Source organism: Malania oleifera, chromosome 12 (genome assembly GCF_029873635.1).
Source record: "Malania oleifera isolate guangnan ecotype guangnan chromosome 12, ASM2987363v1, whole genome shotgun sequence".
NCBI lineage: Eukaryota > Viridiplantae > Streptophyta > Magnoliopsida > Santalales > Ximeniaceae > Malania > Malania oleifera.
In genome coordinates this window covers 66,721,526-66,792,350 of record NC_080428.1, presented here as the reverse complement: position 1 = coordinate 66,792,350, position 70,825 = coordinate 66,721,526, and the positions used below count along the sequence as shown (strand labels likewise).

General features: G+C 37.0%; 5 protein-coding genes and 1 long non-coding RNA gene across 9 annotated transcripts; 3 read left to right on the top strand and 3 right to left on the bottom strand.

The window, feature by feature from the left end:
- The first annotated feature begins 1,705 nt into the window (after positions 1-1,705).
- LOC131145135 (uncharacterized) lies at positions 1,706-5,428 on the top strand. 2 transcript variants are annotated; one of them, XR_009133997.1, is made up of 2 exons: positions 1,706-2,175; positions 4,733-5,428. It is a non-coding gene; the product is annotated as an uncharacterized LOC131145135 (long non-coding RNA). The 2 variants fall into 2 exon arrangements; XR_009133996.1 differs by having other exon boundaries at positions 1,758-2,175; positions 4,783-5,428.
- On the bottom strand, positions 4,746-6,137 carry LOC131145134 (casparian strip membrane protein 3). The gene is made up of 3 exons (XM_058094231.1): positions 5,866-6,137; positions 5,633-5,756; positions 4,746-5,219 (listed from the first exon to the last, which is right to left on the bottom strand). Exons 1-3 carry the CDS (start codon positions 6,087-6,089, stop codon positions 4,977-4,979), a joined length of 591 nt encoding a protein of 196 aa, XP_057950214.1. The 5' UTR covers positions 6,090-6,137; the 3' UTR covers positions 4,746-4,976.
- A 32,277-nt stretch (positions 6,138-38,414) lies between these two features.
- On the top strand, positions 38,415-54,837 carry LOC131144914 (mitotic checkpoint protein BUB3.3). Of its 3 annotated transcripts, none has more exons than XM_058093869.1 (10): positions 38,417-38,699; positions 38,957-39,049; positions 41,274-41,356; positions 49,900-50,154; positions 50,519-50,591; positions 50,862-50,942; positions 51,017-51,098; positions 51,727-51,827; positions 53,899-54,011; positions 54,420-54,837. In XM_058093869.1, exons 1-9 carry the CDS (start codon positions 38,635-38,637, stop codon positions 53,975-53,977), a joined length of 912 nt encoding a protein of 303 aa, XP_057949852.1. In that variant the 5' UTR covers positions 38,417-38,634; the 3' UTR covers positions 53,978-54,011; positions 54,420-54,837. The 3 variants fall into 3 exon arrangements, with proteins under 3 accessions (XP_057949851.1, XP_057949852.1, XP_057949849.1); XM_058093866.1 differs by having other exon boundaries at positions 38,919-39,049; XM_058093868.1 differs by lacking the exons at positions 53,899-54,011; positions 54,420-54,837 and adding an exon at positions 51,959-52,371 and having other exon boundaries at positions 38,415-38,699; positions 38,919-39,049.
- Positions 54,838-56,535: 1,698 nt separating this feature from the next.
- Positions 56,536-60,670, top strand: LOC131144913 (2-hydroxy-palmitic acid dioxygenase mpo1-like). Its single transcript, XM_058093865.1, has 4 exons — positions 56,536-57,254; positions 60,020-60,082; positions 60,203-60,274; positions 60,359-60,670. Exons 1-4 carry the CDS (start codon positions 56,898-56,900, stop codon positions 60,473-60,475), a joined length of 609 nt encoding a protein of 202 aa, XP_057949848.1. The 5' UTR covers positions 56,536-56,897; the 3' UTR covers positions 60,476-60,670.
- A 757-nt stretch (positions 60,671-61,427) lies between these two features.
- LOC131144911 (cytochrome P450 704B1-like) lies at positions 61,428-63,989 on the bottom strand. The gene is made up of 6 exons (XM_058093863.1): positions 63,702-63,989; positions 63,218-63,433; positions 62,816-63,112; positions 62,312-62,698; positions 61,992-62,192; positions 61,428-61,782 (listed from the first exon to the last, which is right to left on the bottom strand). Exons 1-6 carry the CDS (start codon positions 63,972-63,974, stop codon positions 61,603-61,605), a joined length of 1,554 nt encoding a protein of 517 aa, XP_057949846.1. The 5' UTR covers positions 63,975-63,989; the 3' UTR covers positions 61,428-61,602.
- A 1,176-nt stretch (positions 63,990-65,165) lies between these two features.
- On the bottom strand, positions 65,166-66,508 carry LOC131144912 (NAC domain-containing protein 2). The gene is made up of 3 exons (XM_058093864.1): positions 66,213-66,508; positions 65,837-66,117; positions 65,166-65,717 (listed from the first exon to the last, which is right to left on the bottom strand). The coding sequence occupies exons 1-3, from the start codon at positions 66,376-66,378 to the stop codon at positions 65,316-65,318; spliced, it is 849 nt and encodes a 282-aa protein (XP_057949847.1). The 5' UTR covers positions 66,379-66,508; the 3' UTR covers positions 65,166-65,315.
- Positions 66,509-70,825: the final 4,317 nt, after the last annotated feature.

The window sequence follows — 70,825 nt, the reverse complement described above, 5'->3', positions numbered from 1 at the left end:
TGATAATATCATCCACATATACTAAAATGGCAGTGAAATTGTTCTTATGGGATCAAACGAAAAGTGAGTAATCTGCCTTAGACTGTTAATATCCTGCATCAATAAGGGTGGATGAGAGCTTGACATACCATTGCCTCTAAGCTTGCTTAAGACCATAGAGAGACTTAACGAGGTTGCATACTCTAGTCTCCCCCTTTCGTCCGAATCCCAGTGGAAGCTGCATGTATACTTCTTCTTCCAAATCTCCATAGAGGAAAGCATTGTTGACATCAAACTAATGAAGATACCAGTTATGCGCGGAAGCAAGAGCCAGAATGGTGCGAACGGTGGTCATCTTGGCAACTGGAGCAAATGTCTCAGTATAGTCAATGTCTTCTTGTTGACTGTAACCCTTGGCAACGAGGTGAGCCTTGCATTGTTCGATGGATCTATCTGGATTGTATTTGATCTTATAGACTCATTTACATCCAATAGGCTTCTTACCAGGAGGGAGAGGAGTGAGGATCCAGGTATTGTTGAGCTCGAGAGCATCAATCTCAACACGCAAAGCAGTATGCCTGTTTGGATCGATCAGAGCAAAACAGACCAAAGGAATAAAAGAAATTTAGAATTAGAGGAAGAAAAATACAAAATAAAAATAAAAATAAAAATAAAAACTCTATTCAATTGTATTTTTTACAACTTACAACCCCTATTTATACTTGTAATTAGGGAACGATGGAGTAAATACAAAATCAATCCTAAAGCAATTTCCACGCTCCTTTCTACAATAAAAAGATTTGCTATCTTTTTTCAAAGGAAATATCACATAATTAAAGTCTCATGTTCGCTCCTTGATTTGTGACTACTAGATTCAATATTAAATCTTGCCTCCATCCATATATAAATTAATTATTATTCTAATACTCATTCTTTCGATGTGAGATAATTGATGGTTTGATGTTTGGGGGATGAGAAACTACTATGACATGGGAGATTACCTGGCCCTCACCCCGAAACATATAAGTTGAGATGCCCACTCTTTACAGTAAAAAAAAAAAACACACATGAAGTACTGAATTACGTGGGATGGGTTCCTTATGAGTAATGGCATGAATAGTGTTTTTTATTGGTGCGTGTCGACTCGTGAATTATTGGTATTGAAGCTGTGCTTGGACACCATTGCTTAGGGAAATTTTGTGTGTGAAGAACTGTAATTGGAATTGCCAGTTGCCGAAGCAAAGTGGCAAGTAATTAATTTGATGAACCACCCATATCCGGAAATTTCAAGTTGGGAAGGGATAAGATTATCTTTTTGGGGGAAAAAAAAAAAACCAAAAATCTGGATGGGTGAGGCTGATAGAGACTTCTGCAAATGGCCAGATGGGTTTGTGGCTAACAGGCCACATGTAGGAAATCAAACCACAGATCCTTCATCTGTCAAGACTCATGGATAATATTGGATTGCCAAAAGGACAATACGAGAGGGTATCTGATACTGCTACCTCTGGTTATGAATACCACCTTCAAGCCCTACTTCCCATTGGTTCCTCCAGTTGACAAGTGACACCCTAATAGTCTAATACCCTATGCTTAATTTTGTCCACAATACTTCCACACCAGTTGCTGAAAAACACACATGGAGGTAAAGCAAAACCTACCCATGCTAAAGATGGCATCAACAAGCTTTTGGGTGTACTTTGTAATGCAACCCCCAACTAATTTTACAGACTACCCCACAAGGAGTCATTATAAAAGAAAACCCAAGTGCTGTATGTATGCACATGTAGCTGTGCCTTTTCACAGAGCTTTCTTGCAGTACTACCACAGCTTTGATTGCTTTGGTCAAATTGGACTGGCATTGTTTTGACATTATTTCTCTAGATGGAGAAAATGAGGTATTTGGGATTCATCTAAGGTCTTCCATGTGGAGATGAGGTAATGTGGTGCAGCCAAGGATGACTTGCCGGCCGGCTGGCGAGCTGGCTCACCACCTGGCGTTTGGAGAGCTTGATGGGAAGACCGGCAAGTCGTCTTTGGCTACATGTTTAATCTCATATTTACATGTAAGATCTGTGATGACAATACTGATTATGTCGTCAATTAACTACGACGAAGTTCAAGCTTGCATAGTGATAATGGACATTGGACATGAAGGCTAATTATGGGTGCATATACCTATGGCATGGAATGCAGGTAATAGTGATTTTTTATAAAAAAAATAAAAGAAGGATCGTGTTCTTGAATTTGGATAAGCACACTATAATTGTGTTTTATGTTTTGTCTAATCTGCACAAACCCAAAAAATTTACTGATCAAACTCCAAATTTCCAAACACATTGAAACATTTCTCCTCTATACATTAATTAATTTGTGAGAAATAAGATACTAGGTCTGTATGTTATTTTGTCTTAGAGGTTCTTATATATGCTTGTGCATACGCATATAATGAACACCTAGTCTACAAGGGTCTCCTGTTATTAAAACAATCTTATCTCTGTACTTAAAGAATCTGTCTACGAATTTTGATCTCTTGTTTATATGTTCGGACGTAACACAGTTACTATTGAGCTTCATCGCACACAAATTGTTTTCTTTCCACTAAAAAAAATATTTTCTTCATATCAAGCTAATTAAAATAGATAACTATATTCTCCCCAACCAAACAAGGCTAAAATTAAATGGGGTTTTCTACTCATTCTCATCTCAAATTTCAACCCTTGAGAGAGAATGGGCGGAGACAGATTCGCACCCCTAGTGAGTGATTACCGAAGGTGCGAATCTGTTTTTATCTAATTACAGAATGGAAAGAAAGCTTTTTGGTTCGTTTGTACTTTTCTTTTTCTTTCTTTTTTCTTTTTTCTTTTTTCTTTCAAACACATAATGAAAATATAAAAGCTAGGCCCTTTCTCAATGGCTTAAGTCGGATTTGGCTATTACATGGCCACATGGTTAGCCTAAATGGGTATTGTTTGTTGAAATTAAATAATTAAATCGAGCTACTTCTATTGGGTTTGATTCTTTGATTCTATTCTCCATTCCTTTTGTTTTAGTTGGGTATGTTGAAACCCTGAATCTGAAAAAAACCGAAACCCGGTCCTTCAGCTCTCTCTCTCTCTCTCCCCACGTGGCTGCACAACCAGAGCTTGCTTGTTATGGAATATGGTAATTAATTTTAGGTTTTGAAGTGTTATTCTGTATTATTCTTTAAAATATGTTGTCGATGCAAGGAGTTGCACTGCTTCTCAGTATCTGTTTTCCTGTTTTGGAGGGTTCAACTTTCAAGTGGTTTCTTGTTTTTGTGCATCCATTCCCTCCTTGTGTAGGAATAGAAGATAAAATTATTCTCAGGAAGTCATTATGCAGCCGTACTGCTGTATGGACAGACCTAAGACCCCTGCCGCCTATTTTTTAAGCTTTAGGTACTCTTCTGCTGCTCCTTGAGGCTCTACTCGGTCCATGAAATTTATATTTTTGGTTGGGCATCTTTCGTTTGGTGTTTTTTCTTTTAAACCTTGTTTAGGTGGTTGTTCAACTGTTTTAATGATGCTCATAATGTTGAAATATTTTCTAAAATGTACGATTTTATGGGTGGGTTTTCAAAGTCTTCCTTTGATGAATTTTGTAAAACATTTAGAGTTACGTGAGTTTTCTCACATTGGAAAAAGTTAAAAAAGAAAGGTTATTAATAAATGATAAGGTGGAATAACCTCTTAAAATTGATAAAGAGAAAGTATTAGTTGTACTCTAATGCATGCACACGCGCGTGGGTAATAGAGAGCTAGTGGCGCATTTAATGGTGCACAAGCACTTAACATGCTTGCATCGTTGCGAGATCATGACTATTGATCATGATCGGATGGTTAAAAATTAATTTTATATTTTTATATAGATTAAAGGATAGGCGACTAATTATAAGTCATCTGACAACTGTGGTGCTTCTGTATTTGAAAATATTTAAACAGAATAGGAACAGACAACTGACCCTATCGGGCACAGTCAACTGACCCATTTCTGTATTTGAAAATATTCAAATAGAATAGGCACAGACGATTGACCCTTTCGAGCACAGGCGACTGACCCCTCAAGGTCAAGCGACTGATGCGTTAAACAGCATTAAACGGATGCAACATTTCTGAACAAATGCAACCAATCGAAAAAGGCATGATTTTGTCTATATAAAGACAAAGTTAGCTCATGAAATATACAAGAAAATTCATCATTCTCTCCTTCTCTTTCTTACAAAAAGTTTCCTCAAATTATATCTTTATCAAATCTAGATTCTATTTTTTGCAGAGATAGAATTCTAGAAAATTTGTTTAGATTACTTTAAGGGTGTTTGTGATCTGTTTTCGTTTGTGTATAATGCAAACTGATATTAGATCATAATCTGGGTTTCATTGTATCCTGGAAACGTATTTGCTGACCCAATACACACTAATCTGGTGGAGGCAAATAACGTTTTAAGGAAAACAACATTATAACGTATCTTGAAGCGAATTTTCAGCACTGCAGCATTTTCCTATTCTATTCTTACACATAAGCCATTAGTTGATGTAATGTAAGAATCTGTGGCAACCATCTTTGAAGAAAAATAATTTATGTTCTTTGTTGTGTATTTTATTCTAATATCTCCATGAGCGAAATGTGAGAAAAGATTCTTCAGCAAGAGTGGCTTAATGTCTTTTCTCAGGACTAAAACCATCCGTCTGGGAACTGAAAATTTTGATTTCATTTCATTCATGTGTACCAGGTAATCCGACCTAGAGGGAAAAGTAACTGATGAGATTACTCTTTATTTAGGTAAATCATTGGTTGGCTGAAGAGACGATAACATTCTGTTTGTATTGAAAGAAAACAAGCACAACACTTCTTTGTTTTTGGGGAAATGACAAATGCAACACCTCAGAGCACTGATATAAAGAGAGTTGCAGCCAGAGAATTAATAGACAAACACAAAAAGACGCTCCATAAGCAACCTTCCCAAGCTGCATACATTATTCTTGCATGCATCTGCACATTACTTGGCCTCTAGAGATTGCCACAGCTGACAAAATGATGAGTAAAATAAGCACAATGATCCCACCAAAAGAGCCGATCAAAGAACCCGAAATGCGTTCGCAGAAGGAGTTGAACTGCTGGCATATTGCAAACCAATTGGCACTGGAATTCCCTTTGTGCGCTAAGTAGACAATGGCTGCTGCTGCAGAAGCCCCAGCAGTGAGAAGAGCCAGCATTACCTGCACAAATTTTTTTATCACACACATTTTAGTTTGTTGATTTGCTTCATTTTTTGTTTTCTCCAACAGACATTTGGACTTTACTGAATTCGAAGGGCAGAAGGAAAAGAAAAGGAAATTTGGAATGTTCAATCTCATGGGTTAAGTTCATTAAGCCTAATAACAAGCCTTGTAAATGTAGTTCTTAATAGAGACTGGTTTTAGATGCTTTTTGGGGTGTTTTGCTTTTTAGATTTCCATTCACACTTCACTGCAGCCAACTTTACAAGACTAGCATGTTTGTTAAAATTAAGTTCATCTATGAGGTTGGCTTCCATACAATAGGCCTTCATTTGAAGTCATTTAGCCACTGGCTGAAGGTATCCTCCTATATTCAAATGATGCCAAAAGACACAAACTTTGTACCAACTTACTGTGTCAAAGAGGATCAAGATAACCCTACTGTTGGTTGCTCCACTCCGAACAATGTGGAATATCGATAGAGGGAGAAAGAGAACAAGATATGCGCTCACTATCGAATTTGCAATCACAAAGAACCTGCTTCATCACAAGCATACGCACGCATGTTGAGAGTAAAAGTTTCAAACATTCTCATTACATAAACAGTTTAATTTCCAAAGAAATGCTTAACACAAAGACAACTTACATGAAAGTTGGGAGATCGTCATAACTGGCCTTGAATCGGATGAACTGAGTGAAAAACGGAAGCGTTTCATTGGTTGTTCCCATGGCAATCGTGCTTCCTAGCGTGCCAATTATTCCTACAATTCGCAGAATGAAGTCTAGTATGGAGATACATCTATTAACCCCTTGCTTTGGGGCTGAAGCATCTCTGGAAGCCTGACCAAGCTCAAGGGGTCCTGCCTTCATTTTCTTGACAACTTTGCTTAATCTTTCTCTTGAGGTCTGGGATTTGGCTACACTGCTGAAAGAGGTAAGCAAAAACACTACTTATAAGGATTGAAAACAAAGCAATCAATTTTGGATCTTCCCAACAATTCCACTGATGGAGTATTTTTTTTTGGATCCCACCTGCTCTACTTGCTCTAACTTTTTGCATATTTTAGATTAAACATGGGCCATTGCCTCTTCCAACTCCATCAAACAATCCCATAAGCCTCCAAAACTATTCTCTGTAATCCGATTAGGTAAGTGAAGCAGTTCAGACATTTTCAGATCTTACAAAAAAAATGCAGAAAACCCATTTGATCAAGAGTGATATATTTTGGTCATGGAGATTCTGTTTGTCGCACTAGCTGCAAGTAGAAGCAGTACCTCTATTATTTAAATGGGTCATCCATTTAAATTATTTCTCTACTTGTACATCTCACTTAGTCACTTGATTTTCAAGGGCCAGAAGTCTTATCTATTGGAGTGAATGGTAACGGCTATTATCTATTTTCTTTTGATAAAAATACTAAAATTATTCTACTCAAATCAAGTCGTCTTGTTCTTGGCTGTTTCGCTTAAAAAATGAATAAAATCCATTTCAAAACCTTTAAATTTCGTTACTCATCACAAGAAAATCATCATAAGTTTTTATGACAGGGCTCTTGAAATGAGCAGAACTTTCACGTGTACCTTGTGTTTGGGAGGTATGTGTGAAAGTTCTGTTCATTTCAAGAGCCATGTTATAAAAACTTATGATGATTTTCTTGTGATAAGTAACGAAAATTTAAAGGTTTGGGAATTTTTTTCAAAAAAATAAGTTTTTTTTAGCATAAAAATGCCTCCATGGAAGGAACCCTAGTCGCCATCGCGACGTGAGACGACAACAACGGTGTTGGAGCTCTTCTGGTTGGAAAATTGAAACCTTGTCGCCGTCGCACCTTTGCCTCAGCGAGGGGAGTCACTTGCGACTTGTTGTTCCGTCACCCTTGACGGCGTTGGAGTGTTCCATTGGTGCTTTTGGCGGCCAGTGGTGTCGTCGCTACGTGAGACGACGACGACGGCATTCCCTTGTCACCATCGCACCTCTGCCTTGAGCGAGGACCTAAAACTCTTCTTCCCCGCAAGGTGTTTTCTGTGAAACAGCAAGGGGAGTCACTTTGCATTGCCATCTTCGTCGCCCACCATGGCATTGGAGTGTTAGCGGCCAGTGGTGGTGTTGGGGCTGGCTCTAACTTGGCCGCCTCAGCGTCTTTGCCAGTGGCAATCTCCACCGCAACACAAGGAGGACGGAACTCAAGCGTTGCAGTGGCAGCGGTTCTCATCGGAGAGAAGAAGCGGCTTCGTCTCCAACGTTGGTAGCGATTGTCTTCGGCGTTACAGCGAGGAGGGTGGGGCTGCGACTGAGACAGCAACAACGAAGGAGTGGTGACGGCGAACTTGCATCGGTGACATACGGTGACAACAGACATAGGTCTATGGGAAGGGACACCGCAGGTTTGGTTTTTTAGTTATTATTTTTATTTTATTTTTTTTGGTGTTCAATATGAAAAATAGGTAGATGATAGACATGACCGCGCCGTCTATGGTAGCTGTTACCGGAGGATTGAGGGGAAGTGTCAACGCTAGTTTACGGGTTGCGTGGAGTGGTTCGAGGGATGGGAAGGTTGAAAAGGGGGAAGGTTTTGCTGGGGGAAAATTGTTTGTGGAAGCCTTGAAGAGGCCAAATGTAATGACGGAATAATAATGGTATGTAAATAATAAAGAGGGAGGGAAATGGACTTAGTAACAGAAGGAGGCAGCCGACTTCCCGTTTGTCGACAACATTGCATTTTTGAGATGATAATTCCAAGAAAATTTTCCAGGCCTCATCGACGAACATAGGGTTTTCGTCGATGAGGGTACTTCAGGATCTCGTTGGCGAGAAGATACCGAGAGAGGATTTTTGAGAAGTCTGAAATTCATCGATAAGGATGCAGATTCGTTGACGAACTTTCTACAGGGATCGTCGACGAGGCGACGTGACTCGTAGATGAATCCCGCAGTATAAATAGTGCTTAAACTTAGTTTTTACGTAGAATTTCAGTGCAGACTCTCTCTCTCTTCTCTCCTACGGCCTCTCCTTCTTCTCTCTTTGATTCCGGCCCCGTTGTTCCCTGGATCGACAATCTGAGGCCACCACGATGCTCCTGGCGGAGTTCTCTTCAAGTCTGCTGGGGCGGATCATCAGTGGGATCAAGTCAAATTTCTTCCCAGAATCAGGTTAAGGTTTTTTAGTCAATTTTTGGTCTTTTGTCAGTTGTAGGAAATGATGTAGGTAAAGAAATATTGATATTCTGTTATAGCGAATGTTGTTTTCAGAGTGTTGAGTGGAGAGGCCTGCGGGGGTAGGACCGGTATACGATAAGGCCTTTTAATAGTCAAGTAAGGGAAATATTCTATACTAGGCAAATTTAGTATGATTTTTAGTATAGTATATATATATATATACACCAGATTATTATTCATAATAGGAATTAATATAGTTTTATAGTTTATCCATTACGTATAATATGTTTTAAATTACTGTGTGGCTTAAGAATATAAATAAAGTGTAGAGACATGCTTTACAGTATTTTTCAGAGATATGATTTATAGAATATACAGACAGTGAATATATTTTACAGCAATTATACCATGATTATACAGTTTTACAGTACCATGACATACAGATTTACAATTAATTACAGAAACACAGTTGATATAAATACAGTTTTCTACAGCGTCATGGTTTATACAGTTATTACAGAATCATGGTAAAACAGATAGTTGTATATAGAGATGTATTATATAGTATCAAACCTTGCTGGGCCATACAGCTTACAGAGCACGGTACCATAGCTACATACAGTATATAGAGTGCAACCACCTATTCGGATAATACTTGGTATAAAGGTCAATCGTATGAGTCCACGAGTGGATAGGCTCTCCATCAAATATGGGTTGAGGAGGGCTGATCAGACTGATGGAGTATAGTGATTTATTCCTGGTTGGCCAACTAGGGTAGATCCCACCTACGGGCCGCACAACCCTATCATGAGGGGTTAAATCATGATACACAGTTATCCATAGGGAAGTTTTTAGTTATTACTATGTTTATACAGATTTATAGAGACAGAAATATATATATATATATATATATATATATATATATATATATATATATATATATATAAGAAGTAATTTGAGTAGAAACCTAAAGTACAGATGTGATAAGCAACCGGGAAAAGGTGATGGTTTATATTACTAATATTATTTTTACAGATTCCGTGATACATGATTATATAGTTATGGATTTTCACAGTATTGTAGCTCAATTGCCACACACTAACAATAGCATAATTCGTCTTACTAAGTGTTGGCTCGTCCCATTACTTTAACATTTTTCAGGTGATCCAGGTAAGCGAGCAGACCAAGCTCGCATATAGAGGGGCCTCAGTATTGCCCTGATAATAAAGTGAGTATTTTTGCATAGTCCTAACCAGTTTAGGGTATTTTTGGGAAACAGTCATATATGTATATTTTGGGAAACATTTTAGCACTCTAGTATTGTATATAATTATATATGGTTATGTTATTTGATTTATGCTTCTCGCTGCCTAGGTTATTGGTTGGGTTTAATCCAGTTAGGTATCAAAGCATTATAAATGTTACAATATATATATATAAAAAAAAAAAAAACCCCAGTTAAATAGCAGGTTGTTACAAATTTGGTATCAGAGCCTAGGTTATTAGGTTCTGTAGACTTTAGAGTGCAGCACAAGCAATACCAGAGTATAGGAAAAGGATTTGAGGGTTGTTCGATTGTCTGGATACAGGATTTCCATGGTGGTTTTTGTGTTTTTCTTGAGGTGACGATTTTAGGAAAACCATAGTAAACTATTGTCGGGTTGTGTGTCTAGGTGACAGAACTGGATATTGAGTTAAGATCAAGGAAGGTAATTAATTTTGAATTGGTATAGGATAGGTCCGTATAGGAGATAAGGTACTTAAGTGTGTTTCTTGTTTTTAGGATGGACGTAGGAAGCAGTGGCACGAATGTTGGGGAGGATAGGCAAGGATCTTCTAGCATTGGTGGAGGAGATACAGATGTTGTGTTGCGCAGTGTCACTCAGAAGGTGATAGCTGAGATGGCCAGGAGCTTTGGGGAGCGTGGCTGTTCGATCGAGCAGTTTATGCAGATGAAGCTCCCATCCTTTGCTAGAGGCGATAACTTGATCAAAGCTGAGAATTGGGTTTAGGACATCGAAGAGACGTTGGCAGTGCTTCCTTGTACGGATAAGTAGAAGGTAGTATTTATAACATTTAAGTTGACAAGGGAGGCGAAGTGCTGGTGGAGATCAGCGCGATTTATAGAGGAGCAGATGCCGGTTCCAGTACTAGTGACATGGGACCGATTCAAGGAGTTGTTCTTCAAGCGGTATTTCCCTGCTATCATTCGGAGCTCAAAGGCAGCAAAGTTTATGCATCTGGTACAAGGGCAAATGACCGTATCCCAATACGCGGCTCGATTTTCGAGTTGTCACGTTTTGCTCCGCATCTAGCACCTGATGAAGAGAAAAAGGCAAGGAAGTTTGAGGAGGGACTAAGACAGAATTTGTTTGAGCAAGTGATTGGCTTTAGAGCTCAGACATTTACAGAGGTTGCAGATAGAGCTGTAGTCATTGAGAGCGGTATACAAAAGGGTGTAGCAGCTCATAGTTAGAGGAAGAGGCCTGTGCCTCAAGGCTTTCGGGCTGGTTCCAGTAGGGGTCCATGGAGAGGAGGTCGCGATAGGGGATATTAGAGGCAGATGGCGGGACTTCAGGGAAATCAGGGTGCGCCAATCGTCCCAGTATGTCAGACGTGCGGGAGACGTCATCCGAGGGAGTTCCGGGTAAGGAGCGATGTATGCTATCACTGTGGGAGACCCGGCCACATAGCGCGTGCATGCCCAGGACTTCCAGACCAGGTCCCAGCTCCCAGGCCTTATCGGGGAGGATATCAGGCACCTCGTGGAGGACAGCAGAGGAATGTGGCCCCGATGAGAGTTTACGCGTTGACGCAGGGTGATGCTAAGGCTGCCGCGAATGTGGTAACATGTACTTTTACTGTTTTATCACATTCCATTATTGTTTTATTTGATTCAGGTGTCACTCATTCCTTTGTCTCTGCATCATACGTTAAATTATCTGGAAGTGAGACTCAAATATTAGATAGAGAACTGTCAGTAGCTACACCGTCAAGGTCAGTGTTGAGGTGTAAAAGGGTGCTCAGAGGTTATCCTATAGAAATTCAGGGGAGAGTGCTACCAGCAGACCTGATTGTGTTTGAGATGTACGAGTTTGATATAATAGTGGGTATAGATTGGTTGGCAATTAATCATGTTAGTATTGATTGTCATTAGAAAGAAGTAGTCTTCAGACCCCCTGGTGAGCAGGAATTCAGATTCGCTGGTTCACGTGTACGTGCGCCGTCGCAGTTGGTATCAGCTGTACAGGTAAGCCGATTACTTCGGGATGGAAGTCAGGGGTTTGTGGCTTTTGTAAAGGAAGTGTCAGAGAATGAATAGAAACAGTACCCCGGTCGTATGAGAATTTCCAGATGTGTTTCCAGAGGAATTACCAGGGTTGCCTTCTGAACGCGAGGTGGATTTTCCCATAGATTTACCTCTAGGGACGACACCGATTTCTAAGGTTCCCTATCGTATGGCTCCAGCTGAGTTGGGAGAATTGAAGAATCAGTTGCAAGACTTGCTGAATAGGGGATTTATACAACCCAGTATATCACCATGGGGAACTCCAGTGTTGTTTGTAAATAAGAAAGACGGGTATTTGAGGATGTGTATTGATTATAAAGAAATCAACAAGGTAATAATTAAGAATAAATATCCTCTACCCCGTATTGACGATTTTTTTGATCAGCTCTAGGGTACACGGGTATATTCCAAGATCGACCTTAAATCCGGGTATCATCAAGTGAGAGTAAAATTAGAAGATGTAGCAAAGACAACTTTCAAGACCAAGTATGAGCACTACAAATTCCTCGTTATGTTGTTTGGTTTGACGAATGCCCCAGCCGTGTTCATAGATTTGATGAATAAAGTTTTTCATCAGTATCTAGATCAGTTTGTAGTAATTTCCATTGATGATATACTGGTATACTCAAGGAGTTTTGAGGATCATGAGGTGCATTTGAAGCAAGTACTACAGACACTCAGGGAGGAGAAGCTTTACGCCAAGTTTAGTAAGTGTGAGTTCTGGCTTGAAAATGTTGCATTTTTAGGCCATGTGATCTCAGGAGACACTATATCAGTGGATCCCAACAAGATTAACGCGGTGGTAAATTGGACCAGGCCAAGGAATGTGCAGGAAGTCAGGAGTTTCTTGGGGCTGGCAGGTTATTACCAACGATTCATTAAGGGGTTTTCAGCTTTATTAGGACCTCTCATGCGTTTGACCAGAAAGAATACCAGATTTGTATGGGATGAAGGGTGCGAACAGAGCTTCCAGGAATTAAAGCAGTGGCTCGTCACTACACCAATTCTGACGATTCCATCAAGAGGTGATGGTTATGTTATCTACAGTGATGCATCTTTGAAAGGGCTCGATTGTGTACTGATGCAGTATGGAAGGGTGGTAGCATATGCGCCCAAACAATTGAAAGAATTTGAAAAGAACTATCTTACTCACGATTTGGAATTGGTTGTGGTTGTACACACACTAAAGATTTGGAGGCATTACCTTTATGGTGAGAGGTGTGAGATATTCTCTGATCATAAGAGCCTAAAGTATTTTTTCACACAAAAAGAGTTGAATATGCGCCATAGGAGATGGTTAGAACTCATCAATGATTATGACTACACTATCAGTTACCACCCAGGTAAAGCAAATGTGGTAGTTGATGCATTAAGTCGTAAATTAGAAGATACAGCATAGCTAGCCGCAGTTATTTAGCACCCAATTCAAATGGACTTAGAAAGACTCGACGTGCAGTTAGTGAAAGATGATCCTCAGGCGCTTATTGCCAGTTTGGTTGTACAACCTACACTTTATGAGAGAATTAAAGTTGTTCAGAGAATGATCCAGAATTGGCAGAATTGATAGCCAGAATACAGGATGGTCAAGGGGAAGAATTCAGCATTTCTGACGATGGGGCTCTGAGATTTCACACCAGATTATATGTGCCTGCAGATGACAATATTAGGAGGACGATTCTAGAAGAGGCACACAGATCTCTATACACTGTCCATCCTTGCAGCACGAAAATGTATAAGGATCTATGGGAGTATTTCTGGTGGAGTAGCATGAAAAGGGAGATAACAGAATTTGTGCAGCAGTGTTTGATGTGTCAGTAGGTCAAGGTTAAGCACTAGAGGCCGGTAGGGCAGTTGCAGCCACTTTTCATTTCTGAATGGAAGTGGGATGACGTATCCATGGATTTTGTTACAGGACTATCGCCGGCGCCGCATGGTCAGAATGCCATTTGGGTAATAGTTGATACGTTGACGAAGACAGTGCACTTTCTGCCTATTAAGGTCAGCTACCCTATGAACAAGCTAGCAGATATTTATATACATGGGATTGTTCAACCCCATGGAGTGCCGGTATCCATAGTCTTGGACCGTGATCCACGTTTTACATCGCGGTTCTAGAGGAGCTTACAGGAGGCATTGGGGACTCAACTAGCATTCAGCACCATTTTCCATCCTGAGACTGACAATCAGACAGAGAGAACCATTCAAGTACTCGAGGATATGTTGCGAGCGTGTGTTTTGGATTTTGGGGGTAGCTGGACTCAGTATATGTCATTGGTGGAATTTGCTTCCAACAACAGCTATCAAGCTAGCATAGGTATGGCTCCTTATGAGGCACTTTACAGTAGGAAGTGTCGTTTCCCTTTATACTGGAGTGAGCTGAGTGAAAGGCGAGTTTTGGGACCATAGATAGTTTAGCATGCGTACAATAAAGTTCGATTCATTCGAGATCGAATTAGTGCAGCATAGAGTCAGCAGAAAATCTACGCAGATACTCGCTGTCGAGAATTGGAATTTCGAGTAGGTGATCATGTATTTCTGAAAATAGCACTGCTGAAGGGAATCATGAGGTTTGGGAGAAAAGGTAAGTTGAGCCCTAGGTTCATTGGCCCATTTGAGATACTCGAGAAGATTGGGTCAGTTGCCTATCGGTTGATTTTACCGCTATCTCTATTCAGGATTCACGACGTGTTTCATGTATCTATGTTAAGGAAATACATCCTATATCCTTCCCATATTATCAGCTATGTGGAATTGGAACTTAGTGGTGATCTAGCATATGAGGAAGCTCCAATACAGATCCTAGATAGAAAAGAACAGGAATTGCGCAATAAGAAGATACAATTGGTAAAAGTCCTATGGAGGAATCACGCAATAGAAGAAGCTTCGTGAGAGCTTGAAAATGAGATTAGACAGAAATACCCCCAATTGTTTAGTGGGTTATAGCAGTGATGTATAATTAAAGTAATAGTAAATTTATTTTGTTTAACATAGTGAAATTGTAATGTAATGTATAGGATATGTAGTATTTTGGTTTCGGGGGAATTTTCTTTTATACTTGTAATCTCCCAGAACTACCCATGTAACCATGGTATTCCTCCGCCATAAGTGAGGGAAGGTAATAAAATAAGTAGACCATTTGCCTTTATGAGATGATAGAAGGAAATACAGATAGTAAATTTCAAGGACGAAATTTTATAAGGAGGGGAGAATGTAACGACCCAAATAATAATGGTATTTAAATAATAAAGAGGGAGGGAAATGAAATCAGTAACAGAAGAAGGCATTTTGGAGGTGATAATTCCAAGAAAATTTCCCAGGCCTCGTTGACGAACACAGGGGTTTCGTCGATGAGGGTTCTTCAGGATCTTGTCGACGAGAAGATACCGAGAGAGGATTTTTGAGAAGTTTGAAATTCGTTGAGGAGGATGCAGATTCGTCGACAAACTTTCTACAGGACTCGTTGACAAGGTGACGTGGCTCATCGACGAATCTCGCAGTATAAATAGTGCTTAAACTCAGTTTTTAGGCAGAATTTCAGCGCAAACTCTCTTTCTCTTCTCTCCTACGGCTTCTCCCTCTTCTCTTTTCAATTTTGGCACCGTCGTTCTCCGGATCGACGATTTGAAGCCACCACGACGCTCCTGGCGGAGTTCTCTTCAAGTCTGCTGGGGCGAATTGTCAGTGGGATCAAGTCAAATTTCTTCACAGAATCAGGGTAAGGCTTTTTAGTCAATTTTTGGCCTTTTGTCAGTTGTAGGAAATGATGTAGGTAAAGAAATATTGATATTCTATTATGACGAATGTTGTTTTCAGGGTGTTGAGTGGAGAGCCCTGCGGGGGTAGAACCGATATACGATAAGCGCTTTTAATAGGCAAGTAACGGAAATATGTTATGTTAGGAAAATTTAGTATGATTTTCAGTATAGTATATATATATATACCAGATTATTATTCACAGCAGGAATTAATACAGTTTTACAGTTTATCCATTATGTATAATATGTTTTAAATTACTATGTGGTTTAAGAATATAAATAAAGTATAGAGACATGCTTTACAATATTTTTCAGAGATATGATTTATAGAATATACAGACAGTGAATATATTTTACAGAAATTACAGAAATACCATGATTATACAGTTTTACAGTACCATGACATACAGATTTACAATTAATTACAGAAACACAGTTGATATAAATACAGTTTTCTATAGCGTCATGGTTTATACAGTTATTACAGAATCATGGTAAAACAGATAGTTGTATATAGAGATGTATTATATAGTATCAAACCTTGCTGGGCCATACAGCTTACAGAGCACGGTACCATAGCTACATACAGTATATAGAGTGCAACCACCTATTCGGATAATACATGGTATAAAGGTCAATCGTATAGAGTCCACGAGTGGATAGGCTCCCCATCAAATATGGGTTGAGGAGGGCTAATCAGACTGATGGAGTATAGTGATTTATTCCTGGTTGGCCAGCCAGGATAGATCCCCCCTACGGGCCGCACAACCTTATCATGAGAGGTTAAATCATGATACACAGTTATCCACAGGGAAGTTTTCAGTTATTACTATGTTTATACAGATTTACAGAGACAAAATATATATATATATATTAGAAGTATTTTGAGTAGAAATCTAAAGTACAGATAGATAAGCAACGGGAAAAAGTGATGGTTTATATTACTGGTATTGTTTTTACAGATTCGGGGATACATGATTATATAGTTATAGATTTTCACAATATTGTAGCTCAATTGCCACACACTAGCAATAGCATATTTCGTCTTACTGAGCGTTCGCTCATCCCATTACTTTAACATTTTTCAAGTGATCTAGGTAGGCGAGCAGACCAAGCTCACAGATAGAGGGGCCTCAGCATTACCCTGATAATAGAGTGAGTATTTTTGGGAGTATTTTTGCATAGCCCTAGCCAGTTGTGGGTATTTTTGGGAAATAATCATATATGTATATTTTGGGAAACATTTTAGCACTCTAGTATTGTATATAATTATATATGGTTATGTTATTTGATTTTTACTTCTCGTTGCCTAGGTTATAGGTTGGGTTTAATCCAGTTTGGTATCAGAGCATTATAAATGTTACGGTATAAAAAAAAAATCCCAGTTAAATAGCAGGTTGTTACACCAATTCCATCTTTAAAATTCAAAATCCCATTGAGGAAACCAGAACTAATTAATGGGGAATTAGGTTTTGTTTTCTTGAATGTGGAGATGGAAAAGGTTGCTGAGCATCTGAAGTTTGCGTTGGTGCTTAAATTTCTTTCTGGAAGGTCGTTTATAGATGTCCTTCGGAGGCATATTATCCAATCCTGGGGTCTCTCTGAAGTCTCAATGATAAGTTTTATGGACAACTATCATGTTCTGTTGCATTTGGTAAACGAAAAGGACTACATTCATGCATGGGCACGAGAAGGAAGATGGGTGGTAGGGTACCAATTTCGATTTTTTAAAATGTCCGTGAATTTTGATGTCAACAAGGATCCATAGATCGCACCTTAGTGGATTTTTTTACCAGGTCTGCCTTTGCATTTATATAGAATGGATTGTTTACAAAGTTTTGCCACTAGATTTGGTAGATTCTTAGGGACGGATAATGCCACATTATATAGAACACGAGCCACTGGTGTGAGATTATGTGTTGAAGTGGATTTGCAGAAGGATCCTGTGGAGGGTTTTCCGTTGGTGGTAGGACAAATGCAGAATTGGCAAAGGGCAATATATGCGAAGAGAGGTTTCTATTGTAATAAATGTTGTAGGCAAGGTCACACTGAAGTAGTATATCGGTTTGGAGGTAAGTCTAAGGATAAAAGGAAGGTAGGTATGAGCAAGGAGGGAGATGAGATGGTTTGGAAAGAAGTGGGTAGAAAAGAGAATATGATAATTGAAGAGGAAGGTCCTGTTTTGAAGATTCAGGATCAGAGGGTGGAGGAGAAGAAGGATGGAAACATGAGTGGTCCGTCGAATGTGATTGAGAAAAATAAAGAAATGGTGAATGAGGTTAATAATGTGGGTACTCAAAAAGTGGATGAAGTTAATTTGGTAGAGAAAAATAGTGGAAAGAAAGCAGATCGTTGTCAAGACCAGAAGGCAGGGGTGGTAAGGGTGCAAGTAGAACTGGAAGGTTGTTCTAGCTCTGCCCGGGAAATCGGAGTTGTTTATCAAGGGAGGAGGGGAAAAGTTGAAAAGGACAAGGATGGGGAGGTGATTTTGGTGGAGGAGGTGGATGAGAGAGAGAGGGATGTGGAAGGTGTAGTGTGTAGTGTGTAAGGATAATTATGATGTGTTATCTGAGGGAGATATGGAGGTTTGCATTGATACTCAAAAAGAATATTACTCTTATCCAGGTAATGTGACAGTGGGTAAATCAGAATGAAGGAATAAAGATGATGGACAAGTGAGAAAGTCTAAGAGGGCTAAGGCAGTGCCTCAAAATTTAAACTTATGATTGACAAAATTATGTTTTAGAATATAAGAGGGTTGGGCACGTTGAAGAGAAGATTGAAACAAATTTTGAAAGATCAGAAAGTTTCGATTTTGGCAGTTTCGGAACCTTTTCAAGATATAGAAAAGATACGAAGGTGGGCAGTGTATTTACAATTTACTAATTTTTGCTCTAATGTAGAGGAAGGTGAGAAGATTTGGCTGTTCTGTAAAGATGATGTTAAAGTGGATTGGGTGGGTGCCTCAAATCAATGTGTGACAGTTTTGTTAACAGAGGATAGAGACTCTCTGCGTCTTACTTTTGTATATGCTAAATGTTATCATATTGAGAGAAGAGATTTATGGGATCAGCTTCAGGGGATGTCGAGTTTTGATGTGGCTTAGGTTGTTATGGGAGATTTTAATGTAATTCGATCAGATAAGGAAAGGGTGGGAAGTAGACCTCGCTTGGGTTCGTCTATGGCTAAATTCAATGGTTGTATTAATAGTTGTGGATTATTAGACCTCAAATTCGAAGGAAATCAATTTTCATGGTGTAACAGCCAACAAGGTTTGACAAGAAGTTGGGCGAAACTAGACAGGGTGCTAATTAATAATTTTTTTCTATAAAGTACGGTGAAGCTAAGACATCTTTGTTGAAAAGAAATACTTTGAATCACTCTCTTATCATATTACAGTTGTGTGCGAGTATGGAGAGGTATGGGCCAGCACCTTTTAGGTTTCAGAACATGTGGACGTCGCATGGGGATTTTTTGAAAATGGTTGAATCATCTTGGAGAGATCACGTTGTGGCGGATTCAGGATTGTGTAAATTGGCAGGTAAATTGAAAAGGCTAAAACAAAGGTTTAGGGTGTGGAATAAATAGACTTTTAGTCGTGTTGGTGGCTTTATTCAAGAGTTTGAGGAAAGGGTGGAAAAATATGAGAATTTACTATAGACGGAGTACTCAGAATCAATTGAAGAAGAGTTCCTTGTTTCTAAGGCTGAATTGGAGGTATGGTATAGAAGGGAAGAGACTAGGTTGGCGCAGTAAGTAAAGATGAAATGGTTGATTGATGGTGATCAGAATTCAAAGTTTTTTTATGCTGTGATTACGCAAAAAAAGCGTAATTCTTGTGTAAATTCAATGGTACTTCTTGATGGTTCGGTGTTGGAAAATATGCAGATGGTCCATGATGAGGCTGTGAATTATTTTGAGCAGTTCTTAAGGCAAAATAGTTCAGTGCAAAGGTCAAATCTGGATGGTATTATCCATTCAGTGGTTTCTGAGGAGTCTATTGGTCAGTTGAGGGAAGATCCGACTGAGGAGGAGGTTTATAAAGCTATTTCTTCTATTTCTGTGAATAGTAGTCCGGGATCGGATGGGTTTGGGTCTTCTTTCTATATTACCTGTTGGAAGATTATTAAAAATGATGTGATGGATGCGATAAGAGAATTCTTCAGAGGTGATATGTTGCCTCGGTATTGTTGTTCCTCTTATATAGTGCTTATTCCTAAAGTAAAGGATCCGCAGTCTTTTGATAAATTTCGGCCAATAAGCCTTTGTAACATAATTTATAAAATTTTGTCCAAAATCCTTGTTAGTAAGCTTTCGTTGGTGATGGGTGATTTAATATCTTTAAAACAAGGTGCGTTTGTGAAAGGGATGAGTATTTTTGAAAATATAACGCTTGCTCAGGAGATGACAAAATTATTATATAGGCAGGTGAGAAGAGGTAATATAATGCTAAAGCTGGATATGAGCAAAGCGTATGATCGAGTGGAGTGGTAGGTAGTAGATCAAATTTTCCATGCTCTTGGTTTTCCAGATTGGTTTTGTAAGTTGATTTAGAATTATATTTCTACTCCATGGTTTTCTGTCATAATGCATGACACTTATAGAGGTTTCTTCAAGTCAAAAAGGGGCTTGAGGTAAGGGGATCCGTTGTCGCCATATATTTTCATCATCATGGAAGAAGTTCTTTCTAAATTAATTCAAAAAAGTTGTTTGAGAAGCAAATTTTACCGTTTGCACATCCATGTGGTGCACCTATTATATCGCACTTAATGTACGCGGATGATGTTGTTATATTTGCTAATGCTGGAAAAAAAAACCTGTTAGATAGTTAATAGAGGTGATTAAGGTGTATGAAAACTAAACTGGCCAAAGGGTGAATAAAGATAAATCATCTATTTTTTTCTCAAAGAAGTTGGGTGTTCAGAGGAAGGCAGAAATTCTTCAAGAGATTAGTTTTATTGAAGGTAAATTCCCTTTTACATATTTGGGTGTTCCGATAGTGGATGGTAAATTGAAAGGCTGTCATTTTGACCCTTTAATTTAAAAAATCAGTAAGAGAGTTGAGGGTTAGAAAAGTAGATTGTTGTCTTAAGGAGGTCGTCTAGTTTTGTTGAGACATGTGCTTTCGAGTATGTCATTACATCTATTAGCTGTTTAAATGCCCCGAAACTGGTGTAAAAAAGTTATAAGGCATGTTTGCTTCTTTTTTGGGGGATTTAAGGATGGAAAAGAAAAAATGAAATGGAGGGCTTGGAAGAAATTGTGTGTTCCTGTGGAGAAGGGGGGCATAGGAGTAAGGGACATTTTGGAAGTGCAACAGTTTTTGTTCATGAAGTTTAGTTGGCATTTATTAACTCAAAATTCTTTATGGGCTAGATTTTTTAAAGCTAAATATGTGAAAGGAGAACATATTGCTCTTTGCAAACCTCATGGATCGGATTCTTCATTTTGGAGGAAAGTTCTGCAGGGTATGCCTGAACTATTAAGTAAATCTAAGTGGAAGGTTAGAGAAGGAAATGTAAAATTGTGGTATGATAAGTTTTTAGATTCGGGACCTTTGTTTGCAGATTGTCCAAATGGTGTACATTCACATATCAGATTAAAAGATTTGGTTATTAATAATGCACGGGATGTGGAAAATTTGTAGAGGATTATGGGGTTTAATAAAGCGGAAGAAGTGGTGGAAAAGGTGGGAAATCTTAGAAACTCTTCGGACATACTATTATGGCTCTTAGAAAAGGATGATTGCTTTAATACAAAGTCCGCATGGGAGGTTATCAGAGTTAGAGCTCCAAAATTTATTTGGGCAAAGTGGTTTGGAATAAATGGTTACCGAAGAAAATTGTTATATGTATGTGGAAGGCCGCTTTTGAGTTCTTAAGCATTGATGAAAAGGTAAGAAGGGTGGGGGTTTCTCTTGCTTCAGCATGTAATTGTTGTGAGATGAGGCAGCTAGAAGACATGGAGCATGTGTTAAATAAGGGAGACCTTGCTACTGAGGTTTGGAGGAAGGTTTCGGTGGAGGTAGGTGTACCTTTCCTTAGGCAACAAAGTTGGAAAGAAAGAGTCCAAATGTGATTTAATAGGGCTTCCGGAGTCTCTCAATTAGGATCATTGATGGGTTTGATTCCTTGTTTAGTAGTTCGGAGGCTGTGGAGAAGGAGATGTGCAACTAGAATAGAGGGGAAATTGAAGAGTAGTACAGATGTGTGGTTGTCCATTAAGTATTGGGTGGGGGTTTTGAGTAGGAACATGACAAGAATGGCTCAGTTAAAGGATGTTGATTTTTGGATATTGCAGAATCTAGAAGTGCAAATTGTGAATAAAAGAATTAAAATTATGCAATGTGTGAGATGGCTAAAACCGAGGCAATGGAGGTTGAAACTAAACTTGGACAGGAGCAGCTTAGGGAACCCAGGGCCGCCAGGTGGTGGTGGCGGCATCCTTAGAGACCATACAGGTTCTTTTGTTTTTGGTTTTTCAAAATATTTTGGTTCTTGTTCAAATAATGAAGCTGAATTGAGAGCGGTGTTGGAGAGAATAAACATTTGCAAAAATTTGGGCCATACCAGTATTGATATTGAATATGATTCGAATATTGTAGTAAATTGAATAAGATCCAGTAAGTGCTTCTTGTGGTATTTGTGGAATTTTTGGGAGCAGCTTATTGGTTTATTGGAGGGAGTAGACTTTTCGATAAATCATTGGTATAAAGAAGGGAACAAAGTGGCAGATGCCTTGGCTCAACAAGGTGCTTTGGGGGGGAATAATTTGTTTACGAATAGTGGTCAACTCCCTAGAGTTATTAATGGTTTGTATAAATTGGAGAAGATGGGTACGGCTTATATAAGGTATGTTGAGCTGATTTCCTGTTGGTATTGGTTTATGCTTTATGTTGTTTATCTTTTGTTTGTTTTGTTGCGTGAGGTTTGTTTTTGCAGGTTCTTGTTTTTTTTTGGTTTGGTTGGACTTGTAACCCAGTTTTTGGACTGGATGTGGGTGTTGTTTTTTTGTTTGGGAGGCCTTTAAAGTTTTGTCTTTGTAATCTCCCATTGCTTGGCTTGTAACCACGGTATTCCTCCCCCAAAAGTGAGGGTTATCAATAAATAAATGGAGGTGTCGTCATTCTTAAAAAAAAAAAAAACCTTGTGTTTGGGAGCTTGGATTTCATGCTTTTGATTTAGATTTGTACGAATTTAGACAAATTGTTGTATTAAATTGTATTGAAATTTTCCAAATCCACTCGAATACAAACTTATGACCCGAAATACATGCTCCCAAATACACTTAATAAATTTCAACAAATAATCAAATTCCATGTTACTTCTAATAAATTTTTAGAGTTTTTTTTTTATAACTAAAGTTTTTAGGGTTTGGATTGCACTAGAATCATCTACCTACTGTTTGAATAATGCCTATTTAACAAAAATGGTTTAAGCTACTTATGTATTGACTTTAGTACTTTACATATGGTTTGGAGTATTAGGATTGATGACCTTAATCATATTGTAAATTTATTATCAAAGAATTTTTTGGAAGACTTAAGGAACATTATAACAGTTGGCATGAGATGTAAATTAGAGAGACAAATGGGAGGGATTATAGATACAAATCCCTTCAATTAAGGGTCAAAGAATCTCAGCCATAATCCTAATCTTAAGTTTTGTAAATTTTCGAAAATATAGAGTCAAATAGAAGAAAGTAAAAGAGAGAACTTTACAAGCGGAAGTGAATTTCACTTTGTGTGTTTTGCTTACAACTTGGAGATGTATATATATAGCTATATAAGAGAGTGAGGTTATCCTAACATTCCGACATGGGACTAAAACTATACACTATGTTCAATACTCCCCCTCAAACTGGAACAAAGATGTTGACAAGTTGAAGCTTGGAGATAGCAGTCTGTAATAAACTAGGGCCAACAGACTTGGTGAAGACATCAGCAACCTGGCCTTTGGAGGAGATAAAGTGGGGAGAGATAATCCCAGAATAAACTTTTTCCCTAATGAAGTGAATGTCCACCTCAATACGCTTGGTGTTGAATTAGGTGTAATCCCAAGAGGGGGGGTGAATTGGGTATTTTAAAATTCTTTGAATCTATTTACCACTTAATCCCTACTTGTATATTTAATCCCTACAAATTCAATTTACCAATGAGTTTTTATTACCCAATTACTTGTGTGCAATGTTATTCAACCAACATATTCAATACGAACAATTTAAATGTAGTGTTAAAGGTAAAGAGTAAAAGGAATAGAAAAGACAAACGCAGTTTTTACGAGGTTCAGCCAACTCGCCCTACGTCCTCGCCTTGAGCAACCACTCAAGGATTTCACTAAAATCTCTGCTCTTTAAATTGGGACGGAACTTCCCTTACAATCCGCTGCTTACAAGAGGTACAACTCTCTCTTACTCCGCTGCTTACAAGAGATACAACTCTCTCTCCTCAAACACCGGTTCACAAGCCGAATCGTGAATACAATGAATCTGTAAAACACTCAAAATTGCTTCCAACAAAAGTTTATGAGTACAATTCAAATTCCTAATACATTTACCATATGATATAAGTTAAAGCTCAGAATGTATGAAACGATACAATTGTTTATGTATGATATGCTTCAACACACAATTCTCTTTTTATCAAATCTCCCAAAATGTTTGTATGAATCAATACTTTGGAGAACTCAATTTAAATCTTTGAATACAAAAATAGCTTTGAAGATTGTAAATATTTGATACACACTTTGTCAAAACAATATTTCTCTCAAGAGTTCAATCTCAATGTGATCTTGGTAGTATTTGCTCTAATGTGTGTATATATATATATGATGAGAATACCAAGGATCAAAAACTTAATATATGATTTTCAAAAAATATCCTTCAATATGTATAGATATAGTTATGCACTTCTTAGGATATCTAATCAACTAGTTTAGAAGTAACTAAAATGTCATGTCTTTAACTTTGAACACACTTGAATGATTACTCTATAAACAATAGCCAAATAAAAACTTTCTCAAGTATTCAACTTGTCAAAAATAATCTTTATATGAATATGAAAAAACTCAATACCAAACTTCTCTAAAGATATTCAGTATCAGATGTTGATATGAGAGTCTCTTGGAAAAGCTAAATGAATAAACCAAACCTCAATACCAAGAAGAAATAAAGTTGAGTGAATAAATCCCCTTTGATTTTCGGAGTAGATTTGCCTAAGATTGATGAATATAAGCTTGAGTGCAGGCAATCGTGTATCAATATGCTCAAATTTCTCAATTCTCTTTCAAACCGAAGTTCTCTTCTCTTATCTTTTCGTTTGGCTAACGTAATAGGGTTTAGATATTCAGTATATATAGTGTCTTACTCTTAGAATTGATCTCAACCGTTGGATCAAAGAAATATCTCGGGAATCCTTTTAATAAAAATCATATTTTGAAGTTTTCCTGCAAGTTCAGGCGACTGAGATTGAAGTCCAGGCGACCGAAGTCCCTTAGTGCTTCAAAAAATCAACTTGGAATACAGGTTCAGGCAACCGAAGTAGGACTTAGGCTCCTGAAGTGGCAAGTTTAGGCGCCTGAAGTTCTAGGTTTAGGCGACCGAAGTGCCTCAGCCAGATTTTGTGTTTCCCATTAATTCTTCAGGCTACCGAACTTAATCTTCAAGCTCCTAAAAAATTTTTTCAGGCGACTGAGGTTGAGTTCAGGCTACCGAAGTACCCTTTTTCTGAATTTTTCTTTTCTAATTTAAAAATCTGCTTTGCTCTCTTTCTTGGCTCTTTTATAAAAACATTTTCCAAGGTTTTAACAATATTTCTAAGTCCATGAATGTACCCTAATGATGTTCATGAAATGCATGAGTCCTAATGTCATTCTAGGGTATATGTTGAGCCTCAAATTAAATTATACGAAAATATAAATACATGAGGTCTAAGTACCCATTCCCATGACGTTCTTGAACTTTGTTGCTTGCATCTTGATTCTCGTACTCTTTGAGTTCCATAGATCTTGCCAAGATATGTATGTTTTACTTTAAGGCTTCCATGACTCGTTATCCTTCCGTGCATGCTTAATACAGGTCCTGTTCACAAACTCAATGTACAGATCAAATACCAAGTGATTTTTCATTATCAAAACCGGATTGGACTCGTAAAGTCAACAATCTCCCCCTTTATGATGATGACAAATACACGAGCAAAAGTATATAATATGTAAAACGAACCGAAGAATAATAGTATTTAAATAATAAAGAAAATGGTAAATGGGAAACAGTAACAGAAGGAGGCAGCGGGTTTCGTCGACGACATTGCGTACTGGACTCGTCGATGAGAAGATATCGAGAGGAGGTTCTGGGTGACTCTGAATTTTGTCAACGAAGGGGAGAGTTCGTTGATGAATTTCCTCTTGACCTCCTCGACGAGGTGATGTGGCTCGTCGACGAATCCCATAGTATAAATAATGTTAAACTCAAATTTTACGCAGAAATTCAGTGGAACTCTCTCTCTCTCTTCTCTTTTTATGGTTCCTCTTCCCTCTCTCTTCGATTTCAGCCCCGTCGTTCGTCGAATCGATGATTTGAGGCCACCACAACGCTCTTGGGGAAGTTCTCTCCAATTTTGTTGGAACGGATCGTCGGTGGGACAGAGTTGAATTTCATCCCAGATTCAGGGTAAGGACTATTTGTCAAAATTTAGCTTTCCAGTAGTTGTAGGAAATGTAGCAAGCAAGGAAATAATGATATTTTATTCTGGGATATATTGTTTTCAGGGTGTTGAGTGGAGAACCCTGCGGGAGTAGGATCTGTGTCAGTAGAGGATTTTTAGTAGGAATCAGGTAAGGGAAATATGTTATGCTAGACAATTTTATTATGATTTAGTACAAATCATATGTTTTTAGTAAATTATTATTTATACCATATATACAGTTTTCAGAGCCTGATAAAATTGATATTTAGTTGTGTGGCATGAGTTAATATTATATCAGCACAAGGTTTATATGATTTTCAAAATACCATGATTTACAGTATACGTACAGAAACTTGTATTTTACAGTATTTTCAAAATATTATGATATACACACCTCAGAACCATAACATTCAGTTACTACAGTTACTCAGATATTTCAGTTATTCAGTTATGCAGATATCTTAGATATTCAGTATTTCCAGTTTATTCAAATCAGTTTATATAATGTTATGTTTATTTCAGTTGTTACAAAATCATGGCAAAAACTGTATTTTAGATATATCAGTTACTTATATAGTATCAGACCCTGATGGACCAGATTTAGTCAGCAGAACTCGATACCGTAGCTATATTCAGTTCAGAGTGCACCCCTATTCAGATAATAAGTGGTATTCAGAAGTCGATCGTGCCTATGTTGTGGACATGCTCCTCATCAGATATGGGTTGAGGGGGCTGATCTGACTATCGGAGTTCAGTTGACTTACCCTGGTCGGCCAGCTAGGTTAGGGGACCCTTCGGGCTGCACAACCCTGTCATGAGGGGTTAATTCATGACTTCAGTTATCCATCCAGGGAATTTTATCAGTTATTATACATATTACAATCAGATTTATAGAAAATAGTTATACTTATAAATATTATTAGTATTATGAATAGAACATCCTTTCAAATCAGTTTATGTTAAGCTACATTAGCATGTTTTATATTGTAACCCTGTTTTTTAGCTGGTTGTTCGTGTTGTTTTTTTTAGAGGCCTTTAATGTTTTATCTTTTTTTCTCCCATTGATTGTCTTGTAACCATGGTATTCCTCCACTAAAAGTGAGGGTTTATTAATAAATAAATGGAGGTACAACCCTTCTTTAAAAAAAAAAAAAAAGTATACAGGTTTTTCCAGTATTGTTATTTATGGTAATTTCTAATCAGATTTTACGAACATATGACTCACTTGCTACACACTAATAATAGCATGTTTCTTCTTACTGAGCGCCACCTCATTCCATTTAGTTGATATTTTTCAGGTGATCCCGCTAGGCGAGCTGATCAGACTTGCAGATAGAGGGGGCTACAGTGCTGCCTTGTCAATAAAGTGAGTATTATGGGAGATTATTTTTGTATTGCCCTAGTTTCAGTTAAGGGTATTTTTGGAATAGTTGTATATGTAAATTTTGAAGAACACTCAGACACTCTGGTATTGTAATATATGTGTGGTTATGTTTTACATATTCAACTTCCCGCTGCTTAGGTTGATGGTTAGATTTAAATCAGAAGGTATCAGAGCAGTGTAAATTTCATAGTATTTATTATTAAAAAAAAATTTAGTAGGTCATTACATTCTACCTTGACACCTTCATCTTTTTTGGCTGCCAATGGTACCCCAATGCCATCGGTAGGTACCGGTTCCATCATTTCATCTTGTTTGTGTTTTTCTGATGTTTATTGTATTCCTAAACTCTCATTGAATTTGATTTCTATTAGTCAACTATGTGATTGTGGATACTATGTTTCTTTTACTCCAACCTCATGTTTTGTGCAGGATCCACATTCTAAGAAGCTGATTGGGACAGGCCGTAGGAAGGGGGATTGTTTGTGTTAGAAGAGCTTCAAGTCAAAGAATTTGCTGGTTCTAGTGTTGACTTGTCTTATTTTCGTTTGCGTTCTAATTCTTCTACTTTTTATTTATGACATTCACGTCTTGGACGTGTTTCTAGTTATCGAATGAGATTTTTGGCTTCCACTGGTGTCTTAGGAAATTTATCTTCTCATAACCTTTCTGATTGTAGTGGTTGTAAGCTTGCAAAATTCTCTGTTTTGTCCTTTAATAAGAGTACATCAGAGTCTTTTGCACCCTTTGATCTAATCCATTCTTATGTTTGGGGACCAGCTCCTACTGCTTCAAATGGAGGGTCCCGATATTATGTTTCTTTCATTGATGTTTATGCTCGTTTTACTTGGATATACCTTATGAAAAAATGTTTTGATTTCATTAGCATCTATAAAATGTTTCGTGATTTGGTTCAAACACAACATTCAACTGTCATTACGTGTTTCAGGTGCGATTTGGGGGGGGGGGTGTAGTGACCCAAAGAATAATATTATTTAATAATAATAAGGGAGAGAAATGAAAACAGGAACAGAAGGAGGCAGTAGGCTTCGTCGACGACATTGCATTTTGGGGATAATAATAATTTCAAGGAATTGTCAGGACTTGTCGACGAATACAGGGGTTCGTCGATGAAGGTCTTTAGGACCTCGTCGATGAAGGCAAGATCTCGTCGACAAGAAAATACCGAGCGCAAGATTTGGGCTACTCTGAATTTCGTTGACGAAGGGTAAGGTTCGTCGATGAATTTACTGAAGGACTCATCGACGAGGTGACGTGGCTCGTCAACAAATCCTGCAGTATAAATAGTGCTAAAACCCATTTTTCACATAATTTCAGCTCTGTTTTTCTTCTCTCTCTCTCTCTCTCTCCTACGGCCCCTCTCCCTTCTCTCTTCAATTTCGGCCCCGCCAGTCACCGGATCGACTATTCAAAGCCACCACGAGGCTCCTGGCGAAGTTCTCTACAAGTCTACTGGAGCAGATCATCGGTGAAACAAAGTTGGATTTCATCCCAAATGCAGGGTAAGGCCTTTTAGTCCATTTTTGGCCTTATGACAGTTATAGGAAATGATGTAGGTGAAGAAATATTGATATTCTGTTCTGAAAAATGTTATTTTCAGGGTGTTGTGTAGGAGGCCCTGTGGGTGTTAGGTCAGTATACCATAGGGGCTTTCCAGTAGTTAGGTAAGGGAAATATGCTATGTTAGGAAATTTTGATATATTATATAGTTTATTAAATTATGAAAATTATGTATTAAAGTACGGTGTGGCTTGAGAATATGAATATAGTACGGAGATATGTTTTATGAATTTTAGTATCATGATTTTATGAATTTCAGTACCATGATCATACGAATTCTAGTACCATGATTATACGAATTTCAGCACCATGATAATACGAATTTCAGTACTATGATTATGCAGTTATCAGTGTTATGATTATACAATTCTCAGTATTATGACGTATGAATTACAATTACAATTTATGCAGCATCATGGTTATTACGGTTATTTCAGAATCATGGTAAATCAGATAGTGGTATATAGAGATATATTATATAATATCAGACCCTATTGGACTATGCAGTTACAGAGTACGGTACCATTGCTACAGATATTATGTTATGTTATGAGTGCAACCACCTATTTAGATAATACGTGGTAGTAGGTCGATCACCTAGGCCCTTGACATGGACAGGCTGCCCATCAGATATGGGTTAAGGTGGGCAGATCAGACCGATGGAGTATAGTGATTTATTCCTGGTTGGCTAACCAGGGTAAATCCCTCCTACGGGCCGCACAACCCTGTCATGAGGGGTTAAATCATGACACACAGTTATCTACAGGGAAAGCTTTCAGTTATTATTACGTATATACAGATTTACAGAAACAAGGAACATACTTATATACACTAGAAGTATTTTAAATAGTAACCTACAATACTATTATGTTAAGCAACATGAAAAGGGTGGTGGATTTTTATTACTTGTACTGTATTTTCATATTTAGTTATACATGATTATATGAAAACATATTTTCATAATATTGTAACTCATTTGCCACGCATTAGTAATAGCATATTTCGTCTTACTGAGCGTTGGCTCATCCCAGTGTTGAATCATTTTTCAAGTGATCCAGGTAGGCGAGCAAACCAGGCTCGCAGATAGAGGGGTTTTAGTAGTGCCCTGTCAATGAAGTGAGTATTGTGGAGGATTTTTGTATATCCCAGTATAGTTGAGCGTATTTTGGGGAACAGATATATGTGTATATTTTGGGAAACATGTTAGTACTCTAGTATTGTATGGTATGGTATTGTGTATATATATTTACATATGGTTATGTTTATATGATTTCCGCTTCTTGCTACTTAATTTGGTATCAGAGCAAGTAGATTATCATAGTATATATAAAAAAAACTAGTTTATTAAGTAGGTTGTTACAGGGGGGGGGAATTTAATTCTACTGAGTTTTCCACTCAACTCACCTCTGATGGCACCATACATCAATCATCGTGCACATACACTCCTGAGAAAAATGGTGTGGCTGAAAGAAAACATTGGCACATCAATGAGACAACTCGATCCCTTCTCCTTTCTAGTAATGTTCCCAAAGTTTTTTGGGGAGAAGCAGTTCTAATTGCCACACATTTGATTAACAGAATTCCTACTGCTCTTAATTGTAGAGTCTCTCCTTATAAGAAATTATGCGGCAAGGCTCCAGAGTATTTTCATACACATGCTTTGTCCTTCATCCTTATACTGAGTGCTCTAAGTTGTCTGCACGATCCTCTATGTGTGTGTTTCTTGGTTATGGTGATGGACAAAAAGGATATCGTTGTTATGATCCCATAACACAAAAACTTTATGTTTCTCGTCATGTCACCTTTCTTGAACACATTCCTTTCCTCTCTATTCCAACAAGCTCTAGCATCTTAAATGAGTATAACCTTGTAAATATTGATCCATTTACTTGTGATATTGATTTAGAGTTTTCCTCAGTTGCTCTTATTTCTTCTCCTTGTCCTTCATTTTCTTCTGCAGGTACAAATCCCCCATCCTCCTTGGCGGACTCCTCTTTATCTTCTGATCATGTGGACCCTGCATCTTCTCATTATCCAACGTGACTGCGTAAGCCTCCTTTTCATATTGATTCATATGTTCTTGCATCTAATTCTTGTTATTCTTCTAGTTTTGCTACTTTTTTAGTTTCTCTTCATTCCCATTGTGAGTCTGCTTCTTATAAGGAGGCAGCTCTTGACCCTCTTCGGCAACATGATATGAATGAAGAACTTGCTGCTTTGTATAAGACCGACACATGGGAGTTGATACCTCTTCCTCCTAATAAAACGGTAGTGGGATGTCGCTGGGTCTACAAGATCAAAACTAAGTTTGAGGGTTCTGTTAAAAGATATAAGGTATGTTTGGTTACAAAAGGGTTTACTCAAAAAGTTGGTTTTGATTATGAGGAGACATTTGCACCGGTTGCTACGATGGCATCTGTAAGTACTTTGATTGCAGTAACTTCTATTAACTAGTGGAACCTCTCACAGTTAGATGTAAAGAATGCCTTCCTAAAAAAGGATCTCAAAGAAGAAGTTTATATGTCTCCACCCCTGTTGTTTCTCATCGTCTAGGGGAGGTATGTAGACTGAGAAAAGCTTTGTATGGTCTTAAACAAGCTCCAAGGGCTTGGTTTGAAAAGTTCTCTAAAGTTATTTGTTCTTTTGGCTTCCGCTCAAATGATCATGATTCTTCCTTGTTTACTCGTTATACATCTGCTGGGCGTATTATTCTCCTTCTTTATGTAGATGATATGATTTTAACTGGCGATGATACAGATGGGATTGCGGAATTGAAATCAAAGCTGCACCACCACTTCGAAATGAAAGATTTGGGACCCCTGAGATACTTCTTTGGCATTGAGGTAGCCTATTCTCCTAAGGTTTATCTCCTCTTTCAATCTAAATATGCAGTTGATGTCATTCAAAAAGCTCGTCTTAATGATACTCGAACTATAGAAACTCCTCTTGAAACGACTTACTAATAAAATAAAATCTTTTTCCCTAGTTTTAAATTCGATCATTAACCTAAACAGCGGAAGGCCAATCATATAAAATAAAATCACACATAATACAATACCAAAGTGTTAAATCATCCCACAACGGAACAAACATTGCAGTCCTCTCGAAAACTACCCTTACAGATACCAAGGGTTTACAAAACATGCCACTCTAAAATAATACTCACTCTCAAAAGGGCAGTACAATAGACCCTCTACCTGCGAGCTTGTTCCGCTAGCCTAGCTAGTTCACCTGAAAAACAATTCAACACTGGGATGAGCCAACGCTCAGTAAGACGAAACATGCTATTACTAGGGTGTGGCTATTGAGCTATAGTTTGGTAAAAATAATCTAATTTAAGAATAATATGATTAATTGAATCCAAAAGTGCTGATATTACATAACGTATAATAAAACCATTAACTACATAACTGAATATGCCAATCTATATGAAATTACTTTTCATATTAATACTACTATTTCTAAAAGTCTGATAGTACTCATAATATCTGAGAAATTTTCTCTAAATGGCTGTATGTCATGATTTAACCCCTCATGACAGGGTTGTGCGGCCCGAAGGTGGGACTTATCCTGATTGGTCGACTAAGGTAAGTCAACTGAACTCCAACAGTCTAATCAGCCCCTTTAATCCATATTTGATGGAGAGTTTGTCCTGACGTAGGCACGATCGACCTCATACCACTTACTGTTTGAGCAAAGTGGTTGCACTCTGAACTGAATATCTGTAGCTATGGTACCGTGCTCTACTGTCTGATCCATTAAGGTCTGATACTATATAAGTAGCTAATATCTATAATATACTGTTTTTACTGTGGTTTCTAAAATAATCATAACCTCATAGAATTTATCTGAAATTCTAAATAAACTAACTGGAAATCTGTTTTATGTATAACTGAACTGCTATATGAATATCTGTTTATTAGGGCATTATGGTATTGATAAACGTGTTATTCTGTAATTACTGAAAATGCATACATCTAAGTATATTGTACACTGAAAATTCGTCATTCTATAAACATGCAAATATCATGGTATTTCTGTTAATAACTATAAACTTGGTATTCACAAATTCTATAAATATAGTACTGTTTATGTTATCAACTCAAGCCACACAAATAAATATTAATATTACCAGGCTCTGAAAATTGTATATATATTTTGAATAATAAGTTAATACAAGCATATAATTTGTACTGAAATCATATATGGTTGCCTAACATAGCATGTTTCCCTTATCCGACTACTGAAAAGCCCCTATGGTATACTGATCCAACACCCGCATGGCTTCCTACTCAACACCCTGAAAACAACATTCGTCATAATAGAATATCATCATTTCTTTATCTCCATCATTTCCTACAACTACCAGAAGGCCAAAAACTGAATAAAAAGCCTTACCCTGATTCTAGGGAGAAATTCAACTTGATTCCACTTACAATCCGCCCTGGTAAACTTGAAGGGAACTTCGCCAGGAGCGTCGTGGTGGCCTTAGATAGTCGATCCGGCGACTAACGGGGCCGAAATCGAAGAGAGAAGAGGGAAGGACTGTAGGAGAGAGAGAGAGGAATATTTTCGTTGATTTTTCTGCAATTCAACGAAATTTAGGGCTATATATATTGCGGCCTTCGTCGACGAGCCACGTCATCTCGTCGATGAGTCTAATAGAAAATTCGTCGAGGCGAGCTATTCCCTTCATCGATGAAATTTAGAAATGCCCAAAACATTCTCTCAGTATCTTCTCGTCAACGAAACATGCCTTCGTCGACGAGACCTTCTTGTACCCTCGTCGACGAATCCCGTATGTTCGTCGACAAGGCCATTAGAAAATTCCTTGGGTTTTTATATCTAAAATGCAATGTCGTTAATGAACACTGCCTCCTTCTGTTCCTGTTTTCATTTCCCTTCCTCTTTATAATTTAAATAATATTATTTTTCGAGTCGTTACACCTCTTGAACTCAATGTTCATTATACCTCTTCTGATGGGGTTCCATTGGCGGGTTCAACTTTATACCGTACTATTGTTGATAGTTTGATTTATCTCTCCATCACTCGACGTGATATTACATGCAGTTCATATTGTGAGTCAGTTTGTCTCCTTTCCCACTATGATCCATTAGGCTACTGTTCTTCGTATCTTACGTTATATTAGAGGGACATTGTATCAGAGTATATTACTTCCTTCTACATCTACTTTGAAACTTCATGCTTATTCTGATGCTGATTTGAGCTGGAGAAACTACAGACTGCAAGTCGACAACTGGTTTCTGTATTTTTCTTGGTAACTCTCTCATTTCCTGGAAAAGTAAGAAGCAATCTGTAGTTTCTTGTTCTTCTATTGAGGCTGAGTATCATGCCATGGCTTCAACTACTGTGGAAATAGTTTGGTTGCATTAGTTACTTGCTGACATGGGTGTCTTACTTGTTGAGCCCACTCCTATGTATTGTGACAACACTAGTGCTTTTCAAATTGCTCATAACTCTGTCTTTCATGAACACACTAAGCATATTGAAATTGATTGTCATCTCACACGTCATCATGTTCTCCTTGGTACCGTCTCTCTCTCTCTCATTCATTTCCTCTACCATGCAGTTGGCTGATTTTTTTACAAAGTACCACACTATTAGTTGTTTCCAGTTTCTACTCGGCAAACTCTCAATGCTTCTCGGTGCGCCATCATGAGTTTGAGAGGGGATGTTAGATAATATATATTTAACTAGGGGCATTTTAGTCTATGTACATATATTAGGTTTAGGTTTATTCTATTATGTATTCTTTGGTATTGTGTTGTGAAGTAAGGATTGTAGTTGTGTGCTAAGTGCTGCCTACGTGCGACTTCTCTCTCTCCCTCTTTTGCAATCTCCTTCTCCCTCTCTTTTGTATTAAAATCTTTTGTATTGAATCTTGATTATGAACATATTATGAACTTTATCACCACCAACATGACAATAGCATCCTTAGGGATGGTTCTAATACTAAATGTCATGGACTTGAATGTTTTGACATTAGAAATCATCATATAGTACTTGTCGAAGACATCCTCCTCCAACAAAGTCAACTAACATTCACTTGTTCAAGCATGCTAGCACAAAACATTGCATAAGTCACTTGCATAAAAGTTGTAATTAATAACGTAAGCAATAATATATGCAACCATGAATTTGAATAGGTAAGAGTTACAAACATAGCAAACTTTCATTGAATAGTATAAAATGGTTCACTTATGTCGTGTTTGGTTGGGGTAAGAAAATAATGAGATGAAATTTTGAATAAAAAGAGAGAGATATTGAGTGATAAAATTTGATTCCTATGTACTAAATATGCAATTATATTACTTAACCAATGATGTAATAAGACAAACATTCACTTAGCCAATGATGTAACTGAATAAACATTCACTCAAAGAGTTCAAGTTTATAATGTAGATTCTTAAAGAATTACAAATGGGGTAACTAATCCCTACATGAGAACAAGTCTTGAATCAAGAGTAAGGTTGCTCTTTTGTGACTGAATGACCTTGGGTTCGAATTGAAGGAAACAACCTCTCTACATAAAAAAGTGGGGAAAGATTATGTATATACTATGACAATCCTCCCTCCATCTTTACAAAGTAAGGAGCTTTTTGGCTAAAAGACGACCTCAACAAATCCCTGAAAATCAACATACAAGGTCATTGTCTTCCTTTATTACTCCTTTGCAGTATTGTCCCGCGACACTTATTTATTCTCGTGAAAAGTTCATGTATAGACTCGTTTGGGCTTGTTTATACATAGACTTGGATTAGGTCCTTTTAAAATTTTTCTTGTTAGCTTGTAGGGTCACATAGAAGTGATGATAAAGATATTAAATGACCGTCCACTAAATTTGACTCTCTTTTGGTTTTCATTTTTTACTCATTTTTCCAATTTCTTAATTTTTCATTTGACAAATCTAATCTCGTCTCTTTATTTCAGTTTTCGAGTATCAAGAGCTAAGAGATAAGAGTTACGAAATTATTCATTAATTAGAAGCTAATATCATTGGTAGAATAAAAGGATGTTTACATGGTAGTACTGTTACACCACTTCATATTTGTATTTAAAGAATGTTTATTTCATAAATATATCAGTTAAGCTTAATTTAAAATATAATTAATTAGTAGCAAGTTTGGGTGGATAAGTGTATTCAAGTTCAGTTTAAGTTCAACGGGCATTTATTGTCATGCCCTGAACCCTGAAATGGGACCCAGAGGTGAAAATGTAACCTAACATGTCCCTGTATCATACAAATCATCCACAGATTTGAGGGTCCGACCCCGTAGGGTTCCCACGCACCCTAAACACATCCAAATACAATCATATACACAGTGAAAAAGGTCATTTTAGATATACATATGCAATACCATACCAGAGTCTATACAAGAGCAAAGACAGACTCTATCATGCAAAGTACAACTGGGTGCCCAACACATCCCAAAATGGTAACCCATCAAAATATAGTCCTAGCACTTACCCAAGCGCTAACCGCAGTACATCGGCCACTACGCTCCCTACACCAGAACGCTAGTTCCGATTACTCAAAGAACCTGTAAAAATGTACATACAGTAGGAGTGAGATACCTCTCAGTAAAGAATAACACAGGTTATATCGGTATGTAACATTTGAGTGTTATCATGACATACTAACATGCATAATTCAATAGTCAAAATAATCAAAACCAGTTCCAATATTTTCACAAAACAAGCAATATAATCTGGTGTCATCACACCATTTGGCTCGAAGCAGGACTGTCTGGTGGTATTTCACACCCTTTGGTAAAAACTGGCAATCTGGTGATATTTCACACCCTTCGGCTAACGCCGGCAATCTGGTGATATTTCACACCCTTCGGCAAACGCCGGTGCCCCTGGTAACTTGACATAGCATCAGCGTTGAACAGGTGCAGATCTGGTGTTCGCACACCCTTCGGCTCGAAAGCCAGCCAATCTAGTGGTATTGCGCACTCTTCGGCAAAAGCCGAATTTTCAAACCTAGAACAATTCGGAACCCCGTTCCTGTTTCACCAAGATACAACATATGCATACTCATATAATCAAACAAACCACACCCATTTGATAATCTAAAATCACGGTTTTCCAAACACATATAGTTTAAAACAAGTCAAGGTACAACCATCCCTATAACACAGTATAAATCAACATATACGTTTGATTTTCAACAAAACCAGGGATGCAGCCCGTCGCCCCCTTTTTCCCAAAATTGTAATAATGAAAAACCCATAGTTTTCCCCATTAGATTCTCCCAAATGAGTAGCCAAAACATACACAGGACTGTGAACCATAGTTCCACCGAGTCTGATTTAAAAAATAACCGATATAAACACAGTTCCCCTTACCTTTTCCCCGAATAGCCAATCCCGAACTCTAAAGTCCCTAAACAGTGAACTGAGTTCCAAAACCTACAATCAATAGTATAGAATATACTCACAACACTATTCTCTACAAAACTACCAGATCAGAATTGAAAACTGAGCCTTATCTCGATTTTAAGCCAAAACCCAAAAATCTTCGAAACGAAATTTCAATTCGTAGAACTTGTAGAGAATTCTTCCACGATCGTCGTGGTAACTTTAGATTCACGATTCTAATGACGAACGACAAATATATCTAGAGAGATACAGAGTAAGGAGAGTTCTAGAGAGAGAGAGAGAGAGAGATTTGAAGTTTCTTAATGGTTAAGCAATGAAATTTCTATTTATAGCCCCTTTTGACCCGGGCAAACTCGTCGACGAGACTCTATAGTTCTCTCGTCAACGAGACGGAGGGTTCGTCGACGAATCCTGATATCATCAGTTCCTGAAACTCCTTGGCTTCTCCTCATCGACGAGCCTTTGAACTTCGTCGACGAGAGATGCATGACCTTCATCGACGAACTCTAGCTTCGTCGACGAAGCCTGTTCAAATACCAATTTACTCATCTCTTAATTATTTAAACCTATCTATCACGGTTCGGGTTCTTACATTTATAATTTTATTAAAAGTTTAATCCAAAAAATTAAACTCATGGGTCCACTTGAATTCTTGTTTGAACTTGAATGAAAGATTGGACAAGCACATTCAATTTTAAACTGAAATTGACTCAAACTTGAGCCAGGCTAAAATTTTATATTGTAAACATTAGAATACATATATATGTAAATTTTGGCTAAAAAAAATATACAAGCCCTAACAAATAATTTAAAAAATGGTATGCATGATTGTGAAAGCCCGGCCCAGTTAAGCCCTCCGGACCCGTGCGGCCCAATTGCTACTCCGTGGACTGCCCGGTGCCGACTGACGAGAGAGCTCATAAAGGGAAAACGACGAAAGAGAGCCGCACCATTTGAAAATTTGAACAGGAAAAATCTTCGGGCGCGAACTCACTCAAAGAGGGAATTAGGGTTTTTTGGGACCAAATCCGTGCCCACACATTGCTCAATCTGCGATTGAGATTCATCCGGAGAAAGTTAGATGTGTTTGCTCTGATTGACTGAGTTCACTCTTCGCGGTTCCGAAATGAACGGAGCTTGTTTAAAGTTCGAAAACCCAATTCGGGATGCCATTTCGAGAATCCGATTTGCTCCGCACTGCAACAACCTCCTCATTTCTTCCTGGGACTCTGTAATATCGCTCTTCATAATCTCGACTCCATTTTTTGTTTTCCTTCTGGTTAGCATTTCGAGCTACTTGCTCTCCACCCCAAACCTGCGGGCGCTAAATTCTATGCAATTGTTGTTTTCAGAGCAACGAAAGTACTTTTGAATGCTAACCAAAATGTACTTTAATTTTCTCCATAATTTCCTGCGTGTTTTCCGATTACATGGTGTGTTTTCGATGCAGAGTCTTCGATTATATGACGTGGATAGTTCTGTGATCAGATTAGAAGTTCCCGTGGAGGCTGCACTTCTTGATTGCTGTTTCCAGCACGAGTCCGTTGCTTTTACTGCTGGTTCTGATCGTTCTGTTACAAGGTTTGTAGTTGCATTAATTGCAGAAGCCACCCTATTATTGAATTTTGTCAATATAAACCTGTCGCTGTCTCAACTCTCAAGCACTGAAATTTCCGACATTTAGTGTCGACGTCCATTTAAATAAGCACTAAGTTGTCATAAACGTTCATTGAATGTCTTATTTACATTGCTATGAAATGAAATATTGTAACTTTAATGAATGTTGAAGAAATTTTATTTACTGTTGAAGATATCTTGGAATTAACTTAGGATCTTTTTGATATCATTTCTGTTCTCTATGTTCGGCTGTTTCTGTGCAGTGAAGAAATAGATTATGAAAACACTTTTGCTTACTCCACTAGTTCTGTTTCTGTTGTTGGTAATCAGCTGTTTGTGAGAAATTAAAAATCAGATTTTATGATTTTTGTTTTGACGACATGTTGTCAGAATATTTGAATATAAAATATTAACTTCTTTTGGATCAAATCATTTATTTTATACAAACTTTTAATAAAAAAAAAAAATGATTATATGATTTCAAAATATGAATAAAAAATGTTCATAACTTTTTTTTTTAAAATTATTAAATTCATTTACAAAATATTTTTATTATTTTTCAATTGTTATTTACAATAATATTGCTTTTGTAATATGAATTTGATATATAATAATTTAGTAAAATAACTATTATAGTTTATTTTTATTATAGTATTTTTCATCTGTACTATTTTGTACTTTTATTATTTAATCATATTATTTTAGTTGTTATTTGATCCAAGGACAAAAAAGTGCATTTCAATTTTTTATTTTTGTTTCTGGTTTTTGTTTTCATAATTTTTGATAGTGATACAAAACGACTCCTTAGGCTTATTAAAAAATTTTACACATGCACATGGTTTTTTTCAGTGGCAGTTTTGTAAATGGGTAAGTTGATTTGAGTTCAACAATAGGTCATCATGCCGCACATGATAGTCACACAACAAAATATGGTTGTGCAATGGCATCTTTTGTAGGGATGTAACATTGGGAAAATCATGCGACTTGGAGAGTTACTTAACCAGCGCTCATCTTGGTACTTTAACTGTTAATAGCTTTTGAAAGTATTTATGCTTCTAATCTGAAGCTTGTAAATGATGCACAGATTAATATATTTTGATTTTGAATACTATTAAGAGAGGTGTCTATACTAAGATTGAAACATTCATTCATCAAAGATCATTTCATTTCTAACATTTATATTACTTTATCTGGATAAAAATATTCACCTCCTTTGAGTGTTAGCATCAATGCCTCATCTGTACTTTTCTGAAAGAAACTGTCTTATCGATATTCATTGTGATTGAAAAAGACAAAGCTCAATTCATTGTGATTGAAAAAGACAAAGCTCAACTAGTTCAGTTGGTAAGGAAAGAAATGATGGCTTTTGATCTTATAGAAGATTGGGCTCTAGAAAGAGATTGATTGGACCTAAAAAAAAAAGGGTTTGCCAGTAAGGCTTCATTGAATTGACTTAATTTGATTCTATCGTAGAATTGAGGTAAAATTATTACCCTTAAGGCTCCATTTGGATCAAGGATTTTCTAGTGGAAAATGACAAGGAAAGGAAGAGAGGTTGAAGGGAAAATATATTTCATGCATAATCACAACTTCTACTATAATAATAGGAATGAAAATTTATTCAAATGTGTTGAGCATTAAGAAAAATGAGTACAAAGGGACATGCCAAAGAAAAAAAATTAGTTTCATTACGTTTTTTTTTTTTCTTTGATATCTAGACAAAAAAAAAAGTGGATTCCCTCATATTTTATTTATTTCCCTTCATGTTTTTTTGAGTCTCTAGAAAGCCTAGAGATCTTGTGAGAGGGAAAGGATGGAAAGGATAGGGAGAGCATGTCAAATCATGCTAGAGAGTTGACACCATCCCTAATACATTTTTAATATTATCTGATAATTTTTTAGGTTGCATTCTGATTGATATGCATGACTTGAGCTATGTCTACTAGTGCATACTTGCCTCATACAAACATAACACTTGTATGTGCTTGTTCTTTACATGACAACAAAATTTTTTGTAATGGCATACACGGTTGGTTTAGAAGGCAGGAAATATTTAACCCTTGTTATTTTGCATTCCTTGTTTTAATGTGGCACTCAAGTTTCCATCTTGTTTTTGCCAGTCTATGGGGTCATTAATGAGCCTTCTTGTGGTTATTAACAATTTACATTGTTGTCAAATTTTCCTTAGGTATGATTTGCTTTTAGGAATCCATGATACGATTGGGGATCATGATGATTTAGCGACCTGTATAGAGTATTCTGATGAAACACGTAAGCTGCTAACACAATGTGCTTTCGCTGTTAATAGATCTCAGTTTGTGTTTTCTAAATATCTCTTTTATATTAGGATGCTAAAGACTTGTAGCCACCAACAACATCACCGTCATGTTGGGAAATAGAGATAGAATTCACTTATTTTCTTATTTAAATTTCAAAATTTTTGGGATTGCATGTCCATATTGATCTGTGAATTTGCTCTCTAATTGTCAATCCTTAGTCCATACTAGTCACCATCTATTGCTAGACGAGTAAGTCATAGTGGTAGAATGTTTTATTGCGGTTTTTTTTTTTTTGCCTATTGATTGACGTGCTAACCCTAAGAAAGATTTTCTTGATTCACAGGCAGGCCAACACCCACATATACACTCAAACATCCACAAACATCCAGTTGCACCTTTTCGTGTCCCTATGTAAATAATTTTTTCTGCTGGTTTTATGTAGAAATTATCTTTTATCCTCCTCTAAACTTATGAGTAAGTATAGGACAAGATCTTTGTAGCATGTAGTATGGTTTAAATTCAATTGTTGCTTAGGCATGCGTGTTTGAGAATAAGATTTTCCTTTAAGAGTACATCATTGACTTCTAATAGAGGCTGTTAGATTACCACTTTACCTAAAAGCTTAAGTTGTTAGGTTGTGGGCCAACAATGTATATCAAGCTTTAACACTCCCCTGCACGTGTAGCTTGACAACACGTGGTGACATAAACACATGGTAGATAACACTCATTATAGGGAATACAATAATTTTTTTAAACATTACATAACTATCGTGGGCAACAAGACTAGAACCTAGGAGCTCCTAGAACTGGCTCTACCATGTTAGATTACCACTTTACCTAAAAGCTTAAGCTGTTAGGTTATGGGCCAGCAATGTATATCAAGCTAACAGAGACATATCTAAAGGTAAATGCATTGGTTTGGTCGTCAAACTTTTAAGAGTTTTTCTCAGGAAACAAAGAGGAAAAAAATCCATCTGTACTATTTATTGCCTTAAAATCTTTGAAGCAAATGAGTTATGTAAAGTTATAAATTGCGTATTGATAGAGAAGCGTGAATATGGTGTTTGGCAGCATCTTGATGCCCTCTAGCTCTGAGATTCCTAAGAATCATGATTCTTGGGATACATGATTCTTGGGAATATAAGATTCCTATGTTTGGTTTAGAGGCATATTATTTGATAGATTCCTAGGCATGCGGTACTCCTGCACCTTCGTTTGATTTATTCATGGGAATGTTGATAAAATAACATTCTATTCCCAAAATATCCTTAAGTTTAACAAAACTTCATGAAAATTACTAAAAATGAAATTTACCCAACTCATAGAAAACACAATTTTGAGAACAATAATTAAAATAAGATACAAATTGTTGAGATTGCAGCTGGTCGTCAGCAGCCGCACCAACCAGCTGCTTATGCTGAATTTTGAGCTGCAGTAGGTGGAAACTGGCAGCCACCTTCACCTACATTGCCCACCTTGGTTGACTTGCACCCTTCATCCATGGCTATAAATGAGATGTCTGTGTGTGTGCAAGATGTCATGTGTAGAGCTGTGTGTACAAAGTAGAGTGGAGTGTGAGAAAGAGAGAGAGAGTTAAGTTGAAGGCAATAGCCTCCTTGTATTATTCTCCCGGTTATAGTGAATTGGTGTGTGCTTCGTGGACGTAGGTTGATTCGGCCGAACCACGTAAATCTGGTGTTCCATTGTGGTTGTGTATTTTGTTCGTGTGCGATTGTTGCTCCTAGATCCACCCCCCAACAATTGGTATCAGAGCGAGGTTGGAGCAAAATCGCTAGATCGGAGAAAAATTCTCAGATTGGAGTCTTTGTCCAGTGTCTCAAAACTCAGTGTTGAGGTCACCATTGCGTTCCTCTCGTTGAGACGAAGCAAGCAGTGGCAACTAGAGCTCGAACGGAACTCAGACGAGGCCGCACGCGCCACCGATGGCTAGGCGACGTTCCTATGCGCCCTCACGCGTTGGCAAGTGAACGACAGGTGCCCTCACGCGCTCCCACACGCCGGCAATTGCCCGGTGAGTGTTTGAAGGTCGAAGACGGCCATGTCATCACCACGTCAGCACTGAGTCAGCGCCCCGTTAGCTCATTGTCAATGCGCCGCGGGAGCATCCAGTCAGTTGGGTCCTGCAACACGTCAATAGTTGGGGACCCTAGCGCCACGCCAGTTGCCATGTCAGTAGCTAGGTCCCACAGCGACACGCTAGCAAGTGGGCCCCACAGCGCCACTTCAGCGCCACGTCAGTAGTGGTTCCCATCGTGCCACGTTAGCAGACAGCGTCAGTTAACGCCGTCGGATATTCCGTCAGAAGGGAATATCCCGTTAAAGTTGATTGAGGTTTGACCAAAACTTTGACCGGGCTTTTCGAAGCCATTTACGGTCCGTTTTTTGAACAACTTGAACCATTTCTAAGGTTTTCAGCTATTCCAGATCCAACCGTGCTCTCTGTTTGAGCTAATTCCGTCTCTAGATTAGCGAATCGAGATGTCGAACAAAAAAAGCTCACAAATTGAGATGTTTGACGACATGAACTTCGGTTTCTGGAAAATGCAGATTGATGACTACTTGTTTGGTAAAGAGTTGCACTTACCATTGAAGGAGAAACTAGAATCCATGAAGGAGAGCGAGTGAGAGTTGCTTGACTGAAAAGCTCTCAGAGCTATCAGAATGACGTTGGCAAAGTCTGTTGCCTTCAACATCAAGCACTTGACAACCACCAAGTCCCTTATGAATGCGCTATCCAATATGTACGAGCAGCCATCAGCTGCGAATAAGGTACACTTGATGAAAAGATTGTTTACCATGAGCATGTTTGTAGGTGAAAGTTTTAGCGGACACTTGAATAATTTCAACGAATTGTTGGATCAACTCCTCTCGGTTGGAATTACATTTGACAGTGAGATTCGTGCCCTACTGATTCTTAGTCAGTTGCCTGAGAGTTGGAAAGGTATTGTTATTGCGATCAGTAGCTTCATAGGAAAATCGAAACTGAAGTACGATGAGGTCATCATCATGATTTTGATGGAAGAGATCAGAATGCAGTCGAATAATGCCACCACTTCAAGTTCAGCCTTGAACGTGGAAAGCGGAGGAAAAGGAAGCGGACATGGACAATCAAACAATCGCAGCAGATCTAGGACCGGGCACAAAGAACGTTGAGTGCTGGAACTGTGGGAAGGTCAGGCATTTCGAAAACTAGTGCAAAAGTCCGAGAAAGGAATTTGAGGCGAAGACAGAAGCAAATCTCGTCTCTTCCTCAAGAGAGAAAGATGCATTGATACGCTATTTGGAGAGCAAGCAGGAGTCTTGGGTCTTAGACTCCGAAACCTCATTTCATGCCACTTGCCATAGAGATTGCCTAGAGGAGTACACACCAGGTAATTTTGGTAAGATATACCTTGGCAACGATCAACCTTGCGACATAGCTAGCAAGGGAGTTGTGAAGATCACGATAAATGGGTCAGTATGGAAGCTGAACGATATCAGATATATTCCAAACCTGAGAAAGAATTTGATTTTAGTTGGTCAACTGGTAGATAAGAAATACACGATGACATTCATTGGCGATGAATGGAAGGTTTCAAAGGGTGTATTAACGATTATGCGAGGTAAGAAAAGCAGAATACTTTATCTAACCTCCAATGCCTCCATGTCTATTTCTGTTGCTGTAGGAAATGACGACAGCAACATCTGGCACCAACGACACGGTCACATGAGCGAGAAAGGACTCAGGGTGATGCACCCAAAGAGAAAATTGAGTGGTTTACGGTCGGTCGAGATTGACGTGTGCGAGGATTGCATATTCGGGAAATAGAAGATGGTCAATTTCTAGACAAACACCTGTGCCCCAAAGAAGGAGAGACTAGAATTAGTCCACTCAGATGTATGGGGACCGACACCCATCTCATCCATAGGCGGAAGGAATTACTTCGTCACGTTCATTGACGATCATTCTCGGAAGGTATGAGTTTACTTTCTGAAGTATAAGTCGGAAGTCTTTGATACTTTTAGGGTATGAAAAGCTATGGTTGAAAGCGAAACTTGTTTGAGAATCAAGAAGTTGAAAACAGATAATGGTGGTGCGTATGAAGACACCGGGTTCAAGAAATTCTGCTCTGAACATGGTATTAAGATGGAAAGAACTGGGCCAGGTACGCCTCAGCACAACGGCGTAGCCAAGCGGATGAACCGAATGTTGGCTGAAAGAGTTAGAAGCATGCGTATACAATCAGACTTACCATTGCAGTTCTGGGCAGAAGCAATCGGCACAACGTACTTGATTAATAGGGGTCCATCAGTACCATTGGACCACCGTATACCAGAAGAGGTATGAAGTGGAAAAGAGGAGAACATTTCACATTTGAAAGTTTTTGGTTGTGTTGCATATGTACATATCAATGATAATGTCAGAAACAAGCTTGATCCTAAGTCTCGGAAATGCACCTTCGTCGGTTATGGTGAAGATGAATATGGGTATTGCATTTGGGATGATGAAAACAAGAAGTTGATCAGAAGCAGAGACGTGATTTTCAACGAAAAGGTGATGTACAAGGACAGACACATAGCAGAATCCACCGAACCAGTTCAAAGAGAGTCAACCTATGTAGATATGGATGATGTCCTAGAAGGTGTCGGGACGCAACAGCAGGATGCCGAGAATCCTCAGGCGAAAGAATAAGTGGAGCAGATTGTCGCACCACCGCCTTCTACTCTAGCTCCGGAGCTTAGGATACTTGGCCCCATGTATCAAATAAAAGGTATATAAATTTTTTACTTCTTACAAATGGAGGAGAGCCCGAATGCTATGATGAAGCATGTCAGGTGGCAGATACGAACAAGTGGGAGCTTGTGATGAAAGACAAGATGAAGTCCCTCACCTCCAACAGAACGTGGGAACTAGCTGAGTCAGTGCCGGCCTGTCCTTAAGGTGGCTGAGGTGTTTGCCTTTTGGGGCCCCTAAATTTTTTTTTAATGTAATAATGTTAACATTATTTATGATGCTATCTTCCCATACATTGATTTTCCCACAATTAAGTAAATGAAATTGTATTTTAAAATGCAAAGTAAATGCAATTTTATTCTTTCTTTTTCAAGTCTCAATGTATTTATAAAAAAGATAGATTGTTTTTCAAATGCATTTATTGCTTATAGAATTTTATTAACGATACCTGTGACAGTAGTTTCTGTAGAAAGAAGTTTTTCAAAACTTAAACTTATAAAAAAATATTTACGATCAACTATGTCACCAGAAAGATTAAATGGATTGGTTATGTTATCAATAGACAAAAAAAAAAAAAAAAAAACTTGAAAATATTGAATATAAAACTTTAATTAATGATTTTGAATCTCAAAAAGTTAGAAAAATTAATTTTAATTAAAAATAAAAATCAAACAAAATATTAATGGCCCTAATTAAATCATTCGCTTAGGACCCCATATTGCGAAGAGCTAGCCCTGAGCTGAATTGCCCAAAGGTAAGAAGGTCCTTCACAACAAGTGAGTGTACAAAATCAAAGAGGAGCATGATGAGTCTAGGAGGTACAAGGCTCGGTTGGTAGTCAAAGGCTTCAAGCAGAAGGGAGGGATTGACTACACTGACATCTTTGCACCATTTGTGAAGCTGACAACCATCAGATTAGTCTGCAAGAATCCAGTAGATAGGAAGGTGGTGACTATTGAGAAGCTGAAGTTGTGCTCAATTTCAGTTGATCTTCATGCTTGAAGATAGATATGAGCACATCATTTGCCTATACACTGGTTGAGATGCTACTTTTCTCTAAGTGGGAGATTGTTGAGATTGTAGCTGGTGGAGTCGTCAGCAGCTGCACCAACCAACTACTTATGCTGAATTTTGAGCTGCAGTAGGTGGAAGCTGGCAGCCACCTTCACCTACATTGCCCACCTTGGTTGACTTGCACCCCCCCTCCATGGCTATAAATGAGATGTCTGTGTGTGTGCAAGATCTCATGTGTAGAGCTGTGTGTGCAGAACAGAGAGTGTGGTGTGAGAGAGAGAGAGAGAGTTGAGTTGAAGGCAATAGCCTCCTCCTCCTTGTATTATTCTCCCGGTTATAGTGAATTGGTGTGTATTCCGTGGACGTAGGTTGATTCAACCGAACCACGTAAATCTGGTGTTCCATTGTGGCTGTGTATTTTGTTCGTGTGCAATTGTTGCTCCTAGATCCACCCCCCAACACAAATCACATATAATTCAAAGCTAATGCAATAGTTCAACTATTTTTAAAACAATAATATTAATAATATGCAATTCACAAATATGCCTATCAAGTTATATTGTTTAGCCTTGTTTTTATCTTTTGGTAGAAAAAGAAATTCATTATCAGGAAAGAGAAGAATTTACTAGGGGCGGCAGATAAGAGATCCTCTTAAAGCAAAGAAACAAAAACAAATGATAATGCTCTGTTGGGGGTGGATCTAGGAGCAACAATCACACACGGGCAAAAATAAATAACAAAAATGGAACATCGGATTTACGTGGTTCGGTCCAACCTGACCTACATCCACGGAGCACGCACAACTTCACTATAATTGGGAGAATAATACAAGGAGGAGGAGGCTACTGCCTTCAACTCAACTCTCTCTCTCTCTCTCTCTCTCTCTCTCTTTGTCACACAATGCACACAGCTTCTGCACACCTTACTGCTCTACTCTGCACACACACACACAACACCCATCACATTTATATAGCCTGAGATGGGGGGTGCAAGTCAACCAAGGAGGGCAATGTAGGTGAAGGTGGCTGCCAGTTTCCACCTACTGCAGCTCAAAATTTGGCATAAGCAGCTGGTTGGTGCGGGTGCCGACGAGTCCACCAGCTGCAATCTCAACATGCTCCCCTCCAATTCCTTTGAAGATTCAAGGTTTATTTTTATTTTTTCTTGGGGGGGGGGGGGGTTGGTATATTCCATATTAACTGAACCTACATAATCTAAATTTAAACTTAAAATCCATGAGTCAACACCAACTTCCATCTCAAAATTCCCACATTATTTTAAAAATCTATTCGTACAATGGGGGAGAGTGTGGGAAAGAACATTAATTTGGGATTGCAATAGGTTTTTAAGAAGCGAGGGTATTTTTCGATTTTTAAAATATAACCAAGGTTTTTTTTGTCACTCATATATATATATATATATATATATATATTGTGATTCCCACAGCCTGGGAATCTGGATACCCACCTTTTTAATGGGAATAGGAATGCCAGTGTTGAATAGATTTGTGGAAATATATAGCGTTTCGATTATAAAATGTGAACTAAACATGAGAAAAATTTGGAACCAATGAGGATTCCTGGGAATCGTTGGTTCAGTCCACAAACTAAACACCACAAAAGCATATTTATTTTGTAAACTCTATCTTGTTCTCTTTTTGGGCTTTTAGGTTGGCGATTTACTACTAGTGCATTGGTTCCTGTTGAATCATTTCTGCCTTTATAAAATATCAACAATATTCTTGTGAGAGAGAGCTTTGTGAGACTTGCCTTTATCTTCGCCTGATTTGTATCAAAATTGAATGTACTAAAGATATTTTTGATAAAATTATGGGTTTATGATTTTGTGAACCAAAGGAGAGTTAACATGGTCAACCTCATGTATGGGGATGGATCTAGCCAGGGTGAAGTTAATTTTACAAGAAGAGATGTCATATTTATGCAGTTTATAATTTAAACAGGCTTTACTTTTTTAATTTTGTTTTGGAAGAATTCATGTAAATTGACATGCAATCTGGACTTTAGCAGTTCAAATGAAAGTACAAATATCTGGCCAAGGAGCTAATGGCAATTGTAAACTGTTTGCTGGAGATCAAGGCTGTGTATTTACTGTGATGGCCTTCAAGTTTCAGTATTGTTTCTATTTAAAATTATTATTTGTATTTAGACAAATGTTCTTTTAATTCTGGTGGGAACTTTATACCTCTTCACTGTCAGGCAAAACAGATTTAACTCTCAAAATATTTTTATAATTTGTTGAACAATCTAATGAGGAAATTTATAGGGTGATAATATTATTTAAGGGTTACATGCCCTGCATTTAAATTCTAGACGATTACAACAAAAAATTGAAATAGGCATAAGATATCTGAGTAATCCAATTTGTTGAGGATGGGTGAAACTTGAAACTTTTAAGGATGCGATGAGAAAAGTTGGACAAGATTATTTCATTCTTTTAAGCTGTGAAAAATGGATTTATGTATCTGACTGCTAGTAGTGAGGATACAATGTTTTTTGAGTTTGTCTCCACTGTTATACATTTCGCATGCCTAGATATGGTAGGTACTTCAGGACATGTGATTGTGAAGGTGTAAGGTCAGACCCTAAACCCAAGCTCCCAAATTGTGTGTTTCCAGACTTGTAACAGATACTCTCTTACAGATGGATAATTATCTTTGACACATAGGAAGTTCATTGTGCTACATAAGTGGTTCCTATCTATTGCTTTGTTTTGTCTTTCTGCTTATTTAAATGAAAAATTAAATTGTGCTCTTTCTGATTGTAGATCAAGTGATTTCTGCTGGTTGGGACAGGAAGATAATGTCTTGGGACATACGCTGTGCAAAGGCACTCACATACACAAAAGTTCTGACTGCTGCGGTGGATTCCATGTCACTCTGTGGGTTTAATTTGATGTTTGCCACCGGAGAATCCATAAATATGTATGACTTGCGTAATTTGGAGAGATCACTCCAAGTAAAAGAATCATATACGAACCTTCGAATAAGATGTATACGCTCAATTCCTAATAATTGTGAAGGTATTACTCCGTGCCACTTTTGCAAATTGTAAATGATGTAGTTTAAATTTATTTATTTATTTATTTTCATGAAAAAAGCAACATTTTAAAACTTTGCCATTATTATTGGGACATTCCATTTCCTGTTACCTGAATTTTGCCAAGGTAAAATCTGTGCCGTCTTCTTGTTTGTTTTAGATATTGTCTGATTGACTAATTTGTGCAAGTAGAAATTAATCACATCTTCAGTGTAGAAACTGCTCCAGCTATTTGGATTTTCTATTATTGCAAATTACTAATTCCTTCTATCAAAATATGGTTGTATAATGGCAATTCCTTTAACAAAGTATTTAAGTTTTTTTGAATAGGTTTTTTATTCATGCAGGATTCGCTGCTGGAACAGTTGATGGACGGGTAGCATTGGAGATTCCCCATCCATCTAATTCAAATGACTTGGGGTTGGTTTCTAGATTATCTTACTCGGTCAACCAAGCATCATTCAAAATGTTGTTAAAACCTGAAAAATTTTCCCACAACTGAGCACTAATGGCACTGCTATATTATCTTTTCATATGATACCAATATACCGTAACTGTATGCTCTGCAATGAGGGGTTTCAGAATTTGATTTATTTAATGTCAGTGTTGTGCTTGCATAAGGTTTTTGTTATAATTTTTGGACTATTTACAGCGCCTTATGGTCCTTTTCACATTTCATGAACTTTACAGGTATACTTTTCGGTGTCATCCGAAGTCAAAAAATGGAAGAGATCATCTTGTAGCAGTGAATGACATTGTATTTAATCCACTGTATGTCTGCCTTTATTATTAGCTTATCATCACAGGCTAGGAATGCTTAACAATTTTATGTTTTTGTGATTTAGCACCAGTAGTATTTTGGTCACCAGCGATAATGAAGGATACATTTGTGCATGGGATTCTCAAAGTAGGAGAAGAATATTTGAGGTACTTTGTATCTGATTTTGATGCAAGTTTTCTATTTGCATATGCTGGTACTTGCACTAATGCTCTGTATTATGCCCTGATATATATACAGAAGGTCTAAGGAACTCTTAGATCTTATGTCTGAACTGAAAAAAAATGGTTGAATTTCTTACCTTGAAGATGATGATTGTTGATTTATAAATGTATAACACAATTAGTGTCTGAGTGCATGATCAGAAAAACCAAATTTAGTCTGTTGGAAGACTCCACCTCAGAAAAGCTTTGTTGATTACCATTAAATATGACCAGTAATCAATAACACCTTAATTTAAGTTTTTATTATATCATAAAGATATCAAACCAAGTAATACTTTAGGTGATAAATGGTTTTTCTTGTGTTATTTTCTTATCTTTTCTTGGTTTGAAACCATGCAACAACTTCTAGTCATGAAAAAGCAATTGGTACATAAATGAGTGGTTTGAAGGACTCCTATATTGCTGTCTCCTGTCTGGATGCGGACCAGATGCCTATTTTCATGTAAAATATGCATATGCCTGTTGTCACATGAATCATTACAACTTACCTTTTCTATTTAAAAAAAAAATTCTCACTTGTCATTACCTTCATTGTTATGTTCTCTCTTGTCAGTTGGCAAGGTGCCCCAGTAGTGTAGCTTCCTTATCGTACAACAATGGAGGACAACTTCTGGCTATTGCGGCAAGCTACAGTTACCAAGAAGCAAATGAAACGTTAGTAATTGTTCTATGATGAAGATTTTTCCTTTCTAAGCTTATTACCTATGTTCCTTTTCAATATGAAAACTTGGCTGCCAAAAATAATTATATATTTTTCTTATTTTCATTCATAAACTTTTTGACAGTAGAATCTGGTGTCTATGCATCCCAAATGAAGGATGGAGAGCAGAGTTTTAGAAGAAAAAGTGGTACAGAGGACTTGAGTTGTCAAAAAGTGTTAGTTTTAGGGTGGAGTGAAGAGGCCGGAAAAGAAATAGTTTCTCTGCATTTCTCGTTTTGCTCAAGAGGGAAGAAGAGAAAAGAAGTCGAGAGACGAGGAGAGAAAAAAAGGGGTGAGAAAGGCCTACCTTTTTCTTCCCAAATCAGAGAGATTTGGAGAGAAATGAAGAGAAACCAACTCTTAACTTTACAAAAAGAAAAGTATGTTCTTCAATGAGACAATGACCAACTCTCAACTTTGCAAAGACAATTTTGTCCCTTAACAAAATAAAAAAAAATTCCTAAAACCAGAAATCTCATGTATGTTACTTTATTTTTATATATAGTTTGATTATTTCTAAAAAATATACGGCCACTGAAAATATTTTCATATGGAGTTTAATGTGCTGCATTTAAGGGATCTTGTGCAATTGGATTAATGTAAAAAATTATATATATATATATATATATATATATATTAATGTAAATTATTTTACTTATTGTCATTAGTTATTACCCTATTATCCTGCACTTTCCATATAAAGGATAATATTATAAACTGAATATATACTGTTTCTTTTCTTTTCCTCTCTCATTTGTTGAACCAACCACAAAAGTATAGATTTCTTCAAGTTTTGCTCTTGGTGAACCAAACAGGAGAGAAACTAGTTTCCCTTCTCTTCTATTAGTTTCTTTTCTCTTCTCTCCATATCTCCCCAACAAACATACCCTTGATGAAGTGAATAAATTATGCAAAATGAGACGAGCAAGTAAAAAGAAAGTACAGGAGTACTCGAGAATATTTGGTTTCTTACTATATAGACTAAGATCTATGGTTTCAGGTTGTTCAAGTGTGATTGAATTCCTGAATAAGTGTAGTTCAATGGGTTTTCCAATTTATCATTGCTTTTCACAACTATCATGTGGTCCACAACAGAAGTTATTAACCACCTTTCCTCACTTGTCAGAGTTTGGATAATCTCCTTTTACGACTTTGTCTGCAACTCAGGCTTTCTCCTACACTTAAATCATTGCAAGTAACGCTTCTCATCTTTTCAGGGTTTCTGCACTTTGGTCTTTTTGGCCAAACCTAACTGTCAGGGGCTGAACACTTCATACCTTGTGAAGGGCCGTGCTGCACTAGTTACAGCACTTTTGCTTTATTAGTCAGCCAAAGTATAACGTGGTTTACCACTATAACGCATTCACAACCGTCAAATGCATAGTAAGTGGAAGCAGTAAGCAATTCATATAAGCATATGACAATCATGTGGTAAACGTTGAGTCAACGTTGTGTATTAATAACACCTCCGTAGGCAATGTGTGTTTAGCGAGAGAGGCAAGTAGGCTAAACACATTTACAAAATGCTAGTGAGTTTTACAATGACCGATGAACACTCATTCTCCCCTAAAGAAGCTTATATGCTATTCTAGCTTTGACACTAGGAAACATCAACTTGACCTCGGAATCATGCTTTACACCAAGGCATAAACATACTAAATGAAAAAACCTGTAGTACTACTTAAATAATGGTTACACATCCCATGTACACAAGGCAAGGGGTCACAGGCAAGCATACTGCCTTGAACAAGCTTGGCTCGTGACGCTAAGTCATCTCTAATTAGTATTATTTTATCCAGTTGTTTCGAGTTGCTCTGCTTCTGCAAATCTACTTCTTTCTAATTCTTTTCCCTTGCCAATTGCCCATAATCTATAGCTCAACTCCATGGCTCTATTTTGTGATTTTGTATCTTGATGGCCAAATATTTCATTCTTGTTGTTGTCATACTAATAAAGGGTTTGTTATTTTTCCATGTGATTTGAAGTTTTTAGATCTACTAAACTGGTGATGTTTGTTTGTGGCAGAGAACAGCTTCCTCAAATATTCATACATGAAACGGGTGGCGACCACCATGTCTCAGGTTCTTGTGGGAAGTTCAAGTAGAAATTGACCATGCGCAATATGGCTGACAAAGAAGGTGATGATGCACATCTATTTGGACCTCATCCACATCATAATTTATCTCTCTCTGAAAATACTGGATGTTAACTTGCTGGCCACCATATTATATTATCCTCCCCTCTCCTCCATTGGCATCTTCCTCTATCTGGAATCTGCTGATTTCCAATTTGAAATTGAACACCTACGATGATCATCATCATCAAAATGCAGTTGTTTCAACTTCAAAGTGACAGAGACGTGGGGCAGAGATACCCAGCAAGCCCCAACAAAAAAAAGGGGGGGGGGGGGGGAATGGAGAAGGGCACAGTTCCCTTCTATCTTGATATCACAATGAAACTGTCCATTCTTCCTGCCAAAAGTATTTCTTGTCAAATTGTTTGCTAAGTTTACTGAAGCTCTTTGCTTGATCTGACAAATTTTTCAGATAGAATTAACCTGTGTGAAGCTGTAGCAATCATATGTTGGGTGCTGAATGTTTTTTGTTCGGGCAGTCATCTTCAACTGCTGCCAACTTTCATTACAAAGTATGGAGCTTATTTTGTTGATGGCTACCTATGGTGGAACTGGTCCATAGAAGGTCAAGATAACCCAGTGAAGCCAATAGCTGTTTGGCTATGGCAGCTATGGCATTTTTGGTTCCCACCCATTGTACAGTGTATTCGTTTGAGTTAATAGTCTATGTACAATGATTGTAGTTGTAGCCGATACTGATTGTTTTTATTTATTCAGCTAGCTGAGGCTGTAAGCGTTGATTATGAGGCAGAATGCTTGGCTCAGGCACGGTTTTTTTTCTATTTTATTGCTTTCTGTAGTAGGAGAAATTATTAGGTAAATTGATTCCGTAATCAGCTGCCCAACGTTTAAACTCAGCCCCGTCGTTTCTTTGAGTTAATTCAAGAAATCATGTGTAAAAGTGATATTTGTTCTAAACTTTTGCCGTTGAAGTTGCAAAAGCAAAGGACTAAAACATCTTTGGGTTTATTTTTCAAACTCAGCCAGAGCCAGAGGATGTGCAAGACACAAAATTAAATGGCAGATAGCATTAGAAAAAAAAAAGGGGCGGGGGGGGGGGGGGGGAATACTATTGGCATAGTATGTTGTTGCATCATTTAGATATTTGGCCTGCTTTTTGGGTTTGATATCATTTGAAACGAGGGCAATCTTTTGCAAGAAAAGCTCATATTTGAACACTTCCGGATTATTCGATTGATTTGTGAATATATAAAATCCACATGTTTGTGGATTGGTGATTATAGTCCCAAATATTTTATTTCATTTTCTTTTACAAGTCATTATTTATGTTTCTTGTAATAATGCTGTCCAAGTGTCCAGCCGTGCAATAATTTAATAATAGTAGTACAATAATTCAAGTAATGCTTTCACACTCAATCTAACCCTATATTTGAGCATTTGAGGACATGACTTTAAATTTAAATTCAGGATAAGTAAAAAATTATAAGGTAAAATCTAATGACACCCATTGAGTTTTTAAAATGACATCCTATCCCTTGAATTTGTAAAACTATTAAAATTTTTGCGAGATTAAATTCTATGGACAAATCAATCTTTTGAATGGTTAGTCAATTGTTAAATCCATGTGAAAAAAAATGAAAATTTATCTTTTTATTCAATTGTGATAAGATAAATTAGAAAAATTTCAAGAAGTTAGTAAATTAAATTAGAAAAATTGATCAATCATGTACAATGTTTTGATAATTGAATTTGTAGCTAAATTAGATGCCCAATTCCCAGTTGATTGAACTAACTGATCCAATTAGATCTGGTCAAGTTGTCATAACATGATAACATAATTAAATTATTATTTTAAAATTTTTAAAATATATGATATAAATAAATAATTTTAATTATTCTGAAAAAAAAAAAAATAGTTAGATGAGTATAATGTTCCAAAATGGTTGTTATATACAATTTTCACAGAAATTAAAGGACTAAAAACATAGTCTAAAAATTGATTCATGTCGACCGGTTGGTGGAATTATGACTTGCTTTTTGAGCCTAACAGACTATCATATTTGATGACATAACAGCGTAAATAAAATTAGAAAAAAAAATTGGTGAATTAGTTCGAACAAAGGTTAACCAAGTAATATAAATTAATTTTTTTTTTTATCTATTTAGCATTCATATTTTACTCATGAAAAAAGTAACATTCGGCTTTAATTTGTGAAGTATAAATTTTGAAATTTTAGTTCATATTTTTTAACACTGTATTTGAATTTTTGAAATTTAATTCACATTTTTTAATATTGTAATTGATAAATTACTTAAATTTAAAAATGTGAACTATGCTTTAACTATGACTTTTGGTATGTTTTATTTGTATGAAAAATTTTATATTATAAACATTTTGTGGCCTTATTAAGTATTTTTAATAATTTTAAAATTTTAATATATATATTTTTTAATTTTTAAAATGATAATAAAATAATTTTTTTGTTGATCGAGTCAAAGTAATGGAATTGGTTAATTGGAGAATTGACACTTTGATTTATTTCTTCAATTTTTAAGGTGTTAAACTATTTGATTTTTTCAATTTAATTAATTTATGAAATTGATATCATATCATTTTATAAAAAATAAAATTTATTTTATACATATATTCATCTGGTAAATAAAATCAAATTTAAAAAATTAATAATTTTTGAAAATTAGTGGATTTCAAAATTTTCAGGGTGTTTTGAATTTCACCCAAAATTATGTATGTTTTCTGAGCAGTGTTGCGATGAGTGATCCCGACACAACACCAAATTACGAAATACACCTTAAATCATTGAACACTGAATCTGATAGCTCTAGGGTTCTCTGTGATGCTTAAATCATTGATCTGTGCAAGGGATCACTGATTGAGCGAAAATTTGGACGAACTTCATTGAATTCCTCAATGGGAAAGGTTCGGCTGTTGGATCTTGAGAAGCACTTTGCTTTCTATGGCGCCTACCACAGCAACCCCGTTAACATCGACATACACATGGTGTTTGTTTGGCCGATCTTCTTCACAGCCCTTCTTCTCCTTTACTTCACGCCTTCTTTGTTCCACCTTCCTTCTGTCGAGTTTTCGCTATTCGGGAACAATGTTTTACTGTTCTTCAATATTGGGTTCCTGCTTACTCTGATCTACGCCTTATTTTATATCTCTTTGGATGTGAAATCTGGTCTTTTGGCTGCCTTCCTCTGTGTGATTTGTTGGGTTTCCAGCAGTTTCCTTGCCGATCGGCTCGGGTTTTCTCTGGCTTGGAAGGTAAATTTTGGCGTTGACTTTGTATTTTGTTCATGAATTGATATGAATTTTTCGATTGAACTACACCGATTGTTTTTGTGAAACAACTTCTGACAAAATTGATTTTTGCTGTGGTTGATTTTGAAACTTTGGTTCTTTCCGTTCTGGAAGTTTGAGGTTCTTTTTGTAGTGGTCTGTTTAGTCGTTTTAATTCTTGTTGTGCTTGGGAACAAAATTCAATACAAACCATTGTTGCTGTTTGTCCAAGTTTGCACAAAATCCAGTCAAAGCCCAAATCCGTGTTCTGAAATGAGGTGTCTTATTATTATTATTATTGTTGTTGTTGTTGTTGTTGTTTTTCCTTGATTAACAACTTCACTCTGATTATGTTTTGTGAAACAACTTCTGACAAAATTGATTTTTTCTGTGGTTGATTTTGAAACTTTGATTCTTTCCGTTATGGAAGTTTGAGGTTCTTTTTGTAGTGGTCTGTTTAGTCGTTTTAATTCTTGTTGTGCTTGGGAACAAAATTCAATACAAACCATTGTTGCTGTTTGTCCAAGTTTGCACAAAATCCAGTCAAAGCCCAAATCCGTGTTCTGAAATGAGGTGTCTTATTATTATTATTATTGTTGTTGTTGTTGTTGTTGTTGTTTTTCCTTGATTAACAACTTCACTCTGATTATGTTTTGTGAAACAACTTCTGACAAAATTGATTTTTTCTGTGGTTGATTTTGAAACTTTGATTCTTTCCGTTATGGAAGTTTGAGGTTCTTTTTGTAGTGGTCTGTTTAGTCGTTTTAATTCTTGTTGTGCTTGGGAACAAAATTCAATACAAACCATTGTTGCTGTTTGTCCAAGTTTGCACAAAATCCAGTCAAAGCCCAAATCCGTGTTCTGAAATGAGGTGTCTTATTATTATTATTATTGTTGTTGTTGTTTTTCCTTGATTAACAACTTCACTCTGATTATGTTTTGATGCTCATGATCTTAATATTTATGCTTGGGCAATTCTTTTTTTTTTTTTTTTTCAAATGCTTTGTTAAAAGTCAACGGGCTCATTTGATTTTCCTTGTAATGTTCATCATCATCCTATGTCGCTTGGGGCATTGATATATTGCAGCATAGTTGGTAGTTGCCTTTGACGGCTCTGGATTTGAAAGAACTGAGGCTGCATTGGGAATACTAGATTTGGGCCTTGAATTTGGAAATATGTAGAAATGGATTGCCAAATGTTGAGACTTGCCTATTGCAAGGTTGAGAAACTACTCAACCTAAAAGTTTAAGCTATTCAGTAAGGGCTAAAAATAGGTTTTAGTATCTCGCAAGATAGAGGTTAATGAAGGAAGATCTTTTGCTGCCTACCCCCACCACAGCCAGTTGCAAATTGATCTTATGGAGTGGTTTGCATTGTTGATTTTTGTTATGGCCTCTATGGCATCTTTGGACTTTAGTTATAAAAAGATCTAAAGATGGAAAGTGGGAAAATATGACACTGCAATGTTACAAAATGATGATAATTTTTAAAGGCACACCTCCTTCATGAAAAACTATAACCCTGTATTTGGGAGCTTGGATTTCAAGCCTTGGATTTGGATTTATGTGGATTTGAACAAAACGTAGTGTAAAATTGTATTGAGTTTCATTTAAATCCATATAAATCCAAATGCAAGGCCCAAAATTCCTGCTCCCAAACACTACCTAGGTTTTGTAGTCACTAGCAATCATTTGAAGTGGTGTCTATCATGATGTGGCTATTGGTATTAGACTTGTTCACAATGTCAAACAAACTCACAGGGTTTTTCGAGCAATGTTAATAGCTACTAAAACTTTCATCAAGATGTGGATTTCTCAATCTGCATGTACTCCAGCTGATGCATTTACTCTGAAGTGTCCCTGTGGTTTCCATTTGACTTGGGGGAGCAAATGTGAAACAGTGAAAGATGAACAAAAACCCATCCAATTAAATAGGCAGACATTATCTGATTACTCACTCTCTCTCTCTCTCTCTCTCTCTCTGAGATGCATTTGTTCTGGCAGTCAAAAGACCAGGAAAAGGATTGCATTGCAGCTGTTGATTGAGGCTTCGTCTTTTTTATAGTGGCGTGCTATTAGCTGAATGTGATGTTTTCAGAATAGAAGTTCAATTGTTCTCTTAGAAAGCAACCTAGAACAAAAAATATTCTTCCATTTTACGGAAAGCTGTAAACTTTGTTACAGTGAAAATTTTCTTGAAGCATAATATGTGGTAATCAATTCAAATTGATTCTCATTTTTATTTCTTATCTGAAAAATAAATAAAAAGTAGATATAGAAAAGAAATCTGAATGGGGATTGAAAACTTGAAACTTCAGAGATTCACTCATATTCAATTTTTACTTTTGAAAGAAATGTCAAGTGGCCCTGTCGTAAAAAACTGAATGGAGCAATTATTCTAGCATTCCTCCTACATGAAATTGTCAGGACAGCCATTTATTCACAATTTTGGCTGATTGATAGTCAGTGACTCCTATTTAATGCGGATGTCATGAAATGCATCTCGGCATGTTGTCAGTGAGATAATCGTACTGAGAAGTGAATGCCAACCTAGAGAAGTTTGGTCTGATACATATGCGACCAATTTGCTGTGTGAGTGCAATAGCACACACCTTCATTTGTTTCTAGTTAAGTCAGATCTTAGTTATTGTTCAGAAAATCTACCACTTACTTTTTCCCCCCTTTGATTATGTAAATCAGACTAGTTTCATTTAAATTTTAAGTATTTAACTAATCTAACTTATTTTCAGGTTGTTCTGGTGGCTCAGCTGATATGTTGGACAGCGCAGTTTATTGGCCATGGGGTCTTTGAGGTAACTTGTGTAATCTGTAACTTGATCATCTTTTTTTTTTGTTCATTTTCATATTCCTGAAATTCAATTAGTATTTTATATCATAAATTTCTTATTAAAAAATCAATTGATATTCGACAGAAACGAGCTCCAGCTCTTTTGGACAACCTTATTCAAGCCTTACTAATGGCTCCCTTCTTTGTACTGCTGGAGGTAATTATTGTATAAGCTGCATGCTTTTTCATGACAGTTTCTTCAATTTAAGAACTATGTCTGTTTCGATGTTGGTTGTTTCAGGCTCTTCAAGCCTTCTGCAGTTATGAGCCGTATCCAGGGTTCCGTGCAAGAGTTGAAGCAAGGATAGAAGCTGAAATTCAAGAATGGAAAGATAAGAAGCAGAAATTAATTTCTTAGTTTATGCTGCTGCAGTGCTGCTTGTGTGTAATCTATGACTGTTCAGCACAGCTTCTGTAAATATATTGTATAAAATAAAACAATTGTGCCGTGCACAAACTTAAAATCGTTATGCAGTCAACTCATGAAATAGTCTGTAATTTGCAGTGCTGGCAGACAAGAAATGAATGAACTCAAGCCTTCTGATTGCTGTTATTTGATGCATTGTTCTTCCTTTTCCCACCACCCTAGATGTGCTTTAAAAGGGTAATTACCCTCTCTAAAAGCATGCTTTATTTTTTCTTCTCCTTTTCTTTTTCCAGGATGTCTAAAGCGATCTTTACTTCTTATTGAACTTGGTTCTGGATCGTATATATTACAAAGTGAAGGCTTTCATTTTCAAGTTCTGTAAAATATATCATATTTTGCACAATGGACATAAAAGGTTTTTGGGTCTAGGGGAAGCTAAGTTTTCAACTGTCATATACTATTCCATTCTATATAATTAGGAAGTATTCTGATATCAAGAAGTGAGCATATGGTCATCTCACTGCTCATTGAAAAGTTTGACCTATGTTTTTCCATGAAATCAGTGTTTTGAGCTTTGTAATCCTAGAGATTGCAATTGGAAGGCTTTTGGAAACTTGAAGCATTGATACCTCTCTCACTGACTCAACAGTTGCCTACAACTGGAGTGTCTTTTCTACATAGCTCCTTTTCTTTCTTTTTTTTCCCTGTTTTTTTTTTTTGCTTCACATCTCTTTCTTAGCAGGAACGCTATGATTTTCTCTTGAAGGTGTGGGTTCTAAAGCCCTTGCAGTCTAGGTTGAAAGAGCTAGTTCTTGTCAGGAATTTCATAGAGCATAAAGCTCTTTACTTTTTCTTTTTGGGATTTGGACAGGGCATAAAGTATTCCACCGCAGTCCATTACTCTTGCTTGTGTTTGATTTTTGGTTGTCTTGAAAATCAATCGTAAACAGAATCTAATTATTGGACGTTCATTTTCACCAAAGATGAAAAAAAAAGCATGTCACCTGAGTGATTAGGTCATTTTTATGAGTAGAGATTGCTACATTGTCTAAATTGATAATACATGCATACTGAATTGCAAAGCTTGCAAGCTTTCATTATGGCAGGGGAGTGGCATTTTAAGAGCGTCTGCTGATTGTAAGCTTTAATCCATGTGCCATTGATAGAATTGTCATCATCCTGTACTTCACTGTATGCCCTGGCACCAAACTGAACTTGTAAAACCTACACAAAATGGCCAAGGCCATCTTCATTTGAAGATATGCTGAGTCCTTCCCGAGACATATCCTTGGCCCTGCCTGCAGATCAGCATGAAGAGGAATCATGATCCACTTTTTGCACCAAATAATGTAATATAATTGTTTTAAGCATCATAAATTAGAAAAAGGATCAATTTTAAAGAAAAAACAAGAAACTCAAGTTTAGGTGTTGTACTTTGATGAAGTTACCTGGCCTGTCTTATCTGAAATTTGAACCTTGGTTAGGACTCTTGATTACATAATCATACCTGGAATGCAGTGAACTTGAATGGAGATGCATTTTGGAAGAAACCATCTTTGAGCCATCTCTCAGGCTTGAACAAAGCTGCATCAGGACCCCAGTTGTACTCCATTCTTCCCATCGAGTAGGGTACATAAGTCACCATGCCTCCTGCTTTTACCTTGGTTCCATCTGGCAATATGTCATCTTCCAGGATACCCTTAGGATCCTGAAAACATACACTCTCTTCATTAAAGCATATATTGGTGAAAGACTCTTTATGGAGGGAGGGACTGGTTATCTTTAATGGTGCTTTTCACATCCACCAGTTCCATTAGAAATGTTTACCTGAGGAACAGCTGGGTACAAACGAAGTGTTTCTGTGATCACTGCATACAGGTAGTGTAATCTTGCCATTGAATCATAAGTCAATAGTCCAGCAAATTGTTCAATTCTTCGATCAAATGATTCAGGTTCCTCTGCATCATTCTGAAGCAGCGAGATGTTCTCCTCTTTTTCTCGATCCTCTTCAAAAGTTTTGAGCTCTGAGTAAAGCTTGTCAGCTACATGAGCGTGGCTCATTATCATGTATATGGCCCATGACAGAGTTGTTGCTGTTGTGTCACGGCCAGCAATCACAAAGTTCAATACCACGTCTCTGAGGCTTTTGTCAGTTGAGTTGCTCCCTGTGTTTTCACCTAACTCGATGAATCTCGATAATATATCGTGTTTTATCTGATCATTTTCATCATGAATTGAGTTATATCAATGATGGGTTTATTCTTTTCTTTCATATATTCAAGAAAACATTGCCATTAGAAGACCAATTATTGAAGTCTCCCATTGTGTTACCTTATCATGTTTATGATTTTCTCGGGCTTCTTCTATCTCAACCTTCCTTGTTTGAATAACAGAGTATGTAAAATCATCAATGATTTTAATGCTCTGGTCAAGTAGAGCTTCAGAGCCAATATTAAGAATGTTTTTAATTTTCCAAAGAGGGTCGATGAATCTAAGAGTAACAATGATATTTGCAGTGTCAAAAGCTCGTGCAAATCTATTTTCAGGTAGATTTGGGGACAAAGTTCCTATCTCCACACCAAACCCAACCTTGCATATGGAGTCCAAAGTCATCCTCATCAGCAGTTCCTTCAAAAAGAAGAAGAGGAAGGGAAAAAAAAACAGAGAAAGTTCAAGCTCCCTTCAGCCATAAGACATGCAAAAAATGTGTAGAGGCAGAGATTAGCAAATAACCTGCATGTCTACTTCTTGGTTGTTGAAAGATGCTTGACTTATAATAGCAGAGAGCTTCAGGCCATATTCTCTGAAAACCACAGTGCTGAAATCCCTCAAGTTCTTGGATGCAAACTCAAAACTTGCTGTCTTTCTTTGCTTCCTCCAGAGCTCTCCATCTACATTAAAAATTCCATCTCCAAGCAGCACCTCCATGTATGAGTGATACACTGCACCCTTCAGCCAGTACATTTTTTTTTTTATCAAATACAGGGAAAGAATGAGAAGATGAAAAGACCATACAGAATCTAAGTCACGTATAATTCTATCTAGTTGCAAGTTGCATAATAACAGCAAAACAAAGCAATAAAAATTTCCTGAGATTTCTCAAGCAGGATGCTGTTGCAGCCACTTTTGAAATTAGCAAAACCTACCTCTATGCTCTAAAAATTTCCAATTTGATGACATGGAAGGGATTTTCTGAAGTCAGAATGAGATTTTTCACCTTTGGGTAATTGGCAAAGTTGGTTTTGAGGACATGTTCTACATTAGCAGGATCTGCAATGTATGTGTAAGTTGTGAATGGCATTGGGACGATGACAGTTTTTGACTTGGACAAGTATTCGACAAGCCAGTCGTGCATTCTGTCATAATTCAGCAGCTGTTCAATAGCTGCCCCTACAAGTGGCCAAGTTCTTGGGCTTTTACTGTTCCTCTGGCTCCATCTGTGGACAAACATCCATGACAGCACCATGCAAACCACGAGTAGCATTCTCATGTTGTATCCACCTTGGGAAGGAGAAATGGATGAAAGGTTCCTCCCTTCTTCCATTTCAGATTAGTATCAATGGAATGTAATGTGTTGACAGAGTTTTCTTATAAAGAGCTTGGTAGAGAAAATGCAGTTGAGATGTAAGTGTTGAAGCCAATGAAATAGCCATACCTTTCCAACAATCTTTGCATGTTGTGGATTAAAAATGGATTCACGTTCATGGTGTCCTTGACCTAATTCTAATTTTCTGATATAAATATGTTTAAACTTGGAGGTGAGTGATATGCCAATAAAATCAAAGAAGGCTTCTAGTATTTTCTCTACACGTATGCAAATATCATGACATGGGTCGGGATAAAGTTTATATAAGAATAATTCTTATTTATCAGACTATAAAATTAGACTATCCAAGATGTTGACATTTTAATATCTGTACAGTTAAGTATGACCAACTCAAAAAATCAAGAGGCCGCTGAGACTAACAAAAATCTGATTCAAACTTCATGGTACGTTTGCAGCGATAAATTAGGTAAATTACTGATTGAAGCCTGAAATGTCAGTGTCAATCCAAATGGGATTTCAGCTACCACCAGACTTCTTGTGGCATCTTTTGATTAACTCAAATTCTCCACAATGTCTTTTGACAATTCTCTTACACTTTGTAGTAGTCTGTTTTTGACCAGTTATAAATTTCTTAGCCTACCCTGGATAGAATGATAACAAAAAATTGAATTAGATTAAATTAAACCAGTGAACATTAGTGCTATCTCAATAGACTCTAATAAAACTGTTGTTTACTTTTAATGCTAAGCCATTGATTAAACGAAACCCCATAGTACTTATGCTTATGCCCTAATAGTAAAGGATTTGTTCCCAATTTTCACCTCATAATTCACAACATAGTTGTCAAACAAGATTTTTTTGAAGGCTGTGTTTGGTAATACAAATTTAATTGAACTCTTGCATTTGGAATTAGTAAAACTTAAAGACAAAATTCAATATAAAGTTGTTTAACATTTTCCTTAAATCCACATAATTTCGAATCCAAAGTGCAGAGTCCTGTTCCCAAACACACCAAAGGGAGCCTTTCAAAGTATGATTTGATAAACATATCAAGTTGTGTCCATTACCATGGGCTTTCTTGAGGACAACAAATCAGATTTCTCCATTAAAGCCTCTGTATGGGTCATTTAGGTGTGTAAAAAGAGAGATCGTCCATATTATTTCACAAGTTTTCTGCAATATATGTTTCCTAGGTAACAATTTTATACAACTTGGTGCCAATAATGTCCACAATAATCATGTTTAACCAGTCCTGTTCCCAGCTTCTTGTAGGGCAAAACCAGATCACTGAAATTGGTACACTGGGTTCACAAATATTGCCTGGTTTAGGAAACTAGTCTGATTCACTTGGAACTTTGTTGCATCTGTGTATTGGTTTGGGATTTCACAAAACTGCAGTTTCTCAACCTCTCTGTGCTCAATCTCACCATTGCCCATCATGTTTTGGTAATCATAGGTTGAGATATTATACGAGTTATCAGTTAAGAACTGAGAAATGGGTGCCAAGTTCTCCATTTCCAACAGATGAGCAAGTGAACAAGTCCTTGGAAATTTCAACACTTGCTGCTCACTGATGTCATGGGCATTCACCATAGCCATTTGGGCATTTGAATCTTCCTCCTTGTGCTCCATGGTTTTCCCTGTGTGCTTCTTCTTGTAGATCCTACAAAGGACCCAGTCATCCAGCTGAAACCAAAAACACATATACACAACCCATTGTTTGTCAATCTCTCATTATTAAAAACAAGGGGAACCAAAAACCCATTTCCCCTTCGGGTTACAACTCACAAGGGCTTAGTGCTTACCCTCATAGACCCATTTTGCTTGTTGGGTCGAGCCCTCGAGTCACTTAGTCGATACTCGTGCATGATCCAATCGGTCTTAACCCCCTTCGGCGGCCTCCCCTTGTAAAAAACAAGAGCTTTCTTAACCCCAACATACTTAGACCCGCTATGGATAGCCTTATCAGTCCCCGTAGCCTTCCAGTATCCCGAAACGGTAGCCCGATTGGGTCGCGCCCCGTTCGGGTACTTCCGATCACGGGGAGTGAAGAAGTACCATTCATTTTCTCCAAACTCTGCCTTCTCTACAATCCATAAAACAACAAAGTACATAAGCAAATGGGTGACAACAGAAACGGACAATGATTGATCAAAACTAATTTGTCTTTGGAAAACGAACCAGGCAATTCCCATGGATCAAACTTGTAGATATCCACTTCAGGGATAATGGAAACAGGGCACGGCCTGGACGTTGCTTGGTTGCGGAGATAGTACATGATCAATTCCTCATCAGTGGGGTGGAATCTAAATCCGGGGGGGAGTTCAGAGCTCCTTTTCCCTTCCATTGTGTGATTCCCAAGGAATTCCCAGAAGAAAAACAAATCAAGGAAAAAGCTAATTCCTGGGAAGGGGAAAGGGAGAAAGGAAGAAAGGAAGAGATCAAGCGAAGGGAGGGTGTTTGAAATGTTGGAAAGGAGAGGCTGCGCCGTTTTATTGGTGAAGGGTTTTGTCGTTTTGTGGGATTCCCATGTTCTTGATTGGCTGTTTCTTTGACCAGCGTGCCTCACGCGTGATCTGATTGGCTCACTCGCGGTTATACACGCGTAGAGTTACACCGATGGGGCTTCTCATTATTTTAGTGGGGGAGTGGATAAGTATGACTTTGGATGGCGATAGAAGTTTAATTAGGGCATGTTGGTGACGTCAAATTTTGAAGAAGTAATGGATAATAGATTTTCAAACCAAAAGCTTTGAAAGGACCAAAATTTGTTTTCCAGATCTTTTGATGCTATCGAAAAATTTGTATTTATGATGGTGGACTGTCGTTTAAGTGATCCCATCCCCTTGAAATTTTTGTTAATGAGATTGTTTTATTGAAATTATTACTGTGTGTTTATGTTAGAATGACACGAAAATTTAAAGTATTATGTTTTTTTTTTTAATAAATTTATTAACGAAGAGTAAGAAACTTGTACGGTTGAATTATAAGGTAAAAATGCCTCTCTTGGCTTTCTTTTATAATAATTTGGGAACGTCTTGTGAGTTTACCTCTTGCTTGTTTGTAGAATAAAGTAATCAAATGGAAAATACGATTCTCTTCTTTCAATTTCATTCAACCAAATTAACTAACTTAATCTGATTCTATAATGTGTTAGGATGTATTTGAAACTGACAAAGCCAATATATATTGAATGAGTTAATTCAAATTGCAGAAGTTATATAAATTAGATTTACTTCTACAACTTTAATTCTATTTAAGTTCGAATCGAATTCAAATTACTCAAATATCTTAACAAAATGAGTTTGAGTTTCGCAGTATTACTCATACGCCTAATCAAGTTTTGATTTGTTTAAATCAAGTTTAATTGAATTGAAGTTACAATTGAACAAAATTTGAGCGTTATAATTTTATTACGATCGCTCGTGTCCGAGTCAAGTTTTAATTTCCATTTCGAGAAGAAAAAATTTCTTTTAATTGAGAGTATTTATGATCAATAATCCACTTTATTATTTCTTAAAAATAAATTTGCATCAGTGGCTCGCTATTCCTATGTAATAAAAAAAAATAAAACATAAATAAAATTTGCAATGTCATGCCTGCGATGACATCAGCAGAGAATGCCCCACAAGGCCGCAATTCTTCCCTGCTCGATGCTATCCAATAGGTACAGTGGGGACTGGGAGAGTAGCGAGATTTTCCTACTCGAGGGAGTGGGGGCCATCACGGGTTCCTTACCTCGGACTCGCGAACGGAGGCGCTCGGTGAACCGGACCCTCGGAAGCAGCCTTCCATGGCAGTTGGGAAATGGACACGTGTCCGTGCCGCAAAGGATAAGCACGAGAGAAGCGTGGTTCTTATCCGGCCACGTCGTTTCTCTCTTCCTATTGGACCAGCCAAGCCCTCCATTTTGAACCATTTTTTATTTTTCGTTGCGGGCCCACATATAATAAGCCCACATTTTTTAATTTATTTAATTAATACTGAGAACGTGCGAGATTTACATTTCTTAATTTTAAAAAATTGAAAATTTGTAAAAATAAAATTAAGAGTTATATAAGCTATTTCAATTTAATTAAGAGTATTTTAAAAAAATTATATTAGACGTTAATCAATAACTAATATAAGGGCAAGTTCGACATTCTAAAAAAATAAATTAAAAACAAAAAAAATGTTCAATTTTATAAGCCTATGGTAATACGAATTCGGTTACGTGTTTTTGCTGTAACTTAATTTAAATTCTAGAAATTTTATTATTTAATTGTAGTATTACAAACTTTAGGTGGCGGGATCTGGTCCTGCGGATAAGATCCGTGTGAGCACGTGGCGTGAGGCCAACGGTAACCGTCTTCGGGAGATGCGATTGGAAGAATATTCGATGAAGAGGGGAGGAACTTATGTGAGTGGGTCCCACGTGGGCCCTTTCCGTTAGCATGCGGGCGGGTTAGGTGGCTCGTCTTTATTGACCTCAGCTGCTTTGTTTTCTATTGTCTTCAATATCCAAGTGAGAAAACAAAAAGTTTTCTTTTTTTCTTGTTTGGGAGGGAGGAAAATAAAGATAAATTTCAATGTCTGAATCATTATCCACACGCCATTTTTTCAAACACAATTAATGCATATTTTATAGCTGACTGAGGTGATTAACCTTAAATATTTTCATAAATTTGAAGTTATGGTCCCAAATATTTTATTAAAATATTATTTTTAAAAGCTATACATTATCAAATTCGAAACTCGTAGATCATACGATGAATAGTGAAAGTTCTCTATGAGTCAGCGAGGACCGTTGATGGTAATAGAGATCTGTCCCGAGAGTCAAATTGACCGAACATTCAACTGATGCGCGAAAGCCGTGTTCGCATTCCAAACTTTATCCTGATCAGCGAAACCTAGGGGAGGACGCTGATCCGTTGGTTTGGTGCATCATCAAGGGTCCGAAAGGCTTGTTGGTGGCTGAAGTTCCTATCTAATAATATATATATATATATATATATATAATATTATTAGTATATCTTTATTATTCATCAGGGAAAGTTTGTCTCATTTTAATCAACTCTTTTGCTTCAATTATTTTTTTGAAAGTATTCTTAATTTATAATTTATCTTATGATTATAATATTTAAAAATTATGAACATATAAGTACTTTAATAAATAATTTAATTTTAAAATTAAAAATTATTTTTAACTTATATGGGTGCCTTTTTAACTCTCCTTTATCTTTTAAAAATAATAAGTTTATAAAAGTAAGTACACTTGTATTATAAGCATTTGTGTTTATTTATTTTACTTTTAATATCATAAAATTAATTATATAATATTTCATTTAAATTTATATAAACTCACAATTAAAGTTTTGTTTTTTTTTTTCTGCAATTTAAACAAAAAAATTGTAGATAAAACTTCAGTCCTTGTACATAATATTCAAGTCTAAATTTCAAAAGTTAGTTTCCATAGATAATTCTAGTCTTTAAGTTACGGCTAGGCACAAGTTACACGCTGAATTTTTCATTTAAAATATATTTTAATGTAACATGAGCAATACTCTTTAATAATTTTTTACCTAAACACATTTCATGTTTTTCACAATTCATAATTAAAAATAAAAAATAATTAAATGAAAAATATATCCTACTTCTAAGATTAGTGTTACCTTGAACAATGTTTTTCTTTATGAAAACTAAAATATTATTTATGACTTGTTCCATTGATTTTTTATAATAAATAAAAGTATATAATACATTAAAAGAGCATATTCTAATCATGGATGCATGCCCCATTCACTTTTCGAATGACAATACCCAAGTGCTCAAGTAAGCTTCAGGGTATTGGTCTTGTACCTAAAAGAGAGAGAGAGAGAGAGAGAGAGAGAGAGAGAGAGAGAGATTAGCTTTGGATGGTGATAGCTAATAATAATATATGGGGGCGTCGCTTTGTTGATGATTATTATAATGAGAATTCATGTCATTTAATTAAATCAAGGTTTAATTTTTTTTAGTTATGTATGGGGATTCGAGTCTTGAAAAATATGACTTTTTAATAAATATTAAATCTTAGTATTTGGAAAAAAACACAGACAAATATGTTTATTATTTCAGTAATAAATTAACTTAATATCTAAAATTTATTAAAAATTATTATCATTATATATGTACAATAAAGTTCTATTGATACCTAATTTAATAATTGTCAATTCAAGTAGTAAAGGCGACTTGTGACTTTGGTAACCATAAGGTCACAGGTTCAATTCCCTAAGATCTCCTGATAATCAGAGTTTTGATATTATGTTAGATTACCACTTTATTTAAAAGTTTAAACTGTTAGGTTGTAAATCAACAATATATATATCAAATTTTAACATTCATTAAGACACTATACCGGTGAATTACTATGAGTCCGTTAATGGACGGACGATTTTCATCTTCGAATTTGGTGTCGCACCATAGTATTCAAAGTCGCGCGATATTGACTGGAGTTCTCAGATTATTAAAAAAAAAAACATTACAAGAAATTTGAATATAATTTAAGTCATTGGATTATCTAATGTCATAAAAATAAATAAATAAATAAATGTAGGGTGGGGTGACGTAGCATATGAGGAACAATGGTACGTGATGGCGGATTAGAAGCCAATCAACATCCATGCACAGTAGTAAGTACCATTTGTTATTTTGTTTGGCAGAGTGGGGGACCTAGTCACCTAGGGTAGCCTCCATAGGAGCTCTTCATTCTTTTTCTACTTACTGTTAGCTCTTCCCCACACCTATGGCTGCCTACAAGAAGAAAAGGTTAAAGC

Excerpts from the sequence above, each read along its gene's own strand:
- LOC131145134 (XM_058094231.1), bottom strand. The coding sequence starts at position 6,089 with ATGAAGGCAGGACCCCTTGAGCTTGGTCAGGCTTCCAGAGATGCTTCA. Across the intron at positions 5,757-5,865 it reads GACGATCTCCCAACTTTCAT|GTTCTTTGTGATTGCAAATT; the intron begins GTAAGTTGTCTT and ends GTGATGAAGCAG. Across the intron at positions 5,220-5,632 it reads TCTTGATCCTCTTTGACACA|GTAATGCTGGCTCTTCTCAC; the intron begins GTAAGTTGGTAC and ends AAATTTGTGCAG.
- LOC131144914 (XM_058093866.1), top strand. The coding sequence starts at position 38,595 with ATGAACGGAGCTTGTTTAAAGTTCGAAAACCCAATTCGGGATGCCATT. Across the intron at positions 50,155-50,518 it reads AATTCCTAATAATTGTGAAG|GATTCGCTGCTGGAACAGTT; the intron begins GTATTACTCCGT and ends TTATTCATGCAG. Across the intron at positions 51,828-53,898 it reads TACCAAGAAGCAAATGAAAC|AGAACAGCTTCCTCAAATAT; the intron begins GTTAGTAATTGT and ends TGTTTGTGGCAG.
- LOC131144913 (XM_058093865.1), top strand. The coding sequence starts at position 56,898 with ATGGGAAAGGTTCGGCTGTTGGATCTTGAGAAGCACTTTGCTTTCTAT. Across the intron at positions 57,255-60,019 it reads GGTTTTCTCTGGCTTGGAAG|GTTGTTCTGGTGGCTCAGCT; the intron begins GTAAATTTTGGC and ends ACTTATTTTCAG. Across the intron at positions 60,275-60,358 it reads CCTTCTTTGTACTGCTGGAG|GCTCTTCAAGCCTTCTGCAG; the intron begins GTAATTATTGTA and ends TGGTTGTTTCAG.
- LOC131144911 (XM_058093863.1), bottom strand. The coding sequence starts at position 63,974 with ATGAGAATGCTACTCGTGGTTTGCATGGTGCTGTCATGGATGTTTGTC. Across the intron at positions 62,193-62,311 it reads TGTACCCAGCTGTTCCTCAG|GATCCTAAGGGTATCCTGGA; the intron begins GTAAACATTTCT and ends GTATGTTTTCAG. Across the intron at positions 61,783-61,991 it reads TCAAGTTCACTGCATTCCAG|GCAGGGCCAAGGATATGTCT; the intron begins GTATGATTATGT and ends GCTGATCTGCAG.
- LOC131144912 (XM_058093864.1), bottom strand. The coding sequence starts at position 66,378 with ATGGAAGGGAAAAGGAGCTCTGAACTCCCCCCCGGATTTAGATTCCAC. Across the intron at positions 66,118-66,212 it reads TGATCCATGGGAATTGCCTG|AGAAGGCAGAGTTTGGAGAA; the intron begins GTTCGTTTTCCA and ends TATGGATTGTAG. Across the intron at positions 65,718-65,836 it reads AGCAAAATGGGTCTATGAGG|CTGGATGACTGGGTCCTTTG; the intron begins GTAAGCACTAAG and ends TTTTGGTTTCAG.